The 60,948-nt window shown below is 45.2% G+C and overlaps 2 long non-coding RNA genes across 4 annotated transcripts; both read right to left on the bottom strand.

The window, feature by feature from the left end:
- Positions 1–1,300: 1,300 nt before the first annotated feature.
- On the bottom strand, positions 1,301–2,041 carry LOC120668788. 2 transcript variants are annotated; one of them, XR_005672568.1, is made up of 3 exons: positions 1,950–2,041; positions 1,741–1,866; positions 1,301–1,638 (listed from the first exon to the last, which is right to left on the bottom strand). It is a non-coding gene; the product is annotated as an uncharacterized LOC120668788 (long non-coding RNA). The 2 variants fall into 2 exon arrangements; XR_005672570.1 differs by having other exon boundaries at positions 1,741–1,860.
- Positions 2,042–9,589: 7,548 nt separating this feature from the next.
- Positions 9,590–12,135, bottom strand: LOC120668779. 2 transcript variants are annotated; one of them, XR_005672563.1, is made up of 4 exons: positions 12,083–12,135; positions 11,774–11,980; positions 11,583–11,680; positions 9,590–9,999 (listed from the first exon to the last, which is right to left on the bottom strand). It is a non-coding gene; the product is annotated as an uncharacterized LOC120668779 (long non-coding RNA). The 2 variants fall into 2 exon arrangements; XR_005672560.1 differs by lacking the exon at positions 12,083–12,135 and having other exon boundaries at positions 11,774–12,055.
- Positions 12,136–60,948: the final 48,813 nt, after the last annotated feature.

Below are 60,948 nucleotides of genomic sequence, written 5' to 3'. Positions count from 1 at the left end.
GACCCTTCTCCGTACAAGCCATTTCTGGCATTCCCTCGGCCCGGATTAGGGGGGGTGAGGCGGTCGGCGCCAGCTGATCGCCGTGGTGGCGGCGGTGTGTTGGTCGCGTCGGGGTGCTCCAACAGTGGGCGGTGGCTGGCGGTGGGTGAGCGGGCCTTGTCGCCATGCCATGGTAGCAGCGGCGGACGGGCTGGCCATGTCCAAGGTGGTGGTGGGCGAGCGGGACTCATTGGCGTGCCGTGGTGGCGGTGGGCGAGCGGACCCACTACTACAGCCACCCCTATCACCACCGGTTCTAAAAGTACATCACCAACGGTTTTGGGTACTGTTGGATTTAAGTCGTTGGTGATAGCAGGGCCATCACCGCCGGTTCCAGAACTGTTGGTGATGGGGACATCAACACCGCCGGTTCGTATCTGCAACCGTTGGTGATGGGGACATCAACACCGCCGGTTGAAGACACGAACCGGCGGTGAAGACCTTTTTCCCATAAAAAATATTTTCATATAATAATATTGCATCATTGTGGAACACCTCATTTGCTCAAGAACAAGCGGATTCAGTTATTAGCTTAACTGAATTATATTAGGTAAGCTCATCTCATTACTTAAACATGCATTCAACCTATCAGCTACTACTAAGCTAGCTAGGTTCAATAGCACAATATATGTTTGCAGTCCAAATTCAAACAAAAAAAAACTTGAAGCAGAAATTTGTAGAAATCATAATAAAGCAGAAAGCAGAGATTTCTACAAGAACTGATAATCCATTACATATGATATAGTCCGTATAAAATGAGTAGCCTTATGGCGTGAGATAAAGAATTGGTTGCACTTCAGTATGATGGGAGGTTACAATCTATGTTGGCTAAAATAGTTTCATCAATATTGTCGGACAGCTTAGATATATTTAGTGAATTGTGGGACTTACCCAAATAGACTATTGAGTAGGGCATCAGAGTTGCATGCAGATTACCAGGCAAGACCCCTCACCAAAGATAACAGAAAGAAAAAGGAGATAAGCAAAGCCTGATCAGAAAGCCAGCCTTTAGAAATTCGTGCACTTTTGAAATAAGCTTTGTACTACTGGTAGATGCATGCAAAAACTTTCTTTTATGTGGTAAATTGATGTCATATGCAGGACCAACAATTCCATATTATTTAACGGTAACAAAAATGCATTTACAAAGTTTAGGAGAGTGCATGCCTCTTATACAACAGATTCAGTTTCTATCAGCGCATAATCATTTGCAGAGTGCATACCTGCTTCACCAGTGGCCATGGCATAATTGTAAAAGGGAGGACAAAGCATCCATTTGTACTCATGCCAAAATGAAATTATTACAAGCACATAACAGCAATTACGAAATTCACCAAAATTTCATGGGACAATTAGATGACGTGAGATGTGAGCATGTATTACATCCAACATATCCAATCAATCGGCACAAGGTAGATAAACTGAACTATCAGAACCTGCAACCATAGAAGGTGACTTGCCAAGGTGTTGTCTGAAGTAGTTAATTCACATTCATGTACTCCACTACACCTTATTATCCCGCGGCATCCAAATTACAGTATGATGCTCCTAGATCAATGGTTTGCATCATCCCCTGAAATTAATCCTCTCCAAAGGTCTCTGATACGCACACAACAGGAAAATAGTGATTAAATTTACTCCCAAACAAGAAGGGTAGTAGTAATCTGCAGAACAATGCAGGAAGGAGTAAGACTGAATTACCTGAAGAGTGAGTGGGCTGGTTCACACAGCATCTTCTGAAGATCATCTTATTATCAGTCAATGTTCCCATTATTTGTCAAAATATATTCAACCTGCCCCAAGTCTTCACTAATTGCTGCGCTGAAACTTATTGTGAGAAGGTAGATTTAGCGAAGCAAAAAGGGCAATTATCCATCTGCTTAGCAATAGAAATATGCATGGTTACTTACTTTGATGCATGGGCAGGTGTGTCATTTTCCAGGTCATACATATCTTCATCCCAATATATGAACTTTGCTTACAGACTTTTAACAAAGTCCAAAGAAACCAACAAGACATAAAAAACTTACATGTGAGCAGTGAGAGCTTCATATGGTATGAGTAGAAATTAGTGTATCTACCACCGAATGTTTCCCTCTAGCATTGCGGCATTGCCTACTGAAGAAAAGAGAAATAGGAAACCGACTCCGTGGATTAGCAGTACCTGGCTGTAGCAGATGAGGGACGTGTTGAATCCGGCCAGGCATTCTCGATCATGTGCAACACAACCAGATCGAACAAATCAGCCTGCAAACAACCACATCAGTTTAGGAAATGGGCGGGGGAAGGCTCCTGGCTTCTAGGCGGCTCCGGCCTGAGCTCAAGGAGGAGTGTACCGGCCTAATCTCGGAGCGCCACGGTGAGGGAGGGAGGAGGGCCGGCGCCGCCGTCATGGGAGATCGCGGGAAGAGGGAGGACGAGGGGGCAAAGGGCTAGCCGCTGCAGATCCGCCATGCCCTGCACGGATCCGGCCGCCATGGCCGCCGCGCAGGCCTCCGCCACTGCCGCCGCTACGGGAGGGGGCGGGAGGAGGGTGGAGGGAGGAGGAGGGGGCGGAGGGCCGGGCGCTGCCACCATGGGAGGGCGTGGGAGGAGGGAGGATTGGGCGGAGGGCCAGCCGCCGCTGCCATGGGAGGGCGCGGGACGAGGTTGGAGGACGGGGCGGAGGGCCGGCGCCGCCGCCATGGGAGGGCGCGGGAGGAGGAATGGGAATGGGGAGGAGGGCGGCGCCCCGAGGGAGGGAGGGCTGTGGGCGGACGCCAGGGGAAGGAGGAAAAAAATACCGGAGAGAGAGAGGGAGGGGACAATGAAAAAAAATAGGTGGAGAACACATCACCGTCGGGTCATATTACAACCTGACGGTGATGCTTACGTATTACGAACCGGCGGTGATGTTGTCGAGAGAATCACCGCCGGGTCGTATTACGAACCAGCGGTGATACGTAAGCATCACCGCTGGGTCCATTTGGAACCGGCGGTGATAGACTATCACCGCCGGTTCAAAATAAACCGGCGGTGATGGGGCGTTGACAATGATGTATTCTATAGTTGTGACCGCACCTGGGTGCTGCGGCGATGGCAGGCCAGCTGGCTGTGTCAGCGTGCCACGGGTACACATGCCCTGTGGCAGATGTTGATAGAGACAATGGCTGCTGTCAGAGCCGACATCGATGGTCAGTGGCGGCTTCGACATACGGTGCTGTGACGTGAGCAGCGGAGTCATGTTTGGGTTTGCATGGTCCGGTTGGAGGGGGTGACGGGCGACGTAGCTATGGGGCTACTGCTGGCAGCCAGCACATCGATGTCCCCAGAAGAGGCTTTTGTTAGGCGGTGGGATAGTGGCGGTGGCGATGAAAAGTGGGGGGGGGGGGGGGGGGCTCGCTTCGTGGTCCGGTGTCCATGCTAGAAGGTTCTTAGGTGAAAGCATTGGCCACAGCGACACCGCTGAGTGCCGTTTCCTCTTTAGCATGTCTTCCATGTGTGAAAACCTGGTCCATTTTGGATGTGTGATGACGGCGCCATTGGCATCGCTCCCTTCCTGAAGGTGTAGCATTTCAGATTATCATCATGGCTACGAAGCGGGGTGAGGGTTTGCGATTGAAAATTGGAGCTGCTCTTCGTTGAGCTTGGCAACGATGATAGTGGCGACTGTTAGCTTCAGACCCATTAGGAGGTGTTTGTTGGGTGGGCTATTATGGGAAGTCGAAGCTGCTGGCTACTTGGGGGCCATGCTCGGCACAACAATGACTGTGGCGGTGGGTCATGTTGTACTCTACCGCGTCACGTGGGGTCGCTATCCCTTCGGATGTCTTTTGGAATTTGGGCTGGCCAATCTTTTTGTACATTATTTTATTTCATCTTAATTGAGCGGTAGAGCTCATGCCTTTAGTTTAATGAAGTTAAGAAAGCAATGCTACCTCGCCCGAAAGGGCACTTGTTTGCAAGGATGAAGATGAAATACTACGGTGATGTTCTTACAAAATAATGATACCAGTACAATTAGTCAATTAATGTACTGTACCGAGGATTTTGGCTGATCAACAGCTATGCTTTTAGTCAACTAAACTAGTTACTGCCTCTAGTAGTCATGAATAGTGACGCTTTGGTCACAATCCAGTCAAACATTTGAGACGTTATTCCTCCAAAAAAAAAACTTTTGAGACTTTCTAGGTGCCATCCAAGAAACAGAGGAGCATTCCTCAAAAAAAAAGAAAAAAAAAGAAACAGAGGAGCAGACGCTCGGGTCGCGGAAAAGGAACAGTTGGATGCTAAAGCTAGAGGCACGTATGCTTCAAGTTGAATCCTCCATTCCCTGATGCATCCCAATCATGCATAGTTGTATGGTTTCTACCTACAGCTTCCTTGCAACCCATGGCAAGAGTTGCATTTTGCAAACCAACACTAAAGTACCAGTGCGTATAGCTAGTAGTGATGAGCATGCAGTAGGCTTGGCAATATATATGTGACCATCAGTAATACAGACGAGTAATTGCGTCATTATTACCTTGTCATCATATGGGAAAATGATTCACTCCCTTACAGCAGGTGATGAATTAATGGAAAATCTTGATGCGAACTTGGAAAAAAAATGGAAAATGTCATTTTACATAATGGAAGACCTGCCCCTTTTTTTGTAATCTGCTATGCAAAGTGCACCTATGGACATTTTTTGCTCAAACTAATTATCTAAGCTAGCTAGCAGGCTATGGAGCAAAATGAACCTGCATGCTAACGCTCAAACAAATTAGCACGACCACAGTCACACGGATCGCGGTATAGGCATCACGATCCCACTACGGGACACAGGCAGTTTGCCCAGTGTCAGGAACACTCGGCAAAGGCCTTTATACACTCGGCGAAGGATTTGCCGAGTGTAACACGATAAAAGTCACTCAGCAAACAAATTGACGGCGAAGCCACTTTTACCGAGTGTCTTTTCTCGAGCACTCGGCAAAGCTTTGTCGTGTGCCAATACGCACTCGGCAACATAAAGTAAAACGGCCGGCCCAGTAACAGTTTGCGTCAGTTTCGCCGAGAGCCAAATGGAAGGCACTCGGCAAAGGCTCTAGCTTTACCGAGTGCCTGGTCGTAAATGCACTCGGTGAAGGTCGTGTCTTTGCCGAGTGTTTTTCCCTTGGCACTCGGCAAAGCCATTTTCCAGCAACCTGGAAATGGACGCTTTGCCGAGTGCCGAGGTAAAAACACTCGGCAAAGTTATTTTTTTCACTGTTATCTCGCATATATGAGCTCCCTCTTTGAAACATCAAATATAACATTATATATACATCACAGGCAATTAATATCACATATTCTCATGTTCCACAAGCATTATTCCAACATCGACAAGTCCAACAGCGACAAGTCCAACATCCGCAAGTCTAATAACCACAAATCTAACATCATATAGTCCATAATACAGCACACACATGTCTAACAACCGAATGATATCTTAATCATCTCTGGTCAGATCTTGAAGCTGGCCACTGTGACTTCGGAGAATGCTCATCCGGAGGCTCATTTGATGCCACCCCCGATTGATTCTGGAAAAAAGATTACATTCCAAGTCAATATTTAATTTAACATCAAACAACCCATCATGACTCTTGCCTATACAAAAAGTTTTGAAGTCAAATCTCAATTCGATCGTCACTTTGACTCAAAAGCTTAACGAATCCTGCACAATTCTCTTAAACTTCTTCGGGATACTTCGTTTCGTAATCAACATACGTCACAACTTTTGCAAAACCTTCTCAATTTTCTATCACAACCTCCACATATGTGATCATGATATCATGACAAATCTCATGATTTTCAGAGTTCATTTGCTTTTTATATAATTTAAAACCTATTCAGTCACACGTTCCTGGAAATGTTTTGCGAACAAGATATTTGAATTTTTGTTTCAAATCTTCAACATTGACTCAAATTGGACTCAATAATATGAATATCAACTTTTCCATTCATTATAGTACATTATTCCAAACAGTTGTGGTTCAAATTTGAATTTTCCCCGAAATACCTTTTACTGAAAGAAATTAACTAAATATAGAAAATATAATGAAAAATATACCAAATTTTAATATGTAGTGCTTCATATCGTATGAGAACAGGGGAAAAATTTGGAAACTTGGAGTGAAAGTTTTTTTAAAATTTTCGCCGAGTGCCTCAAAGGACACTCGGCCAATCAGTCACTTTGCCGAGTGCTGCGCTTTTGGCACTCGGCAAATAGATGTCTTTGCCGAGTGTCCGTTACTGACACTCGGCAAACGAGCGGTTTTGCAACAGGGTCGTCCACGTGTCCATGTATGTCACGGGAGAAAACCATTTGCCGAGTGCCCCGCCTTAACATTAACACTCGGCAAAACCAAACGGAAAAACCTTTTGCCGAGTGCCCCACCCTTAACACTCGGCAAAACCAAACGGCCCCGCCGGCTGTTAACCGTTATGGGTTATTTGCCGAGTGCCACATGCCCGACACTCGGCATATTCTGGGTTTGCCGAGTGTCTAGAATATGGCACTCGGCATATTCTGGGTTTGCCGAGTGTCTATGTTTTGCCGAGTGTTTAATTATTTACACTCGTTAAATGGTGTTGTTGCCGAGTGCTCGATAGTTGGCACTCGGCAAACCATGAAGCACTCGGCAATGATTGGTTTTCCGGTAGTGTCCGTGTCCCGGGATCTTTCATTCCGGATCGGAATCGGGACCGATAGGGTACGTACAACGGGTCGATGCCTGGGACGGTACTTGGGACGTCGTTCCTTTAATCGCGGGTACTTGCGGTGAGCGCGCAGGGCGGCGGCCGAGCATAGCCGGCGGCGTAGAGGCGGAGGTATGGTGGCGACGGCAGAGTCTGGGCCTTCGGCCTGGGCGGGTGCGCGTGGGAGGCGAGTGCTGGGGCAAGGCTGCGATGGGCGCGTAAGGCAGCAGCACAGAGCGACGCACAGACTGTGGCCAAAGCGACCCACATGTCAATGACTCAGATTGACCCCACATATTATTGTGATGGGATGTCAAATTCTAAAAGGCTCATGAATTTAGACTCAAATCTTGAATTCTCGCTTTTTTTTTCTAGTCACAGGGAGGTCGATCTGTTTTTCTGCTGCACTGAGAGAGCTAAATGGGCTAGGTGGATCTTATGGGCTAAATGGGTCTCAAGTTAAGTTGGCCACATTTACAATTTTAAGAATTTGATCACGTCAACTGTTTTAATTTAATATACACGTTAAGTTTGTCCCTGGCTCAATTATCACAATAGTATAAATGCTTATGTAAACAATTCTATCATGGGATCACGATCCTCGTTTTATATCTATGTTCCAGCTGCATCGACCCAATTATCTAAGGAGCACGTTCCACTTTTCGATCCAATCGTACTAAATAGGTATACCCCTCTAGAAACCGGAAACTTAATATTGACGTTCCACGTGCCACATTCCGAACTTTTGTGACTATCCACACATATGGTGCTTCACAAACAGAGCTCGTTTCCAGCTTGTTTTGTCTGGTGGCCTACTCGGTGGCTCTGCATGGGAAGCACCAGGCCCTGAGCCAGTTTCTGCAGATTTGGTGCTTAGGGCAGTTTCAACCTAGACTCTACCATGGAATCTAAGTATATTTATAGCCATCTATTTATAGCTTTTTTGCTGATGTGGTACCCAAATTATTGAAGTGAGAAGGAAAAAAACAAGACTTGGTTTCTAGATAAGATCTCAAGTCTACGCGCCCTTCAATGCCCAAGAAATCAGGGAGACTTGCGTTGTGAAAGAGGCGTGGAGTCCATTGATCTTGTGATGGAAGAAAAACATTAAATAATTTTATGTATAGAAACTACTATTACACATTTTGCATTGGGAAGTATAGTTTTTTTGTGATGCAGTCTTTGAGGCTTAAGACTCTACGAGTGGAGTCTGCATTGCATTGGGACTGTCCTTATGCGACGGTCGATCATGTTCCTCCTGCTTGTGTCTATACACGGCTCGGAACAGCTTCCCTACGAGTTTGAATCCTGTTCCCTGGTGTTTCCCAATCCCATCATTGTTGTCTGCGAGGCTATAGCGTCGATCAACCTGTAGCTAGCACAATCACCACACTCAAGGTCAAGGGTACCCAGCTGCCAGCTAGCTGCAAGTTCTGCCTCTTATATGTATGGACTGCAGACCGAGGAGGATACATAGGATGGGAGTACAAGTACTGAACAATATGGACAAGAGCGATGCAATGCTAGGAGAATTCGGTTTTATCTTTCGCCGATCTTCAATTTCATCCATTCAGGGTAGATCATTCAGACTTCAGAGTACGTGCGCCTCCTCATCTCCTCCCCTGTCGGAATTCAATGCAATTCGACAGATAACCTGATCGAACTGCATTAAATTCCATAACAAGATAGGTGACCATCAAGTTTGACTGATGCTCTGAAATGACACTGCCGGTACTCTAATCACGCTTTAATTAGGGGAGCAAGAAGAAAAGGGTGAATTAAATTTTGTTCTTGATTTAGCTATATGAACTCCTAGGAGTTCTCATATCAGCAAGCAAGTCATTCGCGAGTTGGATCATGGACTTCCGGAAGAAGCGGAACCATGCACACACATCTTAATTGACCATTGTAATTCAAAGGTGAGAAGCAAAATTGTGAAACCAATAGTACGAAACAATTTAACCAGAAGGGGGATCGAACACACACACACACACACACACTATCTAGAACCGAGATGACGCAGCTAATGATACTTGTGGCAGCAAACTGAAAATTGCATGCTCAACCAGATGGCCGTAGGCAACTATTCCTGAGCGCTACACTCAGGGTACCCTTTATATACTCAAGCACATCAACCTTGTCCTTGTGCCAACGCGAGATCGTTCTTTCCTGCCGGTTTGCAAGAGCAGGAGGTCTGGTGCCTATACGAGAAGCAGGCAATAGCTTGCCTTTTTGTAAATGCGCTTCACAACAGCCGTCCTAAAAGTTGGAATCATGTCCCCTGGTGCTTCCCAGTCCCATAGGCCTAGATATATGAACTGCAGGCCGAGGAGGACTGGACATATTGTTAATCTCTATCTCTGTACTATTTCTAAAGCAAGTATTGTTTACTTGGTTCATCAATCGGAATTCTAATTGAAATCTGGACAAATTAATCGGGATCCAAACCGTAATTTGGATAAATCCATCAGAATCTCAATTGGAATACGGACAATCAATATCTCGCACGATCACAACATGGACAATCAATATCTCGCACGATCACAACATGGTCTGTACATGAAGTGAACGCGGCATGGTCTGTACATGATATTACAGAGATCTATTATATTAGCCATATTAACGCACGGGCACTATATATGCTAGTTTTTTTCTAAAAAACAAGAGACTTATTTTTAATGGGACACGCCTACCATAAGGACAAAAGTAGTACCCTGATAGTAGTATTCAGTTTCACAATCTTTCGCTGATGGATATTCAGCTCCATTCATTCAGGGTAGTTGAGGCTTTAGACAGACAGCAAATCTTCTCTCTTGTACTACCTCTGTCCACAGAAGAATGCAATTCTCACTTTACGAGGAGTCAAAGAATTCGAATTTTGACTAAAGTTATATAAAAAAAGTAATAATATTTGTGATACAAAATAAGTACCATTGGATTTGTTATAGAATATATTTTTATAATAAATTTATTTGGAGATATAAGCGCTAATAATATAAGCGCTAACAAAAAAGTGGTTGCGCCATCTGTCCAGGCCAGCCCCGTCGCAGCTCGTCCAGGCCGCTGCCGCTCCCATCGAAGCTCGTCCAGGCCGCCGCTGCGCTAGGCTGTTGCTCGTCCAGGCCGTCGCCGAGCCAGATCGCCGCCGAGCTCGAGCCACGTGGCTGCAGCAGCCTGCCTCACGATGCTTGCTCCACCTTCCTGGTTCGAGCTGCATGCGCGGCCTTACTTTTTCGAGCTTGCTCCACCTCAGCACGCTCCCTAGAAGCACACGATTCAAATGTCAAGCAAACGTCAAACTTTCAAACAAAAAATACTCTCTCAATACTCCAACGATTCAAATGAGATTTGAGCCATAGATGCACGGTCACAAGGACTAATAGATCCAGGAAAAAGATCGCAAAAGAATCAAGAAACCACTGTGAATCGAGTGAAAATCCGAATGTCTATGCTAGGAACGCGATTTGGGGAAAACTCCAAATCCGAGCCAATTTTTGAGAGATTTGGGGGGGGGGGGGGGGGGGGGGAGTTGAATCAAAGACGCACAAAAGAATCCTAACAATAAAAGCCCTCAAACAATTTCATGAATCCGCACTAAAATCGCCAGCTTCAACGTGCCCAGTGCCGCCATGCATTCACCGGCGACCCAGGCAAGCTCGCAGTAGGGTCGCGTGCGCCTGTACCCACACGCCGCCACTGAAGCTCTGTGCAGGCCGGGGCCCCTGCCTCCTGCGCGTGGCCGCCGGGCAAGGCCGACGATGGGGACAGTTTGAGAGAGAGAGAGTGTGTTGAGCTGAGAGGAGAGACTAAGAGATGCCCTGTTTGTTTCCGAGATTTTTTTTAATGCCCGTCGACTGTGTTTAAATTTTGTAGGGACGGACAGTGGTCTCACCCGCCCCTACAAATAATGTCATCACCTGCCTCTAAAAATGGGTTCATTTTTAGAAATGGGTGAGAGGGTGACCCGCCCTATAAAAGGATTTTTAGGGGCGACTCTATTACTACAGTAACTTAGTTCTTTTTGTAGGAATGGATGAAATTTTAGTTCGCGCTTAAAAGAACTCAAGGTGCTGCTACAAATTATTTTTGTAGTAGTGCGAGCTGAGCCCGGCGTGAACTTGTGCCGTGAAATGCAAAGTCCGTGCTCAAAGATTTGTGTTCATGTTATTGGTGAATGCATGTTGTACAGTGTTTAATTTGAGATTAAATTAAATGGCTATGAATAATGATACATCCATCTATCAGAGTTTAATTTGTTCTTATAACCATAACTAGAAGGAAAACCTGAGCAGGTTGCAGATCTTTGGTATCCAGGAACTAATCCTTGGACTAATTGCTAAGATAAACGGTCATACATGCTCCTCTCTGCATGCTGATTCTCAGTTGCGAGTTGTGTTAATTTTACACTTATTTCAGCTACTAGATAGACATCCATTGAGACGCTCACATGCAGTCTGACTGGGGAGATCAGTAGGAAGCCAATCAATAACCCGAAATTGCAAATGCGTTCTAACTAAGCAAGGAACTTAGTTAATGTTAATGCCTTGACTTTTAGGCCTATCTTTAGTTTAACCTTTACAGATATATTGCAAGACGAGGCTATCTACAGAGAGGTCAGAACACACGCATCGTACCAACCCACATCGACCTGCACACAAATATCAAATGCTCCATCCACCTTCAGACATCGTTGACAAAACAGTATCACATCACAGTTATAGATCCAGATCAGCATACCAATTCGCGCAAATAAAATAAAACGACACGGATCGAAAGAAATTCCAACCAAACTTAAATGGGAAATGTGCCATGCTGCTGCAGAAGAGAAATCGAAGAGCACCCACCTTGCTTGTAGCCTCGTAGTAGTTGATGAGCGCCCACTGGTACTTGGACTGATCCAACCTGAACTAGTTCACCACGTTCTCGTCGAGGCTGGCCTAATCTGTGACCACAACATCGAGAGAATCTGAGCATGAGAACCCCCAAATCTCAGGAGAAAAAAACAGAAATCTTGCGCCCGCTCTGCTCGGCCCACCCGTGCCGCTCCTGCCGCGGCCGCGCGCTGCTGCTCCTGCCTCCGCTCGCGCCGCTCCACTCGCGGCCGCACGCTGCTCTTCCTGCATCCGCCCGCGCCGCTCGCTTGCGGCCGCTCGCGCCACTCCTCCTGCCTCTGCTCGTGGCTGCGCATGCCGCTCCTCCTGCCTCTGCCCGCGCTGCTCACCTGCGGCCGCTCGCACTGCACCTCCCGCGGACGCGCGTCCGCCCGCGCCGCTCGCCTGTGGTTGCTCGCGCCGCTCCTCCTGCCTCCGCCCGCGCTGCTCACCTGCGGCCGCTCGCACCGCACCTTCCGCGGACGCGCGCGCCGCTCCTCCTGCGGAGGGTTCTGCCGTGGCGGCCGCGCAAGTGGATCTGAGGCTGAAGGGAGGGGAGGAGGATGAAGCTACTAGGGTTTGTGTGCGTGTGATGGGAGTCGTTGGATTGGATATGGATGGTTAGAAAATGTTGGGCTATTTGGGCTGAAATGGGCCTAGCTTGCTTAGCTTTTTTCTATTTATTGCATCATCATTGTGAAGTAACAAGACATATAAAAATAATTATTTATATATACCAAAATATTTTTGGTATATAATAAACTACATGTTAGTTCTCTTGCAGAAGTTTCGATAATTTTCAAACAGATTTGATATTTTCAACCATTTAAATGAATTTCTACATGCTTATCAAAAATAATTACATGTTGAACTATGTATACTTCCAATAAGATTAAAAAAATTTAACAAATATTATATTTAAGCTCATATAATTACATCCCATGTCCTGGAGTTGAATGAAAAATTAAATTGTCTTATATGGATAATTCAAACTTCATTTTCAAACTACACCATAATAATTACAATAATATCTAAATTGGGTAAAAAAAATTCTACAAATTGACATGACAAGATATTTTTGGTCCATGATCTTTCCATAAAAACCTTAGATGATTTTAATAAAGTGGCAACATACATTGTTCATAAGAGAATGCATCTCTTCCGTAGTTTCTTATAACTTAAGTCAAACTTTAAGATTTGAACACCTCATAATATTTTTGAACTCATATGAACTTCAAACTTAGACATAACCTTATGCTTACCATAGTATTGGAAAATATAAAGTTGTATTGCTAAATTGTTATGCAAAAAACAGATTTTTTATTCTCTACTTAGGTGAAAAGAAAGGACATATGTAAAAGATCCAAGAAATAGCAATTACCATACAAAAATATCATTAAATGAAAGATCGTGATTTTAGAAAAATTCTAAAAAAAGATCATCAAATTTTGAGTTCTTATGAGGGAGAAATACTGATTACAAAATTTAATTCTAGTTTATAAAGAGAAAGATGAACAGAACTCACAGAGTACAAAGCTAGCATGTATCCACCTATTTCGTGAGAGTTGATAATGGCTATCATGGAAATGGCAGACCTCTCACGAAATCATTTACATGACAGTTTATGGAACACCACCATGAAGTAGGCACAATTTTCATGAGAGTGTTAGGATCACCTACACGAAAATAAATATTTTCAGGAGCTCGATGGAAGTCTTCTATGGATGTGACCGTCGTGGTAGAACTCGCCTCTAGGATCCAAGATCTCGTTCAAAATGAATCCGGTGAGCTGCTCGCACACGGCGTTGATCCGATCAGTAGAGTAACATTCATCCCTCATTTGAGACATCTATCATTTAGAAAAAAGGATTAACATCTTGTGCGTTACTACAATTATGAAAATATACTAGTGAACGGTTTGGACGTACTCTCGTGTCTTCATCAGTAGCCTTCCCGCATGGAGTCATGATGTGCAAATAGTCGCATACGTAGTACCCGCACCAATCAGTTCCTTGTTGTTGTCTCGCACACTTAAGGAGAAATAAATAAATTACTCAATTTAGAATAATTTGGGATTATATATTTAACTAGACAAATCTTTATGAATCAACATACCGGATAATCCATGTTAACGTTCAGTTCGGGCCTCCATTGACCACGTCCTTTGTTATTTTTCACAAATTTTTTCCAAACCCTGCGCTCAAAGTTAAGTTTGATATTCAGGAATTGTTATTAATAGAAAAAAGATTTGATTGTGCAAACTGAACTTACCTGTTCAAGGGGTCTAGGATATGTTGGATTGCGGACTTTGGATTTCTCAATGAGTCAAAGAATATAAGATTGCCGGTCTCTACAGAAAGTATGAGTAAAATCCAATGATAACTATGGATTGAGAGGCAGTGGAGGCCTGCTCCTTGGTGTGATGAGTGATTGCCAACACGTGGAGTGGACTAACTGTGTGTAGTCGCGACTCTGTGGAGATTGCGCCGGTTCTTGGTCTGTGGTGTGCAGGTACACAGATGGCGCGGTGGCAGCGAGATGGTTTGGACAAGAGCGAGGCACGTGCCGATGCACCATGCGGCGGCGTTGCGGTGGCAGGGAGCTCGACGACCATGCGGAGGCGGGAGACGTTGCGGTGGCGTTGGAGGCCCGACCGGACGACCGTGCAGTGGAGAAGGGCGGCCCAGATGCTTGGGCCACTGCTGGGTCGCGTTGCGATCTCCTCCTGGGCCAAGGCGGGACGGCGTGGAGTTTGTTGGTAGCTCGGGAAAAACCAACGGTAGGGATGCGTCGACGTTGGCCAAGTCGGAGAGAGATGGTGATGGCGTCAGGATGACGAAGGCACTAGGGTTACGAAAGGAGGTCGGACACGTGGCGACATCGGGCTTGGCGGGTGTGCCGAAAACATTGTGCGGGAAGGTTTGGCGGCTCCTCCAAAACCGCCCCCGAACTCGGTTTCGGCAGTTTTCCCAAAACTGCCCCCGTGAAGATTCCAGAAGGGCGCGTGGCGACATCGGGGTGATTGCGTCGGGTCGAAGCAAACTTCTCCAAGTCGTCGCAGCTGTCGGATGGTCTTCAATGTATCTTTTTCGGTTTTGCCCTTAAGGGCCTTCTAGTTTAATTTCAGCACTTAGGGGTATTCTAGTCTTTAGAGGGAGACTTGGAGGAGAAGAAAGAAAGGGAGGGTAGAAGCACATGGATGGATAAAGGAAGGCAGAGTTGGAGCGGCCTGGGTTCTCTCTCTGGTTGGTGCATAAGACACAGGCGGCGCCCTTCCCTGTCTCCTTCTTCATCTCTGTTCTTTCTCTTCCTCCTCTGGGATTGAGATTTTGAGATGGATTCTTGAGACTATGTATTGAATTCGATTGGGAAAGGAGGCCTCATCCTCCTTGTGCCCTCTGGGCTTTTCAATTCCTTGTGAATTCAATACTATGTGTTCTTGTGTTTGGGTTGAATTTCAATTCCGCGATGAATTCCTTTGTTGCACGAGATCGTAGTAGTTCTTAGAGCTTTTTGTGTTGAATCCATGCCCTCTTGCCTAGTGCAAAACCCCTAGGATTCACGAGCTCCTCAGGATCGAAGTTCTTGAGTGTTTCACATTTTGAGAAAACCTCGTTCTTGCTCGGGATTTCGTCGATTCCTCTCAAACCATGGAGTGAATCATCAATTCCTTTGGTGGGTAGGTTCACAAGGTCTTTTGTGATCGTGCTTGCATTTTTTGGTGAGATTTGGACTTGTTTTAATCCTCGAATCGTCAAGTCTTGGATCGAGCCGCGAGCAAAAACAGAGGTTTCTGCGTCTTGCTGAATTTTTCTTATCACTGGTTAAACCGACGCTTGTCTGGGTGATCGTCGGTTCAACCGGTGAATAAAAGTTTCGGGCTTTAGGGTTTTCTGGTGTTCTTCTGTTGCACCGGTGCTTTGGTCTTTACAAGCATCGGTTCAACCCGGCGTTGCTGTTGGGTGTGCAGCTTTGATCGTTCGACCGGCGTATGCATGTTTCCTAGCGTCGGTTGAACCGGTGCTCAGAACGTTCCTTTTTGCAGTCTCTCTAGACAACTGCACCGGTGTTTTGGATTTGCCATCGTCGGTTTAACCGGTGTTAGTTGAGTCAGTTTTGAAGCACCTCTGGACAACTGCACCGGCGTTCGACTTTGATTTTATCGGATCATCCGGTGTTGCATCACCGGTTGAACCGACGACGTTCAAACCACTGCATCGGATAAACCAGTGCTACCCTTTTCTCTACTGCCGGCTCTGATCATCGGTTGAACCGACGCTCTTCAAATCCATGCGTCGGATCAACCGGTGAGTCATACCGTGCGTTGTTTCTTGCGCTGTTTTCTTGTGTTTGCTTCCGCACTTGTTCACACTTTTTCCGAAGGCTATTTTGTGTTGTTGTAGCTACTCTATAGCTCCTTTGCACTTCGCCTAGGACTCTAGAGTTGGGGAACGCACTTGGATCTTGAGCCAAAGTTTTCGATCGCGATAATTTTATCGGCCTTCATTCACCCCCCCCTCTGGTCGCCTTTCTCGGTCCTACAATTGGTATCAGAGCCGGGTTGGTTTCTCTATAGCCTTCACTGGTTCAAAACCGTTGTACGACCATGGGTTCACCGGGCAAACCCCCGATTTTTTATGGAACCGATTATGACTACTGGAAGGTGTGCATGCGTGTCTATCTCTTGAGTCTAGGTTCCGAAGTCTGGGAGATTTGCGTGGACCCTGACTATGTGAACCTTGCGGTCCACATGACCGAACTTCATGTCAGGAGACACGAGGTCAATAGCAAGGCGTACAACGCTTTTATCTCCTGTCTCGCTCGTCCTGAGTTCGTTCGTGTCAGTGATCTTCATACAGCCCGGGAGATTTGGGCACGGTTGGCCAATTTCCATGAGGGAACCAACCATGTCAAGTCTAGGCTGTATGAGACTCACCAGCGGGAATATGAGAACTTTACTCAGTTGCCGGGTGAGAGCATCGACACCGTGTTCAGTCGTTTCCAATCGATTGTGAACAAGGTGCGTGCGAACCAGCCACAGGGCACCCAGACCTACTCCGATTATGAGAAGGCTATGAAGCTTCTCTATGCTCTTGATCGCAAGGTCTGGGAAGTGAAGTTCCAGACTATCATAGAGTCTGCTGGCTATGAGACCCTCACCGTAGATGAGCTTTTCAGCAAGCTCAAGGCTTCGGAGGTGGAGAAGCTCTCTCGAGCTAAGATGGAAGGCAATCATGCTGATGCCTCCACCTCCAAGTCGATGGCCATGGTAGGCAACTCTGGAGCTAACTCTGACCCTTCTCTTGGAGGTTTTTGCTTGTCTTCTCTTTGTGTCTATGACAGATGAGTAGTTGGAGGTGCTGGGAAACGAGGAGCTTGCACTGTTCATCCACAAGTTCCAGCGCGCCTTCAACAACAGACAAGCTCGAGCGAAGACCTGCTTCAACTGCGGCAAGACCGGCCACTTCGCCGCCGAGTGTCCCAAGAAGAAGAGTTCCAGGGAAGAGGACGACCGCTCCAGGCACGAAGAGTACCGCGAGCATCGTCACAAGCACAAGAGTGGGCACTCATGCAAGAAGAGTGGCGGACGCTCCAAGCGGCACCACGAGCGGAAGAAGAATGTCGGCAAGTACAAGAGCAAGTAGGCGTTCGTCGCCCAGAGCGAGGATCACTCCTCCACCAGCTAGAGTTCGACGTCATCGTCCTCATCCAGCTCCAGTGACTCCGACTCACACCACCGCAGCGAGAAGAAACGGAGCACCAAGAAGAAGGCCACGGTTGGCTTCACTGGCCTCTGCCTCCATGCTGGGAAGGCGGCCGGTTTTTGCACCATGGCCATCGACTCCGACACCGACGGGACTCCTTCCACCACGGCAGAGCCTGTACTTCAGCCAGAGCCAAGCTCTGAGGTACGTCCTGAGCACCCCACTCCTGAGGAGTTGGAGGATCTTTACACTGCTCTAGATAATCAGGGCTTGATCATTAAGGATGCTAAGAGGCAGTTTAGAGCTTTGAGATAGGAGTTGAAGGAAGTTAAGCTAGCTCTAGAGATTGCTCAGTCTACTCCTATTGTGGAGGATTGTGAGGAGGAAGATGAGTGCAGTCAGTGCATTGGTTTGATGTCTGACCTTTCCGAGCTCAGGAGCAAGTATGATGAGAACTTGCTCAAACTCGAGGAGGGCAAGAAGGCCTTGCACGAGCTCAAGTCCTGGCCTACCCTCTTGGGTGCTTGTAAGGAGTGCCCAGCGCTTAGAGAAGAGCTTAAGGAGAAGAATGCTGCTTTGAGGAAGTTGGAGAAATCTGCAGTCACTAGATCTTGCTCTGCTGATTGTACTGTGTGCCCAAGCCTGATCTCTGAACTTGAGGAGGCACAGAAGGACAAGACCCGGATGGAGGAGGAGAACTCCCACCTTCGGGAGATTCTTAGTTGGGTGTCCGCCCGCGAGCCTCGGTTGGGCATGATGGTTCAGCAGTTTAAGCGTCCTGACGGTGTTGGGGTTGGTTTTGCTTTCACTCATGCTGACTTTGTCCAACCCTATGGCCAGATTGGTGAGATGCTTGAGCCGAGTGTGAGTGCACCTTCTTCCACAGCTCCACCAGTTCCTAAGCTAGCACCAGTTAAGGATGGAATTCTCTCTGAGCCACCTAGAGCTCCACCTGAGAATCCAGTGTGGGTTCCCAAGCCTAACCATCTCAAGAACCGACTGGATACACTCCCTCATAGTGGTAAGCCTATTCCTAAGCCCAAGGTGAGGACTCAGCCCCCCAGAGTGCCTCAGAGAGCCCTAGCTCCTACTCCACAGCCTACACACAAGAGAGAGCCTTACCAGTGTGAGTGGTGTGGAAGGGATGGTCACTTGGCAGAGTTCTGCTTTCGGAGGTTGAGGTTTGAGCGCAGGCAGCCTGAGAGGCGCGCTCCGGAGGTGTTCCACCAGTCTACAGGAGGACACGCTTCAGCTCGACGTGGGCAGAGGCGGGATGCTAGGCCACGTCATGTAGGTGGAGGAGGGGGAGACGGTGGTGGATACCGCGCTCCTGGTGGTGGTTTCACTAGACCCATTCCACACCGTGCTTTTGGTGGTGGTCAGCGCGGCCAAGGCTTTGGTGGCAGAGGCGCACCACGTTTTCCTCAGCGTGGTGGTCGCCAGCCATAGTTTTCGTTTGAGGAGACTTACCCTGCTTTCGAGCAGATGGCACGACACTGGTTTGCTTCCTTCTATGCTAACCCCAGTGTCGGGCCATTTGCCCGCTCTTTTTCCTCTTACTGAGCAGGACACTCGAGGCCTGGAGAATATATGGCTCATGGACTCCGGTTGTTCATGCCACATGACCGGGAGTCACAGATGGTTCTCCAGCCTCACCCCGACGAAGGACAAGGAGTACATCGTCTTCGGGGATAACAGCTGAGGAAAGGTACGTGGAGTTGGCACTATTCAGATTTCTGACGATTTTACCCTGAGAGAGGTTGCTCTTGTTGATAAACTTGGTTTTAATTTACTTTCTGTTTCGCAACTTCTTGATGATGGGTATGAGGTGAGTTTCAAGAGAGGTTGCTCGCGTGTTCTTGATTCCAGAGGGGATTTTGTTTGCAGCATTGTTCCTCTTGGTCGTGTGTTTCGCATTGACTTCTCTGGATCTTCTTCTAGCACTTCTCACTGTCTAGTGACTGGTCAATCCTCTGAGCTCTGGAAGTGGCATAGGAGACTTGGTCACCTGAGCTTTGATCTACTAGTTAGGCTCAGCTCACTTGATCTGATCCGAGGATTGCCCAAGCTCAAGTTGGACAAGGACCTTGTCTGTCACCCATGTCGTCACGGGAAGATGATTTCCCTTCCGCACCCACCTGTGAATCAGGTAATGACATCGCACCCAGGCGAGCTTCTTCATATGGACACCGTCGGTCCTGCTCGTGTGCGCTCTGTTGGTGGGAAGTGGTACATTCTTGTGATCGTGGACGACTTCTCTCGATACTCTTGGGTTTTCTTCTTGGAGACTAAGGATGAGGCCTTTCAGTACTTTCGAGACCTTGCCTTGAGGTTACAGAACGAGCTTCCACATGCCATGAGGGCTATTCGCAGTGACAATGGCTCTGAATTTAAGAATGCTCGTTTTGATGACTTCTGTCGTGGCTTCGGTCTTGATCACCAGTACTCCTCTCCTTATGTTCCTCCACAGAATGGCGTGGTTGAACGCAAAAATCAGACCCTAGTGGAGATGGCCAGGACGACGCTCGATGAGCATAGGACTCCTAGGCATTTTTGGGCCGAGGCGATCAACACCGCATGCTATGTTGCCAACCGCATCTTCCTTCGCTCATTCATGAAGAAGACTTCATATGAGTTGCGATTTGGTCGACAGCCCAGAGTGTCCCACCTGCGTGCTTTTGGTTGCAGATGCTTTGTTCTGAAGGAGGGAAATCTTGATAAGTTCGAGTCTAGGAGCTCTGATGGCATTCTTCTTGGCTATGCTCTTCAATCTAGAGGCTATCGTGTTATTATTCTTGAGACTAACCGGATCGTCGAAACTTGTAATGTAACCATCGACGAGTCCACTCCTTCCGTGTCTGCTTCTATGGAGTGTGCAGGTGATGATGAGTTTGGCCAGGACATCTTCGAGGATGAGGATAAGCCTGAAGCCTTTGAGTGTGATGGAGGTGTCCCTGCGCCGGCCGCAGGCCCACTTCCTGGGGATTCGAGTTCTGACTATGATGGCGACCCACTCCCCACAGCTTCGACTACGGCCGATCCACGTCCAGCTCAAGGTTCTTCCTCCAGGACCCATGCTGAGGGCGGTGACGAAGTGACTTCACCTCAGCGAGTACACCACCGAGTCCTGCGGGATCATCCTCCACAGAGGATACTTGGGGACCTTCACTGAGGAGTTCAAACGTGGTCGAAGGTCACCTCTATCGCTTTCTGTGCTCACTCTGCTTTCGTAGCCACCTTTGAGCCCAAAGATGTTGGACACGCTTTATCTGATTCTAACTGGGTCAATGCCATGCATGAGGAGCTAGAAAACTTTGAGCGAAACCAAGTCTGGGTCCTTGTAGAGCCTCCACCAGATTGCAACCCTATAGGTACCAAATGGGTTTTCAAGAACAAACAAGGTGAGGATGGGATGGTTATGAGGAACAAGGCTAGGTTAGTAGCTCAGGGTTACAGCCAGCAGGAGGGGATAGATTACGAGGAGACCTTTGCACCTGTAGCTCGTTTAGAGGCCATCCAGATCTTTTTAGCCTTTACAGCTTCGAAGGAGTTCAAGCTGTATCAGATGGATGTGAAGAGTGCCTTCTTGAACGGGTTCATAGAGGAGGAGGTCTATGTAAAGCAACCTCCTGGCTTTAAGAATCCCAAGTTTCTAGACCGAGTCTTCAAGCTTCAGAAGGCTTTGTATGGTTTGAAACAAGCCCTAGAGCCTGGTATGCGAGGTTGAGAGCTTTTTGCTTAGCAGGGGTTTGTCATGGGATCAGTAGATAAGACTTTGTTTCTCCTCAGGCGTGGCACTGATTTTCTGTTGGTTCAGATTTACGTGGATGATATTATCTTTGGTGGCTCATCTCACTCTCTTGTTTCTAGCTTTTCTGATGACATGAGCAGGGAGTTTGAGATGTCTATGATGGGTGAGCTTTAGTTCTTCCTCGGGTTGCACATCAAGCAAACCCGGGATGGCACCTTTGTCCACTAGGCCAAGTACACCAAGGACATGCTCAAGAAGTTCGACTTCGGGGACCTCAGTCCCATGCCGACTACTATGGGCACTTCTACGGCACTGGATGAGGACATTAAAGGTGTTGCTGTGGACCAGAAGGAGTACAGGAGCATGATCGGCTCGCTCCTGTACTTGACGGCCACCAGACCCGACATCCAGTTCGCGGTCTGTCTCTGCGCGAGGTTCCAGGCTTCTCCGCGCACTTCTCACAGGAACGCTGTGAAGAGGATTTTCAGGTACCTCCACTACACTCCTAAGTTTGGCCTTTGGCACTCTTCTTCCTCTTCTCTTGCGTTGGTTGGCTTTTCTGATGCTGATCGTGGTGGGTGTCGGATTGATCGCAAGTCGACTTCAGTCACCTGTCAGTTTCTTGGAACTTCTCTTGTGTCTTGGTCTGCCCGCAAGCAAACTAGTGTAGCTCTTTCCACCATAGAAGCCGAATACATCATTGCTGCTAGTTGCTGCTCCCAGATCCTTTGGATGAGACACACTCTCAGCCTCTGTTCTCAAGGCATCGCCTAGGCGACGCCTAGGCGTCCATGCGCCGTGCACCGATTTGCGCCTTGCTCGCCTAGGCGCCCTCCTTGCTCGCCTAGGCGCCCGCCTTGCTCGCCTAGGCACCCGCCTTGCTCGCCTAGGCGTCTAGCCGCCCCACCTTGCTAGGCGTCCGCCTAACCGCCTTGAGAACAGAGCTCTCAGCGATTATGGCCTAACCTATGGCGGAGTTCCTATTTTCATTGACAGCACCTCAGCCAGAAGCTTAGCCAAGAACCCTGTCCTACATTCTCGCTCCAAGCATATAGACGTGAGGTTCCATTTCCTGAGAGATCACTATGAGAAGGGCGATGTCGAGCTGACCCATGTATCCACTAATAATCAAGTAGCCGACATCCTGACCAAGCCCCTAGAACAAGCCACCTATGCTCGCTTGTGGGGAGAGCTTGGCGTGTGCTACCCATTTTGAGTTGGGTAGTTTTTCTGTAGTTTAGGATTGGTTTTTCTTTCTTTTTGCTTTTTCTTGCATTTTTGTGTACATACCATTTTGCATACCATTTGCTCATATGCATTACACTTGCACTAAGCTTCTTATGTATGATATCTGCATTTGCTTGTGCCTTGTGCTATGCTATGAGTTGTATATATGCTTTGACCATGTGTAGCTAGCTCCTTTGAATATGTTGTATATTGGCTCTGAGCTTAGCTATCTTATTCTTTGAAAATCATAAAACATGGTCACCTTCAGGATCTGCTACTAGCATGTGTAGCCTTTTGTGCTTATGCTATCTTGTTTCATGCTTAGTGGCTAGGTCCTTTGCTATCATATGCAACAAGATGCCCTCTTTTGTTTCATGATTGTTTTGCAAACTCAAACAGTTGGTGTGTTATAATTGGTATTCAATTTCAAAAATCCAACATTTGGTATATCTTACTTTGCTCTGAGTGAAAAGATCCAGGTGGGATTGCTTGCACCACTGATCTTGTATTGAGACTGCTCCTCTGGAGAACTTGGACAAGGCTGTGAATGACTGAGAGTGTTGTCTTAAGCTTCTGATGGTCCTTGATCGAGGCTTGGCACATTCGCTAAAGTTAAGCACTTGCAAGTTGAGAAATTCAAAGTTTTCAGTTAGTTGAGTGGCAGTTGTTGTGATATGCTTTGGGTAGCTCACCTGTATATTCTTGCTAGCACTAGCATGCTTGTTTACCTTCTAGTATGCTAGGTCCTTTATGGTGATGCTTTCTCTTTTACAAATGACAAATGCTTGCTCATGATCAGTATAGATATATTCTTATGAGCTTCTCCATGCATTGTCTTTGTATATGCACCCTCATATGCTGTGCTGTTTCGACCCTTGCAAATGCTCTTGTTCTGTACCTGGAAGCTTTTTAGACACGCATGCATTGCACTTCATGGCATATTTCCAGGGGGAGCATCTAGACAGGGGGAGGTACCTTGGTGTGTGCCTTGTCAACAAGGGGGAGAGATTGGTGTTTGGTCTAAGGGGGAGAGTTTGTTGTTTGGTGTCTCTGATACCTTAGGCGGAGAGATTGTGGAGAGTTCCAGTCTTTGAGTGTGCACACATCGGGGGAGAGTTGCATAGTGAGGGGGAGCTGCATTTCAGGGGGAGTTTTTGAGCCTTTTCATGCTCTTTGCTGGTTGTGTTGAGCCTTGCCTCTTTCTGGAGGGACCAGCTTTGCACATGCTTGGCTGTGTTGAGCATTGCCTCTTTCTTGAGGAGTCAAGCATGTTTTGGAGTCAGTGCGTCGAGCCGTTGCCCTTGTCTTGGGGGCTAACTCTTTTGGCTTTACTATCTTCAAGTGATCCTTTCTATCTTTCATTCGCTTTTGATCACTTGAGTTAGCCCTCTTTGTTTTCCATTTCTTTTTTGGTTATCTTTTTCTTTCACCAGTGCCCGTGTGGGGTGTGGTGTTGACAATGCACACATCAAGGGGGAGATTGAGAGGTAGTGGAGGCCTGCTCCTTAGTGTGATGAGTGATTGCCAACACGTGGAGTGGACTAACTGTGTGTAGTCGCGACTCTGTGGAGATTGCGCCGGTTCTTGGTCTGTGGTGTGCAGGTACACAGATGGCGCGGTGGCAGCGAGATGGTTTGGACAAGAGCGAGGCACGTGCCGATGCACCATGCGGCGGCGTTGCGGTGGCAGGGAGCTCGACGACCATGCGGAGGCGGGAGACCTTGCGGTGGTGTTGGAGGCCCGACCGGACGACCATGCAGTGGAGAAGGGCAGCCCAGATGCTTGGTCCACTGCTGGGCCGTGTTGCGATCTACTCCTAGGCCAAGGCGGGATGGCGTGGAGTTTGTTGGTAGCTCGGGAAAAACCAACGGCAGGGATGTGTCGACGTCGGCCAAGTCGGAGAGAGATGGCGATGGCGTCAGGATGACGAAGGTGCTAGGGTTCCGGCGGGAGGTCGGACACGTGGCGACATCGGGCTTGGAGGGTGTGCCGGAAACATCGCGCGGGAAGGTTTGGCGGTTCCTCCAAAACCGCCCCCGAACTCGGTTTCGGCAGTTTTCCCAAAACTGCCCCCGTGAAGATTCCAGAAGGGCGCGTGGCGACATCGGAGTGATTGCGTCGGGTCGAAGCAAACTTCTCCAAGTCGTCGCAGCCGTCGGATGGTCTTCAATGTATCTTTTCCGATTTTGCCCTTACGGGCCTTCTAGTTTAATTTCAGCACTTAGGGGTATTCTAGTCTTTCGAGGGAGACTTGGAGGAGAAGAAAGAAAGGGAGGGCAGCAGCACATGGATGGATAAAGGAAGGCAGAGTTGGAGCGGCCTGGGTTCTCTCTCTTGTTGGTGCATAATACACAAGCGGCGCCCTTCCCTGTCTCCTTCTTCCTCTCTGTTCTTTCTCTTCCTCCTCTGGGATTGAGATTTTGAGATGGATTCTTGAGACTATGTATTGAATTCAATTGGGAAAGGAGGCCCCATCCTCCTTGTGCCCTCTGGGCTTTTCAATTCATTGTGAATTCAATACTATGTGTTCTTGTGTTTGGGTTGAATTTCAATTCCGCGATGAATTCCTTTGTTGCACGAGATCGTAGTAGTTCTTAGAGCTTTTTGTGTTGAATCCATGCCCTCTTGCCTAGTGCAAAACCCCTAGGATTCACGAGTTCCTCAGGATCGAAGTTCTTGAGCGTTTCACATTTTGAGAAAACCACGTTCTTGCTCGGGATTTTGTCGATTCCTCTCAAACCATGGAGTTAATCGTCGATTCCTTTGGTGGGTAGGTTCACAAGGTCTTTGTGATCGTGCTTGCATTTTTTGGTGAGATTTGGACTTGTTTTGATCCTCGAATCGTTAAGTCTTGGATCGAGCCGCGAGCAAAAATAGAGGTTTCTGCGTCTTGCTGAATTTTTCTTATCACCGGTAAAACCGACGCTTGTCTGGGTGATCGTCGGTTCAACCGGTGAATAGAAGTTTCGGGCTTTAGGGTTTTCTGGTGTTCTTCTGTTGCACTGGTGCTTTGGTCTTTACAAGCATCGGTTCAACCGGCGTTGCTGTTGGGTGTGCAGCTTTGATCGTTCGACCGTCGTATGCATGTTTCCTAGCGTCGGTTGAACCGATGCTCAGAACGTTCCTTTTTACAGTCTCTCTGGACATCTGCACCGGTGTTTTGGATTTGCCATCGTCGGTTTAACCGGTGTTAGTTGAGTCAGTTTTGAAGCACCTCTGGACAACTGCACCGGCGTTTGACTTTGATTTTGTCGGATCATCCGGTGTTGCATCACCGGTTGAACCGACGACATTCAAACCGCTGCATCGGATAAACCAGTGCTGCCCTTTTCTCTGCTGCCGGCTCTGATCATCGGTTGAACCGACGCTCTTCAAATCCATGCGTCGGATCAACCGGTGAGTCATACCGTGCGTTGTTTCTTGCGCTGTTTTCTTGTGTTTGCTTCCGCACTTGTTCACACTTTTTCCTAAGGCTATTTTGTGTTGTTGTAGCTACTCTATAGCTCCTCTGCACTTCGCCTAGGACTCTAGAGTTGGGGAACGCACTTGGATCTTGAGCCAAAGTTTTCGATCGCGATAATTTTATCGGCTCCCATTCACCCCCCTCTGGTCGCCTTTCTCGGTCCTACACGGATATAGATAGGATATATACATACATGCATTAGATGACTTAGTATTTATTTAGTAATATAACATAGGATTGAGTCGACCAAGGCTTACCTAAAGTTGTATGGTATGAATATATAGGATTTGTAATTTTGCCTAGTCAACGAATCGTACATGTTTTGGCATGTTTCCCTGTAATTTTCGTTGAGCACTTTCTGGTTGACTAGCAAAGGAGACATGAAGCCGATCTGATGGTGCCATCCATGTTTTCGGCTTCTTTGGGTCTCCTGTCTAAACGATACAATAGAAATTTTATAATGCACACATATAATTATGTTCTTGTTAACAAAAAGTATTAATGTAGAGGTAATTGATACTTACAAAACCCAAATTGTGATGATAGAGGCGTCGAGGGCTTGTCGATGGTAAATGTGATATAAATTTTCGAAGTACACCCAGAAGTCCTCCTCCCCGCGGAAGAAATCATGGTCATGATACTTGACTCCAAACATTTTCCCTTGGTCATTCGACATTCGCAGGTACCATCTATGCAAATTGAATATCTGCGTGCCTAGACTTTTCTCCTCTTCCTCAGTGACAAAAGGTTTCCTCCTCTAGCGTTAATCTAGTTTCAGAAAGAAATATCGCGGCCTGTAGGTCCGCCTGGAGTTGTACGTCCGTTGGGTGTAGGAGTGGCAACCCTGGCACCCGGAGGGGCTCGAGTCCTTTTTGTTGTGTGCCAAGCTGAGGAATGGTCTTGCCACATTTTTTCTTCAGATTTCTCACCTTGTGTGCTTTTGTCAGAGTACAATCATAGTCCGAGGGTAACCTTTTTGATTTTGGTGGGTTGTCTAGGTTTGCGAGAAGCTTTTTCCCTAGTTCTAGAGGTACATTTTCCCTCGGCGGGGGGACTTTAGGCTTGAATTATTCTTTTATATATCGAGCAGTCTCCTCTTCCAACTCCTCAGCAGTTTTCTCATAGGTTAATTTTCTTTCGACCATTTTTTGCTTCTTCTTTGAGGGTCCAGCCGCTGGGAGGGATGCTGTCTTTTTCTTTCCTTTTTCTGGGTCAGGAGGAGTTGGAGTACTCGTGGCCCTTTGCGCCGGCGGAGACGGTGGTGAAGGAGGTGGTTGTGGGGACGGCGGTGAGGGAGACCGCGGAGACGGGCGATCGGTCTGCACGGGAGCCGTTGTGCTTGCAGTAAGTTTGATGTCGGCCTTGCGCCATAGAACGACCCCGTGCAGTGTGTCTCCCAATGTCTTCTCTCCATCCCCTCCAACGAAGTCGAGCTCAAGATCCTCATTATTTCCAACTATCTGCTCGACCGTGATGGAGGTGTAGCCAGGGGGTATTGGCCTTCCATGAATTGTAGTAGAAGGATTCAGGGGCAGGGCTGACCCGTATGCGACATGAATGGATATATTTCTTGCTCGCACATGAAGCTCGCACGGTGTCGGCATGGTGACATCGTCCACAGGATACCTCTGGTCATCTACCGTCGTTGGCTCAATCTGGGGTTGCTGTTCCACTTGTACGTTGGGCGCCGCTGTGGATGCACAGCTGCTGCGTCGCTGAGAGACCTGGCTTATCACAACATCCGGGTGTGACCCAGCAGTGCCCCTTTGGCTCAGAGCTAGCTGCACTGCCTTATTGACCCTGGCGTCCATCTGAGATTCCAAGGACACAACCTTCCTTGTCATCTCTTCTTGCATGGCACGAATTTTCTCTTCCTATTCGGCTTTGCCCTTTCGGTGAGTCTTGTAAGAGGAATCTCTGGCCCAAGCAACTTTCCATGGGACCACGCCGATGCCGCGGGCTCGTCCAGGGTGCTCCGGATTCTTTAATGCCCTTGTTAGCTCATCATTCTCCCTTTGAGGCTGGAATGTTCCTTGTTGGGTCTCATCTATTGCAGCGACTAGATCGCGGGACACTTCTTGCATATGCTCGGGCACGACCAAATTTCTATCCAACTGGTTTAGTGTCACGCCATTAGCAAATAACCACCACTTGGATCTATCCGGCCAATCCCAAGTCATCGGCCTGATGCCTCTATCCATAAGGTCCTGCTCCATCTTCTGCCATTTTTTTATGGGAAAATTCGATTCATGCCACCACAACTCCGTGAAATTGGGTGTCATGTTGAAAATCATGCCACTCAATGGCATGATTTTCAACATGAGATCCAATTTCAAGAAATTGGAGTGGCATGGATCCAACTGACCCTTTTTTTATTGACTTCTTGTACCCGGCAGCAACAAGGTGGTGGCTGTACTTCTTATTTGCTGCATTCACCTTGGCTTGTTCGGATTTTTTTTGGGCTTCCTCTGATAGTTTGTATTGTTTGAACTCTTCCCAGTATGGTTTAACCTGAGGAAGATCGTCCCAGTTCGGCTCCTTATCCTTCTTGATGTAATTGATGTATAACTTCTTATTGAAAGTTGCAAAGGCAAGGGCCATCTTTTTCAAGACACATTTCTTCACAAGTTCTTGGTCAACTCCTTCAGGAAGAGTGAACATATCCTAGAGTTCTGCCCATAGCATTTCCTTCTGATGTGCAGGCACGGCGTGTTGCTTTTCTTCGGGTTTGCTCGTTTTCCATAGTCTTGTGGTGATCAAAATTCTTGCCCGAACAATAACCCCACATTGGTTGACAAATTTTGTGCTAGCAGCCTCTGGAGCACTTGGACAACCCTCTGCGTCCACTTCTGTGATGACCTATCTTCCCTCCATTTTCTTGGTTGGCCGGCGTCTCCCTTTTGACTGGCTCAATGAAGTCGATGCGGAGGTCGACTAAATTACAGAAAAGATATGTTAATTGCAAAACTAATCTACTGAAGTCACCATGCATATAGTTTTAAGATTCGTACTAGAACATGCTGCTGTTGATTGGGCGGCGGCGCAAAGTCATCATCTTCTTCATCGGCATCTCCAGACATATTTAGGAACGAATCAACTGTCCGACCATCTTCTTCAGCGATTGGCTGGGTGGTGTTGGCCCTCGTATCTTCATTTATTGCATCCAACATGTATTGCTTGGCGACCTCATCATCACGGAAGGGGTCCATCCTTAACTGAAACAGTAAAAATACATTAGAGTATGTGTCCATGAGTTACAGAAATACACGAGTTACATGATAAATACATGAGTTAAATGCACGATGCACGATGCAAGGATTGCGTGAGCGCAAGAATCGCTAAAATCAGAGTTAAAATGTGAAAGATATGGCTAAAACAAGATTCTAGGGACTTATTTGCAAGAAAATCTAGAAAGGGCCTCTGGAATTTCTTTTGAACTAGGAAGGACTGCGGGTTAATTTTGAAGAAACTCAAGGTGTCTTTAGCAAAAGGTCCGGGGCGGCTCTGGTTCGGCTCGGATCTAACAGATGCACGATGCAAGGATCGCGTGAGCGCAAGAATCGCTAAAATCGGAGTCAAAATGTGAAAGATATGGCTAAAACAAGATTCTAGGGACTTATTTGCAAGAAAAATATAGAAATGGCCTCTCTGGAATTTCTTTTGAACTAGGAAGGACTGCGGGTTAATTTTGAAGAAAATCAGGGTGTCTTTAGCAAAAGCGTCGGGGCGGCTCTGGTTCGGCTCGGATCTAACAGATGCACGATGCAAGGATCGCGTGAGCGCAAGGATCGCGTGAGCGCAAGAATCACTAAAATCGGAGTCAAAATGTGAAAGATATGGCTAAAACAAGATTCTAGGGACTTATTTGCAAGAAAAATCTAGAAAGGGCCTCTCTGGAATTTTTTTTGAACTAGGAAGGACTGCGGGTTAATTTTGAAGAAACTCAGGGTCTCTGTAGCAAAAGCGCCGGGGTGGCTCTAGTTCGGCTCGGATTTAACAGATGCACGATGCAAGGATCATGTGTTAGTGGGACAGAGAAAGAGAGAGAGTTAGTGAGTGTGTGTGAGTCAGTGTGTGTGTGTTTGTGTGTTAGTGGGACAGAGAACGAGAGAGAGTTATTGTGTGTGTGAGTCAGTGTGAGTGTGTGTGTGTGTGAGTGTGTGTGTGCGCGTGCGCGTGTGTGTGAGCGAGAGACCGAGCATCGGTGAGGAGACAGCGAGAGAACGTCGGTGGGGAGACAGCGAGAGAGCGTCAGGGACAAGGAGACAATGAGAGTTAGCGAGAGACCGATCGCCGTTAAGAAGTCGTTAAGAAGGAGAGAGCGTCGTGTTTGATATCATAATTAAGACTGGGCCGGCCGTTTTACTTTATGTTGCCGAGTGTGTATTGGCACACGACAAAGCTTTGCCGAGTGCCCGAGAAAAGGCACTCGGTAAAGGTGGCTTTGCCGTCAGTTTGTTTGCTGAGTGACTTTTGTCGAGTGTTACACTCGGTAAATCTTTCGTCGAGTGTATAAGGGCCTTTGCCGAGTGTTCCTGACACTCGGCAAATCGCCTGTGTCCCGTAGTGGGATGGTGATGCCTATACCGCGATACGTGTGACTGTGGTCGTGCTAATTTGTTTGAGCGTTAGCATGCAAGGTTCATTTTGCTCCATAGCCTGCTAGCTAGCTTAGATAATTAATTTGAGCAAAAAATGTCCATAGGTGCACTTTGCATAGCATATTACAAAAAAAGGGCAGGTCTTCTATTATGTAAAATGACATTTTCCATTTTTTTTTCCAAGTTCGCATCAAGATTTTCCATTAATTCATCACCTGCTGTAAGGGAGTGAACTCCCACCCGGTGCCTTAGGTGCCCAACGGGCGGGAACTGAAATTCCCCTTTGGCACCGGGTGGGGAACGAAAACCAGTGTCTTAGGGTCTTTGAAATTTATTTTTGTAGATTTCTGGCGGGATGAGATATGAAATCCCTCGATAGCTCAATGGTAACTTTGTGTAATTTGTGCGCCGCGGCCACGGTTAGAACCCGCGCCCAACCCCTTTTTTTTCGAATTGCCTGCCTTAGGTACCGGTTGACAATTCTAACCAGTACCTAAGGCTTTCTTTTAATTACAACATAATAAATCATTTAGGTGCATAACTAATTATTTTAATTGCATAATAAATCATTTAAATACACAATAATTCTAATTACTACATGATAAATCATTTAGATGCATAACTAATTATTTTACTTGCATAATAAATCAAATAATTGCATAATAAATCATTTAAATGCACAATAATTCTAATTACTACATGATAAATCATTTAGATGCATAACTAATTATTTTAATTGCCTAATAAATCGAATAATTGCATAATAAATCATTTAAATGCACAATAATTCTAATTACTACATAACAAATCATTTAGGTGCATAACTAATCATTTTAATTGCATAATAAATCATAATAAATCAAATAATTGCATAATAAATCATTTAATTGTCCAATAAATCAATTCATTGCATAAGAAATCTAATAATGTTCACAGAAAATATTACAAGATATAGTCATTCAACTAAGGGAATATTACATATGGTTCGCTTTACAATCGTCCCTTCATTATGATCATGACGTGCGAGCCTCCTCTTCGGCTAAAAGAATACTTGTGTCAATCTCAACTGCGAACGGAGTCATATCTTCAACCTTATTGTATTATTCTTCATCTGTGACATCGTCGACTCCCACAATTTTCCTTTTTCCTGCCAGAACAATATGACGCTTTGGATCATCTCCGGCACTTACAAATCTTGATTTATTCCTAGACTTGTCCTTCTCAGTTTGCTAGACATGTCCTGCACATAGAAAACTTGAGTGACATCTTTAGCTAGGACGAATGGTTCGTCTCGATAGCCAAGCTCTTTGAGGTCTACCGCTGTCATTCCGTACTCATCGATATCGACACCTTTTCCTGTGAGTTTAACCCATTGACAACGAAATAGAGGTATTTTCAATGGCCCATAGTCGAGTTCCCAGATCTCTTCAATGTAACCAAAATATGAGTTCGTTTGGCCTTTAGAGTCAGTGGCATCTATACGGACACCATTATTTTGATTGGTGCTCTTGTTATCTTGGGCTCTTGTATAAAATGTGTAACCATTAATTTCATATCTTTGGTACATCAAGATTGAATTTGCCAGACCCCTGGCCAGCCAAGCTAGCTGCTCATGAATTTGATCGTTAGCCATGACTTCCTTCTGCAACTAGGTGGCGAATGTATCGTTATGATGTTTTGTAATCCATGTCTCAGACTTCAAAGGGTATATGCTTCGCACAATTTGCATGTGCTCCTCCATGTATGGAGCCACCAAGGCTGATTGTTGCATAACTGTGAGATATGCTTTGCTCAACGTGGCATGATCTGTGGCATTTACTGATTTTCTTCCAAGTGTGCCCTTTCCAATCAGCCGCCCTTCATGACGTGATACTGGAATCCCAATTGGGCACAGTTCTTCCACATAGTCAACACAAAACTCAATGACCTCCTCTGTGACGTAACCCTTCGCAATGCTTCCTTCTGGACGAGCCCGATTATGAACGTATTTCTTTAGGACTGCAAAGTATCGTTCAAAAGGGAACATATTATAAAGGAAAACATGACCGAGAATACCAATCTCTTTGACCAGGTGAAGTAGAAGATGCGTCATAATATTGAAGAATGATGGAGGAAATATCATTTCAAGACTGACTAAACTTTGAACAACATCCTCTTGTAGTCTGCTTAAACTCGATGGATCGATTGCCTTCTGAGAAATTGTGTTGAGAAAGACGCATAGCTTTATGATTGTTGCACGAACATTAACGGGTAGAATACCTCTAAGTGCAACTGGAATCAATTGTGTCATCAACACGTGACAGTCATGGGACTTTACGTGTGCGAATTTCTTCTCTTCCAAGTTCAGTAGCCTCTTTATATTCGAAGAGTAGCCTGATGGGACCTTGATACTGTTCAAACAGTCGAACATACTTTGCTTCTCTTCCTTACTAAGAGTGTAGCACGCAGGACTTAGATAATGACGTCATTTATCCCTTTTTTCTGGATGTAGGGTGGCCCATTGTTTCATACATTGAAGATCTTGCCGCACTTCCAATGTATCCTTTGCCTTACCGTAGACACCAAGGAAACCTAGAAGGTTCACACAAAGATTTTTTGTTAGGTGCATCACATCAATTGCGTGGCAGACGTCTAAGACTTCCCAATAAGGTAACTCCCAAAAAATACTCTTCTTCTTCCACATAGGTGCACGCCCATCATCACTCTGCACTGATTTGCTGCTGGGTCCTTTTCCGAATACTACTTTTATATCTTTGACCATTTCAAACACCATTTTCCCACAACGGTGCCTAGGCTTGGTACGATGATTTGCCTTTCCATCGTAGTGAGCGTGCCTCCTCCTTAATGGGTGCTTGATCGGAAGAAATCGACGATGACCCATATACACGATCTTCCTACAGTGCTTGAGGTACATGCTGTCGGTTTCTTCTAAACAATGGGTGCATGCCCTATAACCCTTATTGGATTGTCCAGAGAGGTTACTTAGTGCTGGCCAATTGTTGGTGCTACGAAAAGCAATGCAGGAAGGTTAAAATGATCCTCTGCATGCGCATCCCACATATGAACACCCTCCTCTTTCCACAACAATAGAAGATCCTCAATCAGTGGTTTCAGATACACATCTATATCGTTACCGGGTTGCTTCGGGCCGGGGATAAGCACCGGCATCATAATGAATTTCCGCTTCATACACAACCAGGGAGGAAGGTTGTATATACAGAGTGTCACAGTCCAGGTACTATGGCCACTGCTCTGCTCACCGAAAGGATTCATGCCATCCGTACTTAAGCCGAATCTTATATTCCTCGCATCATTTGCAAATGTTGGGAATGTTCTGTCCACTTTTCCCCACTGCGACCCATCAGCGGGGTGTCTCAACATATTGTCTTGCTCATGTTCTTCTTTGTGCCATCGCATCAATTTAGCATTCGTTTTGTTCATGAACAAACGTTTCAGACGTGGTATTATAGGAAAATACCACATCACCTTGGCAGGCACCCTCTTCTTGACACGCATCTCCTCAACATCGCCTGGATCATCTCGAGGGATCTTATACCGGCATGCGTTGCATACAGGGCATGAATCCAAATTTTCATACTCACCTCGATATAGTATGCAGTCATTAGGACAAGCATGTATCTTTTGTGCCTCTAATCCTAAAGGACAAACAACTTTTTTTTGCCTCGTATGTTGTCTCCGGCAAGGTGTTACCCTCAGGGAGTAAATTTTTTATAAGTTTCAGCAACTCCTCGAATCCCTTGTCAGACAAACCATTTGATGCCTTCCATTGCAATAATTCCAATGTGTTACCTAACTTTTTTTGGTCTTGTTTGCAATCAGGGTACAACAATGTTTTGTAGTCCTCCAACATACGCTTCAGATCTCTCGATTCCTTTTCTATTTCGCAACCTTCCTCAGCTTCGCGCAACATCTGACCAATATCATCTTCTACAACGTATCCTTTAGTATCTTCTTCAGGCTCACCCATTGCAGTGTCATTGAAAAAGGAATTATAATTGGCTGCAAAGTCAGGAATCCTGTCCTCTTCTTCTACATTATTATCCAGCACAATTCCTCTTTCGCCATGCTTGGTCCAAACATAGTAGTTCGGCATGAAACCACTATTGAACAAGTGACTATGGATGGTTCTTGATGATGAGTAATCCTTCTCATTCTTACAGAATTTGCATGGACAATGAACGAAACCGTCATACTTGTGTTTCTCGGCCGCTTCTATGAATTCATGCACGCCATCCATGAACTCCATTGAACGCCGGTCGGCCATGTACATCCATTGCCGACTCATCTGGGTCCACAATACATTTATATACATCATTGTACTGTACAAATAGTTCATTCATACTACCAATTTATCACAATATATTTATATAATTGATAATGCATATAACTATAATAAATAGATACTATTAACTTATCAAATAAATTGATAAAACATATAAATACAATAATTTGATAGTATTCAAATATCAAATAAATTGATAACGCATATAACTACAATAAGATGCTACAAATAAAAATAATTATCACATGTATAAACTAAATCAAGTAATAACTGTTTCTAAAAATTAATTGCTAAGTTATAAAGAAAAATAACTAACTTTTTTTTCAAAAAAAAGCAAAAATTCGCCTCCCCTCACCTCACTCAGCTGCCATGAATAGTGAGTTTCACGGCAGCTTGAGGGGGGAGGGGCTGGGGTATTTATAGGCTCGGGCCAAAGGCACCGGTTGGTTTCAATGACCCGGTGCTAAATTTTGTTCAATAGCACCGGGTCAAGGCACCAACCGGTGCCTTAAGCCCGAGCTCCAGGCAGCTGCCACATTTCATCACCATAGGAACCGGTTATTACCATCAACCGGTGCCTATAGCGCCGCCTTCATTTGGTACCAGGTGGTGGTTCAAACCGGTTCCTATGCTGACGCATTGGAACCGGTTGGAACCACCACCCGGTGCCAATTGTCCTCCACTAGGTTGGTCCAAGGCCAAAGGTACCAGCTGCTGTTGCAGCCGGTACCCATCGGTACCGGCTGCAACAGCAGCCGGTACCTTTGGCCTGGACCGATGGCCCGTTTTCTAGTAGTGATATATGGAGTATATGTAAACTAGGAAGTAAATTGTAGCAGTCCATTATATATTTATATATATATATATATAGCATCTACTAAAATATAAAAAATCTCAGTCATACATTCGTGGAAACAAATTTTATTATATCTTTGGTGAAGAAGACCGGTTTTCTTAGTCTATTTTGAATTTCAGCAAAGTGCACATATTGACATTATTAAATTTGCACAAACTGTTGAGTGTATATGCATCTATAATTGAACCAATGCAACCAGGGGTTCACTCAACCAGATTTCAACTAAAATTAATTGAGCCACCATTGCTCACAAACAGATGATGCCACACAGCCACTCGAGCACTTCTTCTGTTGTTCGGACACACATACTCTGATACATGATTTTGGTGACCAAGTCACTCGTGCCTCTGTCAAATACGGGCTCATTTCCTTCCATATCCTACGTGCAGGACATTAATTACTATGATCCTCCTCACATCCACGTTGTTTGCGTGTAATTACGCAGCTCACCACGGCCAAAAATCTAGCTCAAACCCCTTTCCCTGATGTGTCCCAATCCCAAGCATCGTTGTTGTCTGCACACAGGCTTGGCCTTGATTCTATATGTATGACTTGCCTATATGTGCCAATAGTGATCGAGGTATACAGCTATGTTGCGAACTTACACACCGGTCCGTCATTATTAGCCCTCCTCTCCTCTACAGCTCTACCCTGCCAGGAGCCAGCTGCGCCTCCTATATATATGGGCATGGCAGCTCCCCTTGTCAAGTATAGCGTGAGCTTGTTATGCTACACAAAACATACCTGCACGAGAGCTCGGGTTTATCTTGTTTGCGTGTACGCATGACCCATGGCCTTTACCCAGTAACTTGAAATCTCATTCCATGATGTTTCCCATTCCCTTTTTTTTATGGTCTGTGACCTTGACTATGCATGACAGCATGAGTGCTTGGGAATGGTACCTATCTAGAAGTAGCACCTCCAAGGTACACAAGGGACTATATATATAATAGACGGACCACATGGGCGGCTAGAAGTACTGAACATGGGTTAAATGCCATTGTTAATGGGACACCTACCATGGTGGTAGAAGAGATGCACTTGTGGTATGTGGTATTCAGTTTTATTCATTCAGGGCAGTTCAGGCTTCAGACAGCTGATCAAGATGTTATGTGGGCTGTGGAGTATATGTTAAACTAGGAAGTAAACTGTAGTACTCCATATAGCAGCTATGAAAATATTGAAATCTGTCATACGTTCGTGTAAATAAGATTTATTTCTTGGGCAAAGAAGACTAGGTTTCTTAATCTATTTTACAAAATATACATACGCACAAATAATTAAATTTACACTAGCTGTTGAATGTGTATGCATCCATAGCATGTTGTACATGTATGAATGTACTTACACAGGCCGCGGCTGCACGTCCAGCTCAAACTCCATTCCCTGGCTTTGCCCTTGATCCTATATGACTTGCCTCCATGTGTCAATGGGGATCGAGGCATCTAGCTACGTTGCAAACTTACACACCGGCCCGTCAGGTGCATGATGGGACTATGGCTCATTGGCTCTCCTCTCTTCTGTAGTTCAACCCAGCCAGGAGCCAGCTGCGCCTCTTTATATATATATATATATATATATATATATATATATATATATATATATACACACACACACATACTCCCTCCCTATGTGAAAAGGAAGTCATTTTGAGTTTGTTTTAAGTCAAATATTTTAAAATTTGACTATAAATATTTTTTTGTGTTGAGTTTGAAAATATGAAAGCGATGTAAGTAGATTCATTTTGAAATATAGTTTCGTAAAAATATGTATCGACTATATTTTACAAATTTTTTATAGCAAAAAGATAGTGGTTAAAGTTATTTTTGGAAACCATGTTGATGTCTGAAATGACTTCATTTACCAACCTGGAGGGAGTACATGGAACATCGAGCGAGATATAGGACCAAAAGACACGGTTGTTAGATCTAGGAAAAGATATTAGGGTGTGTCCCATTCGATAAGTAAATACTACTAAACATGTATGATGTACTGGAACTGGTAACAAAAGTGACGCACTTGTATTTCACTTCAGTCCAATTTAGTTTCTTCATTAGTTCAGGGTAGGTCGTCGGGCTGAGCTGGAAGAGAAAAACAAACTGCATATGCTCATGTGCCAGCTGCCTCACACAAAAAAAAGTCTTTCTTTTCAGATGTATATTGGACCTTCTGAATCCAAGCTTAACCTGGTCGACCGAATCTCTGTTTATCTCTGCAATTTAACCGGAAAGGCAAGGGATTGGGCTGGCATGCTCAACAGAGGCTAACGCAACGACAGCGAGCGCCGTGCTCGTCCGGGTACACTTATGAAGCAGAAATGCAGAGAGCACCACACTTGTCACTTGTACTCCGTGTCCGTGATGCATACGATCCGTGTGAGGGGTAACTCGTGCCAATGTGTTGGCATCATTGGCTGTGAGGAAGCGTGGGCTGGTTCTGCAGGTTTGGTGCATTGGCAAGATAGGACGCTGTGCTTGCCTGGGTGTAGATACGGCTCACAACATTTTCTCTACATCTTCGAGTCCCGTCCCCTGATGTTTCCCAATCCCATTTGCTGAAGTTTTGTGCATGGCGCAATATATAGTATGGCAGGCTCCCTATGGCTCTCTTGCATTGTACCCGGCAGCAGGCTGTAGCTGCAAGTTCTACCTTTTATATATTGACTGTACATCGAGGAGCATAGGATTTGAATACAATATAATTATGTGAAATGCAGTGGGCTCTGTTGCATATATAAGACGACTATCTTCAGTATTGATCCGGCTAGCAAATCAAGGAACAAAGGCCCTATGCTCACATCATCTGCGATCATCAGTAATGAAGATGAGTTATTCTGGCATTAACATTACCTATAATAATTAGCCACTTGCATAAAAAATCTCCAAAAAGTCATGTATTTACTTCATGCAAGAAAATTTATCACTAGAGCAAATAAGACATGCTTTTCAAATCCTTTTTCTCAAAATGTACATATGGACATTATTTGTAGAAATTATGGAAGACACATGTGAACTTAATTCCTGGTAAATATTCAGAGCAAGCAGGTCATTTCTGAACACCTTCAATTGCCTTGGAGATCCCACATGGAGTTGCATGGCATTCACGATGAGGAATGTGGAGTACTCTATCCTGCTTGTGATGAGTGAATTGTCAACCGTGTGGTGTGATCGTGCGCTTGGTCTTTGGTTGCAGGTATACGGGCGTCGAGTGTCGACGGAGAGCTGCCGTGGAGGTGCTGTGGCCGATGGACCGTGCGGTGGACGGCGGTGAAGGGCAGCCGGGACCGGAGCTCAGGCCGGGCGGCAGCTATGGCGTCCACTTCTGGATCGAGGGCGCAAGCGGCGACGGAAGGTGGGTTTCTTGGTTTGCGCCACAAAACCAAGGAGGCGGACAGCGGTTGAAGACGTCAAGTCGTGGAGGCACGGGCGTCGGTCTCGGGACTGACGGAGGCGACGGGCGTCGACGGCGTCTAGGGCCTCGCTGCGGGCGAGGAGGTGACGGGCGTCGGGCGGCGTCTAGGGCCGTCAGACGGCCGAGGCGGGAACGGATTTTAGGGCCACGGCGTGGAGGCGGGAATCTTCCCGCGCGTGGAGTTTTGGCGGTTTTCTCAAAACCGGCCACCTACCCGGGTTTCGCGGACCCCCCAAAACCGCGAACCAGATCTTCATCGACATGGCGGCATCGCGGAGAAGGCTTCGAGTCGAAGAAAGAAACTCCGCCGTCGGATGAGATCGTGTACATATTTCCGGTTTTGCCCCTATGGGCGTTTTAGTGTCTAGGTTGAGTCGAGGGTATTTTGGACCCCTGCGTTGGCACCTTAAATACCCCTCGCCCTCTCCTCTATCCCCCTGGCGCCAGCCACAGACAGACAGCACGCCACCTCCCATCTCCTGGCGCCCTCCTCTTCTCTTCCTGTTCCTCCCTTCTCTTCTCTAGAGGTAGGATTTTGGAGATGGATTTTTGAGACACTTGTACTGAGATTGTGTGGGAAAGGAGGCCCTTCCCTCCTTGTGCCCTCGGGGTTTTTGATCTCGTGTCAATCGCGTTCATCTTGTGCCTCGTTTGGATGAATTTCGATTTTCCCTTGTCGATTCTTGAGTACGAGATGAGAGGTTGTTTTGTGGTGATTGTGTGACTCTTTGAAGTGATCCTAATCCGTCTAGCCAAGTGCTAAAACCCCCGGAATCACGAGTCCCCTCGGATCGAAGTTTTTGAGTTCTAGAGAAAACCCCAATCTTGCTCGAAATTTCTTCGATTCCTCCTAAACCATGGAGTGATTCGTCGATTCCTTCCGTGGACATGTTCACAAGTCCTTTGTGATCATGCCTACGAATTTTGGTGAGATTTGGACTTGATTTGGTCCTTCGATCATCGATTTTTTGGGCGAGGAGCAGACTGAAAAGCGTTTCTGGACTCGAACAGAGTTATTACCTATCATCGGTTAAACCGACGCTTGTGGTCATGTTGCGTCGGTTCAACCGGTGAGTAGGCCATTCTGTGTTAGGGTTTTGGCATTTGACTCGTTGCACCAACGTTTAGAAATTGTTGAGCGTCGGTTCAACTGGAGCTTATTGCGACTTGGTTTGCTGGTTCTCTGGACAATTGAACCGACGCAAGGACTTTGATTTCGTCGGTTTAACCGGTGCGTTGAATTTCAATTTTGTGATTCCTCTGGACAACTGCACCGGCGTTGGTGTTTGATTTTGCCGGATCATCCGGTGTGTAACACCGGTTGAACCGACGCTGTTCAAACCCTTCCGTCGGATCAACCGGTGCTCACTTTTCTCTCTGCTGCCGGCTCTGCTCATCGGTTGAACCGACGCTGTTCAAATATGTGCGTCGGATCAACCGGTGAGTTATACCGTGCTGTTTTTGTGCTGCTCTTCGTGGTTGCTTACGCGGTCGATCTTGCTTGTTCCTAGGGCTGCTTTGTGTTAGTGTAGCTTCTCTATAGCTACTCTACACCTCACCTAGAACTCGTGGGTTCGGTGTTAACTTGGGATCATAAGCCGAGCTTTCAATTGCGAGAATTTTTGATCGGCTCCCATTCACCCCCCACGAGTTCATCAAGGACTCTCTGGAACTGCATGTGTGCATCTTAGTTAACCGTGCCATGGACTTACCAATGTCAATTCATATGAGAAGCGAAAGTGTGAACACCAATGGAATATTTTATTGAGAAGGCGTGTCTAGTCCGGGCTGAAGTGAATTGAATATGCTCAAACTGATCTCCACGAGCGACTCGATTGAGTATTGCTAGGACTAATAGACTGTGGCTCTAGCTAGTGTTTCCTTCACAATTAGGGGTGTAAATGGCACCGATATTTTCCGATGTATTCGAATTCGATCAGGTTTGAAAGGGTTTTTATCCGTCCGTATCCGATTCCGAATATCCAATATCCGTAACCGATCCGTATCCGAATGCACAAAAGTTACATTTTTATGATGTCGATATCCATTACAATCTTATTCGACAAAAACTTACACTATCTGTATCCGACTCCATATTGGAACATGTACAAATATGTGTAAGGAACATGGCCCCATCTAGGTCATTGTTTGTGATTTTGGTGATTGAGTGACAGCATAATCAATGGGACTAACAAGTTTGTGAGATCACATTTGTAGGGGTTTTTAGGTCCCATGGATATATTTCAACACGTCTAATTCATCATCAAGATGCAATGTTCAATCCATCATCGAGATGCCATGTCCAATCCACCTTCAAAAAGTCGAGTCCAATCCGTCGAAAAAGTGCCAAAGTATAGTGAAGATATTTGAAGGATCCAAAAGATCGCCGCGACGAATTGGACAAAAAGGATATAGAATCTGCAGCAACGGATAAACCGACGTTGTACCATCGGTGCATCCGATGGTTGTCAGAAGAACCGACGCCCAAGCATCGGTGCAAGTCTGGGCGCCAAATGGAATCAAGTGAAAACAACTCTTAGGCACCGGTTTAACCGACGGGTCATTCAGAGGCATTGGTGCAATCAATGTACTATTGTTCAGAGACGATGTCAAGTGCACAACAGCCCAGCCTTCAACACCGGAAGAACCGATGCCCTAGCATCGGAAGTTCCGATGCCTACGCAGAAAAGTGCCCAATGGCTCTAAACGGCTAGTTCAAGTTGGAGGGCTATATATATGTGTTCCCCCGGCCATTTGAAGTTTGTTGGAGTTCCTAGAAGTCTCATACACATCCAAGAACACCTCCAAGCCATCCAAGAGCAAATAGATCAAATCTTTAGGCTTAGCACAAGCTTTGTGAGTGTTAGTAGGATTAGCTCTTTAGAGAGTGTGAGAGCAAGATGTTGTGCCTTGTGGCTGCTTCTAGAGTGGACCACACTTGTATTTTGGTGCGCCGGCCTCCTTGGAGCATTGGTGGCTCGCCGGCACGTCAACGACCCTCCGGCTTGGTGTGGAGCGGCATCGACAACTTTGTGCGGAGGACGGAGACCCCTCCTTCGTGGGCAAGCTCTCTTAGTGGAAAGCGGGATCAAGGTGACATTGATTGTGTTCATGGAAGAGACTTGATTATCGGGAAGCGATACTCTTCGTGAGTACTTCAATAACATGGATGTAGGGGCGCCTTTGTGGCAATCCGAACCACAGGATAAATCCTCGTGTCGAGTGTTTGCTTTCTCTCATCCCTTCTCTTTAAGCTTCCGCATTTCATATTGCAATTATTGTGCATTTACTTTCATAGAGTAGCATCTTGATAGGATTAGCTATAGGTTGCTAAACTCTTTTGTGATGAGTGTTTCACATTAAAAGAACCATAGTTGCACATCTAGATAGCATGTTTTAGATTAAGTTTTTGTGCAAACTAGTTAGAGCCATAGGTTAAGGTTTTAAAGTGACTAATTCACCCCTCCCCCTCTTAGGCTAGAGCACCCGATCACTTTCAATATGAAAACAAATACGATATCAGTGATATCCGTCCGTATGCGATCTGTTTTCATCGCTATTCACAATCCAACTTGCTTAGCCATTATATATTTTTAGCTCAAAATGTTATAAAATAAGGGCCCGTCTCTTTTTCAACCTAACCTTTAAATTATCACTACTACAAAAACGTTGATTTGTCCCGGTTGGAAACCCCTGTTGTCCCGGTTTCCCAACCGGGAACGCCAGTCCGGGACAAAAGGGGGTGCCCTTTTGTCCCGGGTCTGGCAACCGGGACAAAAGAGGACCTTTTGTCCCGGTTGGTAACACCAACCGGGACAAAAGGTGCAGCCAGCGCCCACGTGGCTGGCGCACTCTTTTGTCCCGGTTGGTGTTACCAACCGGGACAAAAGGTCCTTTTTTTTCATGTTTTCCTTTTTCTCAATTCTTTTTCTATTTCAATTATAATTTTATATTTCAATTAAATTTATGTATTGGAATTCAGTGTGTATGATCTCCACTAATATATACATATATATAGTTACTTATATAATATTTGTCCTAGATAGTTTTCATATATAAATTAATTCACTTATATATATATATACACATATCTATACATGTGAATTTCTTTACATATGAAAATGTCTAGGACCAATATTATATAAATATGTATATACACATATACATTATTGGAGTGCTTATATATATAATACATACATACTCCATCATATTTGCATAGGTATATTCGTTCTTAATTACATAGTAGAATTCGTCTTTTGGAAATTTAATACATACATACTCATAAATAGAAATTAAATACATAGACACACATATATATTTACATAGGTATATTCGTTCTTAATTACATATATACGCGTATATTGTCATATTTGCTGTGATTGTCAATATTAGATATTCCATCATAGTAGAATTCGCCTTTTGGATCGAGGACTTGCTCAACAATAAATCCGGAGAATTGTTCTTGATTCGCCATAATCTTTTCCTCCGGTATTAGTTTATCGCGCATCTCCCCGACCTATGGAAAAAGGGGATAATTAATTTCGACTAATTAAAATACGAGTTCAAATATTAACAAGTTTTTTACTTACTTCCTCCTCCCAATCTGTCCAGCCCTTTGGAGGACCTACCAGACCATGGATGTTCTCGCATACATAGTATGCGCACAATACAGTGCCTTGTTTCTGCCTCATACACTTTAAGAGAGAAGAAATTATCAGGTATTTACATGAATATATAATAAAACTAATGAATCGTGCAATGAATCATCCAAGTGCGTACCGGAAAATCTATCTTGATCTTCAATTCCTTGTCAAATTTGCCTGGTTGATTTTTAGCGAATTCTTTCCAAATCCTGTGCATGATTAGAACAATTATAGTCAAGTAACAAAGTGATTCAAATTATCGGTCATCGACGGAGTAGTGGTAGAATTACTTTTTCATCATGTTAAGAAGATTTTCGTATTGTCCTGGAGGTCTCCTCAATGAGTCCATAACCACGAGTAGGCTCTTCTCGGGAATTATGACAATTAGGACCCAGTGTTCACTGCAAGATTATACGGAGGCAGTTCTTGGTAGTTAAGATTTAAACAATTCGATTACAGAATAGAAATAGTTAGACGGAAGGAATCACTCACGCAAAGTTGTAAGGAAACAATATAATTTGCTTGTTGTGATGAACGCTTATGTACTTGAACAAGTTTTGGAATATCTCATCAGAATTGTCACGTAGAAGCCTCCAATTACAAGTAATTGGGTCGATGAAGCCGAGGTGAGAGTATCCCTTTCTTCTGCAAGTATGTATCTCCATTCTACATGATACCGAATAAATCAAGAGATCAGTATGTTGAGATCATGCAAAACAATACGTAAGGAGAGTAAAATACTTACAGAACCCACAAGCCGACCATAGAGATGTCGAGGGCCTCCTGATGGAATAGTTGGTAAATTTCTTCCCAGTTTATCCATATAATGGCCTCCCCCATAAGAAATCGTCATCTTTAATCTTTGCGCCCTGCATGAAGATATAATCGTCCATCGCACGCATGTAGTGCTGGTGCAGCTTATACATTTGCGTTGGAAGCACAGACACTACTTCGGGGGGTACAAGAGTTTTGCCGATCTCAAACGTCCATTTGACGACCACATCGGCCTTTGGAATATCTTCTCCCCCTACAATCTGAGCCGCCGTCAGGTTTGATTCTTTCAAAAATGTAACAAAGTCTTGTTCTTGCGTCGTCTGTCCCACTACTAGAGGCTCTATTGATTGTTTCTTTTGGGCTCCGAGCTGTGGAACGTCGGACGACGACGACTTTGATTGTATCTTTTTTTCTCAGTAGTTTTGATAATTGTGCATTCGTAGTCTGAAGGGGGGTCTCTCGGAATGAATTTTCTCTTATTTGCTTCGCACATTCCCTTAAAAAATTTCAAATCTATCGGATTTATGACTTTCTCGGGCTCCGGCTTCGGCTTGAAGTGCTCTTTAACTCTTTCTTGAGTTATCCGATCGCATTCTTCGAGGCTCATGTCCCAGGGTTTAATAGGAGCCTCCTTGGTTTTCTTCTTCTTTTCCTTCTTCTTTGGAGGCTCCTTAGCCGGTGCAGCTACCTTCTTTGCCGGCGGCCGTTTCTGCTTCTTTGCCGGCGGCGGAGGGGGTGACCATGGAGGCGACGGTGACGCTTGAGTGTTCATCGGCGCATGAGATGATGGTGATGGAGAATGTGCCGGTGATCCTTGCCGAGACAGTGCTGCCCTTGGGGAGTTTTGCGGAGATGCCGGCCTTGGAGAGGCATGCTGAAATGCCGGTCTTGGTGTTTGATCATCCGACTTTAGGACAATGTAGCGCTTATCCCATAGGATGTAGCCATGAATGGCTTCTGCTAGTGTCCTCTCCCCATCGCCTCCAGGAATATCAAGCTCGAGCGTCTCCCAACCCTGGCACACTTGCTCCACGCCAACTCGTGTGTATCCAGGCAGAATTTGCTGCCCGTAGTACACGTCGCCTGGTTGGGTTGGCATGGCGGTACCGTACGCAACAGTGAACATTAAGTTCTTAACGGCAGTCTGTAGGTCACAAGGTGTCCGCTGGGTGATCTCATCCACTGGAAATCGCTGCGGGGCCGACGCTTCAACTGTGGCCTGGATCCCCGTTGGCTCGGTGACGGCGACGTCTGTGGAAGCGCAACTGCTTTTCCGCTGAGACAGGTGATCGGCTGCGACATTAGGCTCTGGAGGCACCGTTTGCGCTTGTTGTTGCTGGCTCATTGCTATGGCCACTTGGCGTTGAACCTCTTCCTCCAGTCTTTGATCGTGTGACATGAGTCGTTCCTCTAGCCTTCGCATGTGCTCCCGCTCATCATTCTTTCTTCTTTGCCGGCTTCTATATGATTCAATGTAATCCCTGAACCCATACTTCCACGGAACCACGCCTTTGCCTCTTGTGCGGCCCGGATGCTCTGGATTCCCAAGGGCGTAAGTCAGCTCGTCCCTCTCTCTATCCGGCTGGAATGTTCCCTCGGCCGCTGCTTGCATGGCCTCATGTAGTCTCTGGGCTGCTCGCTGGATGTTTGGCCCATAGATGTAGTCACCAGTCAATGGGTCCAAGCTTCCCCCGTGACCATAAAACCAGGTCCTTGACCTTTCAGGCCAGTTCAAGGTCGCAGGTTGGATGCCTCTGTCAAGCAGATCCTGCTCCATCTTCTCCCATTTGGGTATTGCAAGCTTGTAGCCTCCTTGGCCTAGAGTGTGATGGTACACTTTCTTCGAGGCGTTATCTTTGGCCTTCTGCACCTTCTGAAGCCCAAGCTCTGAAGACTTGTATTCCACAAATGCATCCCAGTGACCCCTGGGCTTTTCGAGCTCGCCGGTAAATACGGGTGTGGTCCCGGTCTTGATATATTTCTTCGTCAAAATTTTCTTGAATGATTGCAGCTGTTCGGCCATCTTACTCAGGGTCCAGCGCTTGCATATCTCTTCGGATTTAACTGGAACCGTGAAGTTTTTCTTAAGCTCCCGCCAGCACCATTCTTTTTCTCTTTCGGGTACCGCATCCCGTTCCTCGCTTGGATTGTAAGCTTTCCAGAGTCTGAAGCTGATCGGGATGTGGTCCCTGACAATACATCCGGATTGTCTTATGAATTTTTTGGCGGCAGCTTCTGGAGTGATCGGTTCGCCATCTGGACCAACTTCCGTTATAATGAACCGCCCTTCCAGTTTTTTTGTTGGGCCTCGCTTCGTCTTTTTCTGCTGCGACGATGATCCAGACGGCTATTAAAAAACATTCATAGTATTCATATAGATTCAGATGAAAATATGATTGTCACTACAAATAAGTATAGTTGTGATATGTACATTAGCACTTTGTTCAGTAGCAGCGTCATCCTGAATAGATGGTGCCTCAATTCCATCACCGGACATATTCAAATATATGTCGGTATTGCTGCCATCATCAGCTTGTTCAGGGACATCTCCTTGACCTTCGCCAATCATATTCAACTGGAACTGTTCGTCTTCCACGTCTGTGTGTCGCGGGTCCATCGTAACTAAAATATGAATACAAATAAAACCCTTAAAAAATTCTCTAAATAATCCACATATTTGCGAGCATTTGACTAAGTACCGATCGATGGATGAGGTCGAGTAATATTCTCTAAGTAATTCAAGAAATAAACTTGAAATATTCTATCGATAATTTCACTACGTACCGATCGATGGATGAGGTCGAGAAATATTCTCTAAGTAATTCAAAAAATATACACAAAATATTCTATCTATAATTTCACTAAGTATCGACTGTGAAATATTCTAGATGGTTTTTTCACTAAGTACCGATCGATGGACGAGGTCAAGTAATATTCTCTATGTAATTCAAGAAATAAACTTGAAATCATCTATATATGAAATATTCTAGATGGTTTTTTCACTAAGTAACGATCGATGGATGAAGTCAAGAAATATTCTCTAAGTAATTCAAGAAATATACATGAAATATTTAAAAGAAATTTAAACTCACTTTACACATACATACATACATACATACATACATACATACATACATACATACATACATACATACATACATACATACATACATACATACATACATACATACATTTCGAGAATTTGTAAATATACCTTTATTTACACAATAAATTATGATTTCACTCTAAACAACAAATTATGATTTCACTCTAAATAACATGAACTCTAAATAATAAAATTTCAAAAGTAATTAACACCCTATTTGTCATCAAAATTAAACAAATTAACAAATAATATATATTTTACAACATAATTTCTAAACAAATAATCCATATTTTCAAATTTAAACAAATAATCCATATTTAAACTAATTTCTAAACAAATTTCAACAAATAATTGGGCTCGCACAAGCGAAGGCGGGGCGAGCCGGAGGACGCAGGGCTCTGGGCGGCGGCGTGAGGTCGGCGGCGCTCGGGGACGTTGGGCTCGCGCGGCGGGGTCCGGGCCGGGATGGCGGACGTTAGGAGTTCTCTGCAAATTTTTCAGATTTAATGGATAACTTTATAGGGTATGAAAAATAACACAAGTTATTAAGGCATAAAGCATAACTGATTTTTAAAAACAGTTATACTTCACTTCAAGTGTTCACATTTTTCTAGCAATCATAACTAGTTGTTTATAGGCTCCGGTAAAAATAAGGAATTTTTCCTAGAGCAGAAATTATGATTGAAACCCTAGTGCTAGAAACAACTAATCTACCTAAGTATCAAACTAGAGTACCAATTAATATCAACAGAACATGACTTGCAAAGACATTTATTAAATTACTTCTCATGATTTCTAAAGAATCTTATATATAAAGATATTATTTACCCCTATGCAATATACTAGCTAGGTACATTTTATAAACATGTACTAAACTATGTATTATGATCATGAAAATTTTACAGTGAACCACTCATACTTAAAGTAAGCTACTGCAAAAATTTCATAATTTTTAGATTAACAGATCTATAGAAACTAATTAATCAAGACTAAACACAATCTAAATTTTTGCAGGAGTAAAGAGGTCATTTCGCCATCATGGATATTTTTCCTCCATAGATCTTACTCTAACAAATCTAACAAAATTTATTTCATATTTTTTCCATTTTCCTTTGATTTTATACGGATTTTACAAGCTTCAGCCGAAATCAATCAACAAATAAAGAAAAATCCCCCCTACTCCGTCCACTGACCAGCGGGCCCCGCTGGTCAGTGGGAGGGGCGTCTTCCCCGCCCAGCCACGCACACCGCAGCGGCGGTGGCGCGCCAGGCGCAGGGGAGAAGGGACCCGCGGCGGCGGCTGGCCGGCGGCGGTCCGCGCGGCGGCTGGCTGGCGGCGGCCCGGTGGGGCCCGCGCACGCGCGACGAGGCGGCGGGGTGGACGGCGACGGCGTGCCCTAGCGGCGGCGCAAAGCAGGGGAGGCGCGGCGCGGCTGTCCTAGCGGCGGTGGGGCCAGGCGGCGGCACGAAGCGGTGCGAGCACCAATACGGGCGTGCGGCTCCGGTGCTCGCGGTAGCGTGGCAAGGGGGGGGGTGGCGCGAGCAGGACGCGCAGCGTGCGGCGGCGGCGAACAGCTCGACCGGCGGCGGCTTACCGGTGAGTGGCCTGGCGGGGTCGTCGTCCAAGGCGGCCGGGGCGTGGAGGCAGCGGAGCTCGGGCGGCGCTCCGGGACGGCGGCGGAGCAGGAGGCGCGATGGGCGAGACGACGGCGGCGCGGCACAGATCAGGAAAATGCGTGTTGGAGGAAGGCGGAGGTTGAGCGAATATATAGGAGGCCCCCCTTTTGTCCCGGGTGAAGCCACCACCCGGGACAAAAGGTCCTTTTGTCCCGGGTGGTGGCTTCACCCGGGACAAAAGGAGTTTTTGGGCGGGCCGGGAAAATTCCCCGCCCGCGGCCCACCTTTAGTCCCGGGTGGATCTACCACCCGGGACAAAAGGGGCCCGTTTTCCCTCGTTTCCCGCCTAATCTTATGTTTGTTTTTGTTTCTTTTTACTTCTCTTTTAAAATTGGCATTCATTTGTTAATTCAGTTAATAAAAGTATGATTCCAAAAATTATGGAACAAAATTTCTTATCTATATATAATCTTGACACACGCAACAAAAATAATTAATTTTCATTCAAGATTGGGTCAATGAAATATCTAACTTTTTTGAAATCATATTTGTTATTTTGACCATGCAAAAATATATTAGGTGAACAAATTTTTTCAAACTGTTACTTTTCGACAAAAAGTGGATTTTATCACGATATTAACGTTTAAAAAGTGAATTTTAGATAAAATTAAGCAATTTCATGATATTAATGAGTAGTGTGCGAGTTTGAGAGATAGTTTGTGTTAGTGAGATTGTGTGTGTTAGTGAGAGAGTATAGTGTGTAAATGTGAAAGTAATTTCATGAAATAAATAAAATTAGTTGAGTAATCCATTATTGAATAAAAATTATAATTGAGTCTGGTAATTAAGTGAAAAATATATAAAATAATATATATAACACATAAAGTATAATTGTACAGTACATATATAATAAAAGTATTCGAATTACGATTATGTTTTTATACAATAATATAAAATGATTCAAGTACATGAAGGATTAGCGGTAACAGACTTTCTCTTCACAAATGTCCCTTGATTATGATCACGACGCAAGTATGGAGCATCATCATTGGCTAGCAGGATGCATGTATCAGTATTTACTTCGAAAGGTGGAATGGCAACAAAATTATTATATTCTTCTGACAAGTCTGTCTTGTCCTCCACTCCAACGATGTTTCTCTTTCCTGATAGAACTATGTGTCGCTTAGGCTCATCCTTTTGCTTGTCTATCCCCTTCTTTGGCTTGCTGGACATGTCCTTAATGTAGAAAGCCTGAGCGACATCCTGGGCTAGGACAAATGGCTCGTCTCTATACCCAAGATTGTTGAGATCAACTATTGTCATCCCATACTCATCTTTTGTTACCCCTCCTCCAGATAGCTTAACCCATTGACAACGAAATAGAGGCACCTTGAAATTGGGACCGTAATCCAGCTCCCATATCTCTTCAATGTAGCTGTAATATGTGTCTTTTTTCCATTATTGTCCGTGGCATCCATACGAACACCGCTGTTTTGGTTGGTACTCTTGTTATCTTGGGTTATCGTATAAAATGTGTTTCCATTTATCTCGTACCCTTGGTATGTTAAGATATTCCAAGATGGCCCCCTAGCCAATAAGAACAGTTGTTCACTTATATCCATGTTATGCATTAGATGCTTCCGCAACCAGCTGCAGAAAGTGTTCATGTGCTCACGTGTAATCCATGTCTCAGACTTTTCCGGGAAATTGGAGAGCAGAATTTTCTTGTGTTCCTCGATATATGGGTCAACCAAGGAAGATTGTTGAAGAACCGTATAATGTGCTTTCTTGAATGAGAAATCATCTGTGCAGACATAAGATTTCTTTCCTAATGTACCCTTTCCAGTTAGTCTCCCCTCATATCGCGATTCAGGGACTCCAATCGGTTTAAGGTCATCAATAAAGTCAACACAAAAGTCAATGACCTCCTCAGTTCCGTAGGCGCTGGCGATGCTTCCTTCTAGACAAGCTCTATTACGAACACATTTCTTGAGTACCCCCATGAACCTTTCGAATGGGAACATGTTGTGTAGAAATACTGGTCCGAGGATATCAATCTCTTTGACAAGGTGCACTAGAAGATGTGTCATGATGTTTAAGAAAGATGGTGGAAATATCAGCTCAAAGCCAACAAGACATTGCACCACATCGTTTTGCAGCTTTATCAAATTCTCCGGGTCAATTATCTTCTGAGAAACTGCGTTGAGGAAGGCACATATCTTCACGATGGTTAACCAGACATTATCAGGCAGAATCCCCCACAGCACAACCGGAAGAAGTTCGGTCATAAGCACATGACAGTCATGGGACTTGAGATTTGTAAATTTCTTCTCAGCCAAATTTAAGATTCCTTTTATATTGGATGAGTATCCAGATGGAACCTTTATACTGCTCAAGCAGTCAAACATGGTTTCTTTCTCTTCCTTGCTAAGAGTATAGCTGGCAGGACTTAAGTATTGTCGTCCATTATCTCGCTGTTGTGGATGCAAGGCATCTCGTTCTTCCATACGTTGCAATTCTTGACGTGCTTCTACTGTATCTTTTGTCTTTCCGTACACTCCCAAGAATGCTATCAGGTTGACGCAAAAATTCTTCGTGAGGTGCATCACATCAATTGCATGACGAACATCTAAGACTTCCCAATATGGTAGCTCCCAAAATATATATTTCTTCTTCCACATGGGCGCCATTCCGTTTTCGTTCGGAACAGGTTGGCTACCAGATCCCTTTCTAAAAATAACTTCTAGATCTTTTACCCTGTTGAAGACGTCTTTACCACTACGGTGCATTGGTTTTGTTTGGTGGTCCGCTTGGCCTTTGAAATGCTTGCCCTTCTTTCGTACCGCATGCCTGATGGGAAGAAACCGACGATGACCCATGTATACAACTTTCTTACAGTCAGTCAACCATATATTATCGGTATCATCAAAACAGTGTGTGCATGCTTTGTATCCCTTGTTCAAATGTCCTGACAAGTTACTAAGAGCAGGCCAGTCATTGATCGTTACGAACAGCAATGCTCGTAGGTTGATGTTTTCCTGTTTGTATTCATCCCACATCCGTACACCTTCATCGTCCCAGAGCAATAAGAGTTCTTCGACCAATGGTCTTAGGTACACATCAATATCATTTCTGGGCTGCTTTGGACCCTGGATAAGCACTGGCATCATGATGAACTTTCGTTTCATGCAGAGCCATGGTGGAAGATTGTACAGACAAAGAGTCACAGGCCAAGTGCTATGACCACTGCTCATCTCACCAAAAGGATTCATGCCATCCGTACTCAAACCGAAGCTTATGTTTCTCGCATCCAAATCAAATTTAGGGTACGTTCTATTTATTTTTCTCCACTGCGACCCATCAGCGGGTTGTCTCAACATCAAGTCTTTCTTGCGTTCCTCTTTGTGCCATCGCATCAACTTAGCATTATCTTTATTTCTAAACAGACGCTTCAAACGTGGTATTATAGGTGAATACCACATGACCTTCGCAGGAACTCTCTTCCGGGGAGACTCCCCCTCGACATCTCCAGGATCATCTTTTCTAATCTTGTAACGCAATGCACTGCATACGGGACATGCATCCAAATTCTCGTACTCGCCTCGGTAGAGGATGCAGTCGTTGGGGCATGCATGTATCTTTTGCACTTCCAGTCCTAAAGGGCAAACAAGTTTTTTGGCTTCATACGTTGTGGCAGGCAATTCGTTGTCCTTAGGAAGTATTTTTTTAACAAGTTTGAGTAATTCACCAAATCCCTTATCGGATACACCATTTGTCGCCTTCCATTGCAGCAACTCCAAGGTGGTGTCAAGTTTCTTCAATCCATTTTGACAATCTGGGTACAACAACTTATGGTGGTCCTCTAACAACTTCTGAAACTTCAACCTCTCCGTTTCACTCTCACAGTCCGCCTGCACATTGTGCAATGCCTGCCCCAGATCGTCGCTGGGATCATTTTCTGCTACATCTACTTCGGCCTCTTCCATGGGAATATCGTCCTCGAATGCACCGATTCCAGCATTCCCGGGAAAGTGGTCGTCAAAATCTTCTTCTTCATTGTCTTCCATGGTAACCCCCTGTTCTCCGTGCTTCGTCCAACAAACATACTTCTCCATGAAACCATTTGCGAAAATGTGGCTGTGTAGGATTCTTGAAGATAAGTAATCCTTGTTATTGTTGCAATGAACACACGGGCAGCACATAAAACCATTCTGCTTGTTTGCCTCAGCCACAGACAAAAAATAATGTAGGCCATCAATAAATTCTTTCGAACGTCGGTCAGCATTGTACATCCATTGCCGGTCCATCTGCATTTTAAATAAATCGATTTGAATTCTTTACACGTATTGAATAAATAAAATATATCAAACCTAAATTAAACTAAATGTAACATAACATGAATAATTAAAAAATATGCAATATCCATCATACATCTTGATTAATTAAAATGAGTAATTAATCCATTACAGAACTTAACAAAGGAGTACTATACATGAAACTTAAAAATTCAGTCAACAACACATAGGTTTCAACCGTCCTTGCGTTGGAACGCAGAATACTCTAACGGATTTCTTGCTGGCGCAGAAGAAGATGGCGGAGCTGAAACCTCCGAGTTTGGTGGTGACGAACCGTAACGCCGCAATAAATCTTCAAGATCAAACGGAGGTTCCTCGCCCCTTACCATGCATTCTCTATATTCTTTTTCCAAATAACGGAGCGCTGCCCTATGAAAAGCACTAGGTTTTTTAGACCGACGACCTACTCGAGTTGTGCCCTTCTCTCCAGAAGGACAACGATCACCTCCACCGGCGCCACTCCCTTCAGCTGCTGAAGCCATATTTTACTAAAAAATACCTTTATTTTCCACAAAATTATAAATTCTTACCATTACAATGCAAAAATTATTTACTATTACAATTACAATGATCAGATTAATAACTCTTGCAAATAACAATGAAATCATATAAAAAAGACGAAATGTATCATTAATCCTCAAGAAATCTCTAATTAATTGAAAGAAATCTCTATAACTTCTAATTACTTTGACACCTTTCAGTTCCAGGAGTACACTCTTTTCAATATCCAGAAACCCTCTAGAAGAAAAATAAACCTTTATTTCTGAAAATGTATATGTCAGTAACCTCAACCCTGCGGTGATGACACTGCCTTTCTATGGGACACGGTGCGGTACAAGGATGTCACCAATCGGCCAGTCGCAACACCAACATTTACGATTAATAGGCACAGCACTTGGCACAGGCAGCATGCTCGTTGATATGCTCTCAGTACAACAACGGGCATGCTGACTGCGTCAAATGCTGTCTTCTTATCAATCGGAAGTGCTGGTGATGCGACCAACCGATTTGCGACGTCCTTATAGCGCATCGTGTATCCCTGAAAGGTAGTGCCATCACCGTTGGATGGAGATTAACGACGTATACTTGTTTCGAAATAAAGATTTTTTTAGCTTCTAGATGGTTTCAATGTGAGCCTGATTAAATACATCACTAGAGTGTCAAAATAATCCATTCATAATACAAAAAATTCTATAATATACTCATTTCATTAATTCATTCATGAATAAAAAAAATCAACTATCCACAATATGGTCATATATACAAGTACATCACATGAAGTGTCTAAACTCATTCTAAAAATTTGTACTATCCACATACTCATCTAAATCTAAAAGAAAATCACACCTACATATGCAATCTAGCTAGCTAAATGTCCAAGAAATGAGCTAGCTACACGTTTTCTCTATTTCTAAAGTATGAAATGAGCTATACAAGCCAAGGAAGAAGAGAAAAACAAGCTCCAAACCTTTAGCGCCGATGGATGGACGGGGAATCAAAGATCTTCACAAATGTGGTGAAGAAATGAGCAAGAACTCCTCTAATCCGAGCCAAGAACAGCAAGAAAACAAGTGAGCTGAATGGCTCGGGCGGGGGGAGAGGGAAGGGGATAAGGGGCCCAAGGCCTTTTGTCCCGGTTGGAGGCACCAACCGGGACAAAAGGGGGGACTTTTGTCCCGGTTGGTGGTTCCAACCGGGACAAAAGGCTACGCGGGCCTTTTGTCCCGGTTGGAACCACCAACCGGGACAAAAAGGCCCCCATTTTGTCCCGGTTGGTGTCTCCAACCAGGACAAAAGACCCCTGTCCCCCCCCCCGCTGGCCCGGCTAGCCGTTGGACCCGGGACAAAAGCCACCTATTGTCCCAGGTCCAAAGGCTGCCGGGACAAATAACCTAGAACAAAGGCCTGTTTTGTAGTAGTGTATCTAGCTAAATTTTTAGGCTCTTTAACACCCTATAGGTAGGTAGGACCATATTCAACGGTAGACCATAGTGTGGTATAGTATGCACGTGACACTTGTACAATGTACTTCACAAGAATCCTCGCTGTGTATTGATTCATGCTATCAGGAGTTCAAGACAAGTGTTGGTTCGTCTGCTGCCATTTTGCCTGATGGCCACTGGAGCTCCACTTGTAGGGTCGCATAAGCACTTTCTAGTCTCATGGATGAGCAAAAATGGAGTGTCCCATTGTTGTTTCCACTGACTAATTACTGTTTTGCAAGGTTTTTTTTTTTTGAGAAACTGTTTTGCAAGGTTGATCATTTATAAATGACTGTTTTGCACGGTTGATCATCAACATATCACTAGCTAGCAACCACGATGAAGTTTTTTTTTGAATAACCACGATGAAGGTTATGCTTGGGACTGTGGCTATCTTCTACCCAGCCGGCTAGCTGCGTTGTTCGAGCTCTTATATATAGAGAGTGATATATACCTCGAGCATGAGAGTATAGGTGTCTCCCATTAGTAAGTACATTAATTAATTAGTAAGTATTGAACCAGAGTTACTAACATGAAGACTAGAGAAAAACAACACGTGAGGTTGGAAAAGTAAGGTGATAGACAGGCCCGGTCCTGTGATTTTGGTGGCCCGGGGCGAATTTATAGATGGGGCTCTTAATATGGACAAAAAAAGAGTATTAATAGCAAAAATACATAAACTAGTAAATGCATAAAAAGTATATGATAAATATTATCTTAAATTGGCTTCTGCCATTTTTTTTCTAACAAATCGTTAGTTGAAAACTACTCCGCCAACTATAGAAGTAACTGATCAACTCAAAGGAATCTTATATAAAAAACTGATGTTTAATCAACTACCTACCCTGCACTTTTGATCACGATTAGTCAAATGTTCAAAATATTTACTAGCTGATAGGCGCTAACTGATAGAGATACCAAAAGTAAAAATGTAGACTGATTGGTGAGGTTGATAAGTCTTGTCCCATTACAAGTGAAATTCCATTAAAAAAACGAGTCTTAAAACCGACTTCCAACTCCACCTACGACTCCATTATGGACAGATCCTTATGCAAATTCTGCATATTTTCCGGTAATTTCCACACATTTATGGAGTTTCCACATATTTTCTGTAATTTCCGCACAATTACTCAATTTTGCGTAGTAACTCACAACTTCTAGAATTTTAACTACCCTCTAATTACTATAATTTCCATATCTTTCACATTCGGACTCCAAAAGATGCATGGGTACTAGCTAGCAGTGAGTTGCAGGTTGTCTGCAAGATGTCGTGCTTGACTGCTTGTTGCTTGCCTACGTATACGGCTCACCACAAGTGCCCAACAGGTTGGAGTCCCGTTCACGGGTGCTTCCCAATCCCATTTCTTGCAAGGCAACAACGTTGATCAACCTAGCTAGCACTATCACCCTCAAGGTCAAAGAAGAGACCATGTCACTTGTACCTACCCACAGCTGCAAGTTCTACTACATCTTATATATGGATTCAGGTCGAGGACGTTGGATAAGGACGGAAATGCATGCGTGGGCACTGATTAGGACACGGGCTAATTGCCATTGTTAACGGGACACCTACCAAAAGGACAAAGGCGATGCAGTGATAGTGGTGTCCGGTTTTAATTTACGTTTCACTGATGATCTTCAGTTTTGTTCATTCATTCAGGGTTGCCTCAGGCATTCAGGCTTCAAACAGTAAGGTTGGGCGTGCTCGTAACTGTGACGAACTCCTTACCTCACGTGCTGCCGGGATCCAATGATCATCAGTTCGACAGCTAACCTAGCTCTAACCCGATCGGATCCATGCCATCGCTTGCAGCCGAAGCACGATTCTGAGACGAAGTTGTCATCCGGGGACGCCGATCCTCTCTGCCGCCCGGCACCAACCACTGGCTGGCCGTAAGGCCGTGAAATGCACGGCGAGGTCGGACGTCTTCAGGTCATCGCCGGACGTCTTGGCGTCCTGAGCTGAGCCCGCCCCTGTTGCTGCGGTGTCTCTGCCATTTTGACCATCGGAGCTTCGGTAGTGCCCCTGTAAACCACCGGTAACGGTTCGGGCCGGCAAATTCTACACCATGGATGCGTGTTTCTTGAGATCCGTGCAACTTGCCTCATGTTTTGTCTTCAGGTGATTCATGCCTCGCGGCGCACTAGTGGCACCAGGCACACTTCGCCGGGCCCACATCTCGAAAGCTATCCTCTTCCTCAGTCTCCTTTTCCAGTTTTCCCTTCCGCTCTCTCACCTCATTTGCTTTCCCCACCAGCACCGATGAAGAAGCGAGACGGAATAGTTAAAAAAAAAATAGAAGCGAGACGGAAGGAAAGTAGTACTCCAGCCCCGACTCTGCACGCTCCGTTCGTGCTGCGCTAGCAGCGGCGTGGTGACGCGGAGGATTCTGAAGGGGAAGTAGGAAAGGAGGGGATCGGCAGAGCTTGGACTTCAAGACCATCTCCGACCACCTCGCCATGGCAAGCGACCACTTCGACGTGCTAGTGCGAGGTATTATGCTTGCTTCTATCACGTATATGCACAGCGCCCACCACTTGTGCTGCATAAACTGAAATCCTGTTCCCTGATGTTTCCCAATCCCAATTTTGTTGTGGTCTGTGGCCTTGTCATGAGTATTGAGCAACCGAGCGCCTTCAAGGTACATATATAAGGGGCAACATACGAACCAAATGGGCGGTAAATAGTACTGAACATGGCTTAATTGCCATTGTTAAAGGAACGCCTACCATTGTTATTAGTACTGCACTGGTGGCTTTCAGATTTTTATATATCCTCCACTGATCTTCAATTTTATTTATTCATTGTAGTTCATGCTTCGAACAAAAATAATGTTTACAATTTCTCTATTGCAAAACACCAGCCAATATATATAAAGTAAGCTGCCAACGGACAGAGCATCTAGCTTCCGAACGGCTTCAGGGGAATTTTGGGGTACCCTCGTCAGCAAAATTGGTTGATTAGTACTGATTACTGAACATGGGTTGATTCCAATAGCTATCTCCCTGATGATGCCACCCGGTCCCAAACATTTTTGAGTGAGATATGAGTAACACATCTCTGATTATACCGCAAGGGTGGACTCAAATGGCAGTCATAATAATCTTTATCGGTCTGCTTGTTAAACGTCCAAAAAAAGAACTGAGACCAGATAATGAACTCCTGAACACCCTTACACGCCAGCGAGAAGCTAAGCACGGCAACCCTAGAGGCAAGCACATCCGCTGCAGCTCGGCGAGCGCGCCTTGGAGATGATGAATGGAGCTCTGTGACAGCAAGGAGAAGACCGGCACCAAGCGAACATCCTGCAAGGTGAAATCGGGAAGGGCGGAGACGGCGACGGCGGGGCCAGCCAGGACGACGATGTTGTGGTGCCGGCGACGAGCTTGAGCAACGCGAATCAATGGGGCGCCCCTGAGCGGCGGGCTGGGGAAAGAAGTCTCGCAAGCCATTCGAGCCGAGCTGTCATCCAGGTGAGCGTCGTCAAAAGGCCACCTCGTGGCGTGCGTCCGATCTGTCACCTGTCCTCGTGGCGGCCAACGGGCTGGGGGCTGCGCGTGGACAGTTCGCAGCGCTCCTGCACGGAAATGTTTTTCCCAGGTCAAACCCTGATGTGTCCCAATCCCATGCATGGTTGTTGTCTGCACACACGCTGGTGGCCTTGACTATATATGATTTGCCTATATGTGTCAGCAGTCATCGAGGCACCTATAGCAGGGTTACAAACCCTGGCCGGTCAGGGCATGGAACTATATATGGCTCTCTCCTAATCTCTTCTACAGTTCAATTTCCACCCAGCCAGCTGCACCCCTTGTATATATATGGAATACAGAGGATATAGGACCAAGCAGGCAAGGATATGGTGGGTGGATATATTGATAGCGAAATTTTTTGATTATCAATAAAAGCTAACCATGTGAAAGGGTCTGTACTGTATCCTCTAGTGGTTAGAGCATCTAATAACATGTTTTTATTTGGATCCTCATGGAAGAGAATTTGTGGTGCTTGTTTTTATAAATCCCCTCGTCGGCAATGCTAGAGTTTGGGGGTTTTCTAGGCTGGAAATAGCTGTTTCTTCCTGATGCAAAGCTGTGGGATGGTTCTAACCCACCACTCATAGTTTTTAGTTTTTCTTTAATAAAATCTGACCGTGCATGAGGTATCTGAATTGTTGCAAAAGTGGCACAATTGTCTTCCACTCCGGTCCAATTCAATTTCAGCATTCATTCTGAGCATCCTGCTCTAATTTTCCCTACCGGTGGGATGCAATTCAATGGGTCGTATCTATCAGATCTGCAGTGGTATCTTGTTAAAATGAAAATAATAGTATACTCAAATTTTTATTTGGTTGTACGGTTGTAGAATTTATTTATTTTCTAGATTGCATGCCCTCACATGCAACATAGTAAAAGGTGGGATAAGGGCTCTATATCTTTCGTTATTGGGGGAGCCCTCTCCCGTAGCTAGGTTCTCAAACTTGTTCAAATTAAAGACTATCGTAAAGATATATGCTTCCTTTTTATGCATCTAAATTTCTTGGCGGGTGGGGTCTGAACTCTGAAGATTTCCACAGGAGGACGACTGACAGCCTGTGGCGGTCGGCATCTAATCCGTCATTCAAACACCGATCCTGCCAGTTCCAAATTTGATGCTCGACTCAGCTGTCAAACAGGCATTTGCGATCAACAAGTGCTGAGATTGCAACTCGTGGCGACTTGGCGAGCACTACCTAGAATAGTTGCACCGTACCTGATCTGGTCTTTTGTTTGTTGTTCACTTCAACGTGCTAGTGCTAGGCAATAAGTTTGCCTTTCAGATTTTTTATATATATCCTTCACTGATCATCAGTTTCATTTATTCATTGTAGTTCATGCTTCGAACAAAAATAATGTCTACAATTTCTCTACTGCAAAACACCAGCCAATTTATATAAAGTAAGCCAACGGACAGAGCATCAAGCTAGCTTCGAAACGGCTTCAGGGGAATTTTGCGGTACCCTCGTCGGCAAAATTGGTTGATTAGTACTGATTACTGAACATTGGTTGATTCCATATTCCAATAGCTCTCTCCCTGATGATGCCACCCAGTCCCCAAGACATTTGTGAGTGGGATATGAGTAACACATCTCTAATTATACCGCAAGGTTGGACTCAAATGGCAGGAATAATCTTCTTGATCATTCTATGCTTGTTAAGAACACGTCCAAAAAAAGAGCCAATTGCAAGAGCAAATCATGCTACTACAAAAATAATTTGTAGCAACACCCTAACTTTTTTTGGGGCGGGTCAAAATTTGACCCATTGCTACAAATAGAGCGTATTTACTGTAGTAACCGACCCGCCCATAAAAATGTATTTTTAGGAATGGATCATTCCCTCACCCGCCTCTAAAAATGGTCCAGGGGCGGGTCACCCCCTCACCCACCTGATCCGCCCCTACAAATAATTTTCAAATTTATTTTAGAAATTTGTGTAATTAAAAATAGCAAAATAAATTGAAAAAAATGAAAATTTTAGCGTAAGCTTAATGTGATTTAAAGAACTA

The sequence above is a fragment of the Panicum virgatum genome, chromosome 2K (genome assembly GCF_016808335.1).
Source record: "Panicum virgatum strain AP13 chromosome 2K, P.virgatum_v5, whole genome shotgun sequence".
Classification (NCBI taxonomy): Eukaryota; Viridiplantae; Streptophyta; class Magnoliopsida; order Poales; family Poaceae; genus Panicum; species Panicum virgatum.
Note: the sequence above shows the minus strand (reverse complement) of the source record. Positions and strands in the feature narration are given on the sequence as shown.